General features: G+C 37.5%; 1 protein-coding gene and 1 long non-coding RNA gene across 7 annotated transcripts; both read right to left on the minus strand.

The window, feature by feature from the left end:
- Positions 1–23,080: 23,080 nt before the first annotated feature.
- Positions 23,081–31,433, minus strand: LOC107813578 (uncharacterized). 6 transcript variants are annotated; one of them, XR_001654373.2, is made up of 5 exons: positions 31,107–31,346; positions 30,250–30,417; positions 29,889–30,071; positions 28,671–29,618; positions 23,081–23,582 (listed from the first exon to the last, which is right to left on the minus strand). It is a non-coding gene; the product is annotated as an uncharacterized LOC107813578 (long non-coding RNA). The 6 variants fall into 6 exon arrangements; XR_001654372.2 differs by having other exon boundaries at positions 29,889–30,055; positions 31,107–31,345; XR_001654376.2 differs by having other exon boundaries at positions 30,355–30,417; positions 31,107–31,344.
- A 3,713-nt stretch (positions 31,434–35,146) lies between these two features.
- Positions 35,147–51,136, minus strand: LOC107762867 (sodium-dependent phosphate transport protein 1, chloroplastic). The gene is made up of 10 exons (XM_075222868.1): positions 50,571–51,136; positions 50,389–50,496; positions 49,976–50,131; positions 49,594–49,809; positions 49,088–49,297; positions 40,520–40,657; positions 39,821–39,922; positions 39,344–39,409; positions 36,362–36,446; positions 35,147–35,663 (listed from the first exon to the last, which is right to left on the minus strand). The coding sequence occupies exons 1-10, from the start codon at positions 50,967–50,969 to the stop codon at positions 35,566–35,568; spliced, it is 1,578 nt and encodes a 525-aa protein (XP_075078969.1). The 5' UTR covers positions 50,970–51,136; the 3' UTR covers positions 35,147–35,565.
- Between the last annotated feature and the right edge of the window lie 20,953 nt (positions 51,137–72,089).

Below are 72,089 nucleotides of genomic sequence, written 5' to 3' on the forward strand. Positions count from 1 at the left end.
ATGTATGCTATGGTATGCACACGTCCAGATATTGCTCAATCTGTAAGTGTGGTAAGTAGATACATGTCCAACCCAGGAAAGAGGCATTGGGAAGCTGTCAAGTGGATATTGAGATATTTCAAAGGAGCTTCTGGTGTTGGTCTTACCTTTCGAAAAAGTGGTACAGGTATTTCAATTCTCGGTTATGTGGATTCTGACTATGCAGGAGATCTTGACAGAAGAAGGTCCACAACTGGATACATCTTTACCCTCGTTGGCAGTGCCGTCAGTTGGAAGTCGACTTTGCAGTCGATTGTCGCTTTGTCTACGACAGAAGCAGAATACATGGCAGCAGCGGAGGCGGTAAAGGAAGCTATCTGGTTGAAAAGTTTAGTAGCGGAATTGAGTTTGGTTCAGCTGGAATCAACTCTTAGATGTGATAGTCAGAGTGCTATTCATCTAATGAAAAATCAGAGATTTCATGAGCGCACTAAACACATTGATGTCAGATTTCATTTTATTCGAGATGTTATTGATGAGGGAACTATCAAGGTCGTGAATGTTATCACAGATGATAATGCTGCAGACATGTTGACCAAGATAGTCCCGCTCGCTAAGTTTGCACACTGCAAGGACTTGGCGGGGGTGTGCATCAACTGATGCAACTCCGAAGAGAACAGTTGCTAGGTGGAGGTGGTATGTTCAACAATGGTTTGATTCTTCTTGTTTCTTACAACGGGGTTGCCCAGTAAGCTTAGAAGTTTTGGCCAGAGTTGTTCACACGCTCGAAACGCAAACCAAGGTGGAGATTGAAAATGTTGGTTTATGTTTAGTTAACAATGGCATGCTGAAAATGTTGGTTTATGTTTAGTCAACAATGGCATGCCAATTGGAAGAGTTGGTGGAAAGAGTTGGTGTGGATGCTAGGAGGAAGCTTCCTCCTTTGATGTCACCCATGACATCAAGAGGAGGTAGTTTGATGTCAGCAATGACATTAAGAGGAGGTCCTTACCTCTATAAATAGATGCACTCCTTCACTTGTAGAAATCATCCCAAAATAATACAATACATTGTAGTGAGTAGAGAGTTAAGAGAGAAATTCTCTTAAGTGTAATTGGGAAATCTCCCCTTCCTTTGTTAATATTAAAAGGACAATTGTTCTCTGGTGGACGTAGGATTATTTTGATCCGAACCACGTTAAATCTTGTGTTCTTTCTTTTACGTTTCCGCTAACAAGCTCCTTATTACACCAAAATGGAAAGTAAAAAGCTAAGCTAGTTGAGCCTAATCAACTACAAGTTACAAGATTCCTATCTATAAATTTCTTGAAACTTGATCTTGAGTCTTAGCTGATTCTTATTGTGGACTCCGATCTGAATCTTGATGCTCGTCAGCTGTAGGTGTTGGTTCTTTCTTCAGCTTTGGATCAAGGTGGGACATGCGAAGCTTGTGATTTCAATCATATCTTGAGTAGTCCGCATCTTTCTCCACTTCAACCTTTTGAATTTATTTCTTTTCTTCTTTTCCTTCTTTTCTTTATTCTAGATTGAGACTCATTCTTTTGGTCATCTCGAATCCTGTGCCTCGAGGTAAAACCTGCTCAGACACCAAAACAAACAAACAAACAAAAATTTTCTACCCCAGTTTTCCCTAGGAACATTTCGTGAGTTATTTGTAGCTAAAATCTACATTATTTCTCTATTGAAAGCAATAAAGTAAGGATTGTGTCTTTAAGAGGAAAGATTACGGAATGGAGCCCTATATCTAAAAACTCAAATCAGGGATTGGAGCTCTAATGTTGGCAAAAGGCGACTAGGGAATGGAAGCCCCGTGTCTAAAATCTCAACTCAGGGATTTGAGCCCTAATATTGGCAAAAGGCGACTAGGGAATGGAGGCCCTATGTCTAAAATCTCAACTCAGGGATTGGAGCCATAATGTTGGCAAAAGGCGACTAGGGAATGGAGGCCCTATGTCTAAATCTCAACTCAGGGATTGGAGCCCTAATGTTGGTAAAAAGACGACTAGAGAATGGAGGCTCTATGTCTAAAAATCTCAACTCAGGGATTGGAGCCCTAATGTTGACAAAAGGCGACTAGGGAATGGAGACCCAATGTTTAAAAATCTCAACTCGAGGATTGGAGCCCTAATGTTGGCAAAAGGCGACTAAGGAATGGAGGCCCTATGTTTAAAAATCTCAACTCGGGGATTGGAGCCCTAATGTTGGCAAAAAGGCGACTAGGGAATGGAGGCCTCATGTCTAAAAAACTCAACTCAGGGATTGGAGCCCTAATGTTGGCAAAAGGCGACTAGGGAATGGAGGCCCTATGTCTAAAATCTCAACTCAGGGATTGGAGCCCTAATGTTGGCAAAAGGCGACTAGGGAATGGAGGCCCTATGTCTAAAAATTTAACTCAAGGATTGGAGCCCAAATGTTGGCAAAAAGGCGACTAGGGAATGGATGCCCTATGTCTAAAAATCTCAACTCAGGGATTGGAGCCCTAATGTTGGCAAAAGGCGACTAGGGAATGGAGGCCCTATGTCTAAAATCTCAACTCAGGGATTGGAGCCCTAATGTTGGCAAAAGGCGACTAGGGAATGGAGGCCCTATGTCTAAAATCTCAACTCAGGGATTGGAGCCCTAATGTTGGTAAAAGGCGACTAGAGAATGGAGGCCATATGTCTAAAAATCTCAACTCAGGGACTGGAGCCCTAATGTTGGCAAAAGGCGACTAGGGAATGGAGGCCCAATGTCTAAAAATCTCAACTCGGGGATTGGAGCCCTAATGTTGGCAAAAGGCGACTAAGGAATGGAGGCCCTATATTTAAAAATCTCAACTCGGGGATTGGAGCCCTAATGTTGGCAAAAAGGCGACTAGGGAATGGAGGCCCCATGTCTAAAAAACTCAACTCGGGGATTGGAGCCCTAATGTTGGCAAAAGGGCGACTAGGGAATGGAGGCCCTATGTCTAAAAAACTCAACTCAGGGATTGGAGCCCTAATATTGGCAAAAGGCGACTAGGGAATGGAGGCCCTATGTCTAAAACCTCAACTCAGGGATTGGAGCCCTAATGTTGGCAAAAAGGCGACTAGGGAATGGAGGCCCTATGTCTAAAAATCTCAACTCAGGGATTGGATCCCTAATGTTGGCAAAAGGCGACTAGGGAATGGAAGCCCTATGTCTAAAATCTCAACTCAGGGATTGGAGCCCTAATGTTGGCAAAAGGCGACTAGGGAATGGAGGCCCTATGTCTAAAAATCTTAACTTAAGGATTGGAGCCCTAATGTTGGCAAAAGGCGACTAGGGAATGGAGGTCCTATGTCTAAAAAATCTCAACTCAGGGATTGGAGCCCTAATGTTGGTAAAAGCATAAAAGATTGAGGTTGGGAGTCCCAAGCTAACATTTTTTTTCCAATAAAATGCGGGAAAGAAACTTGGAGTGAACTTCCCTTATTTGGAGTGGTTGTTGCGACAAGTTGTTTCTAGCTCTTGCGCATCTTTTCCCTTTCAGTTGCACCTGCTTCTCGCACGGTTGCTTTGGGTTGCACCTATTTCAACTTTTCAAATAAAGAACAATTGTTAGTTTGAAACGGTGGTTGGTTTTGTGGCCTTTATCGTTTTTGATCACTTGATCTTGGCTCAACTTTTTGGTTGGAACCTCTACTACTTGCTTTCTTTTCTGAAGATTGATCTCTATCCTAAAACCGAGGAGCTCAACTTTTCAAAATTTCTCATGACGGCTTATAGGCTTTGGCCCTTTCATTTTATTCTGCCTCTAGGGGCTTTGACTTGGGATTTCTTTTCATTTTCAATAAACTCCGATTTCAAAGCATCAGTTATCATGGCCAGTCAGGATCGACTTGATGCACCTGCTGAGGCTGGGTACTTTTATTTGGACTTGGCTTTTATTAAGCAGAACGCTGTAAAACCAATCTTGCCACCTTTTCTTTGCATTAGCTTCGGAACAAAGTTAGACCGAAAGGGATTCAAGGAAAAGTAAACAAATGACAAGAAAAATGAATTTAAAGGAGAAGTGTCCCTTTCGGGAAGGAAGGACGGACTTATATGGGGTGCATGCAGACTTCAAATAGGCATGATATGCTTCTTGGACTAGACAACCAATCCGCACAACTATCCCAATTTCTCATAAACCCATTGCGACCCATTTTTTTTAAACCGAGGGACCTTGCCAGGACTCTTTCAGTATCAGTGGTGGTGAGGGGTTCTTTCTTTTCGATCAACGGCGCCCTTTTCGGGTTTTCGCCAATCGACCTCTCTCATTTCTTTTCTCACCATCGCATTATAGTGCTCTTTTCTGAGTTTTCACTAACAAGACTCTCTCGTTTTCAATTTCTCTGCTCACCGTCGACTTATGGTGCCCGTGGGTTTTCACCAATAAGACTCTCTCATTTTATTTCTCTCATCTTGATTGCATCCGATCCAAACGGCCGCGTTCTCCGATTTTGAAAAACCTTTGCCGATTGATCGGAAGGACTTGAACCAGGTTTGGGTAAAAAGTACTTGGATTGAATTACAACTTTGGAACCGTTCGGACGGGATCATCGCCAAATCATTATAACATCTGTCCCAGTTTCACTTTTTGGGGGAAATTGGATTTTTGTTTTGGTGTGACTGAACCCCAGAGAGAGGCTGCCTACGTATCCTTTCGGAATCAAGTCGAACGTAGTTCAAGGAAACATTTTTTTTACAAACGTCTTCGAGTTTCAAAGAGGGTAATGAAAGAAAGGTAACTGACTTGAAGGATTAGGAAAGGATTGAAGTGTTTGGGGGTAGCGAAAATGAGAGCCCTCGTTATCCCAATCGGATAATGTTGTTGCTATAGCTGGGTTAGACATAATACCTTTTGATTGCGTCTGCATTTACAGCTGCTTCGGGGTCATTTCCTTCAATGTCCCCTAAGTACAATGCTCTTCTCGGCAATATCTTTATAATGATGTATGGGCCCTTCCAATTGGGAGCAAACTTCCCTTTTGCTTCCTGATGATGGGGGAGAATACACCTTAGAAAGAGTTGCCCCACTTCGAAATTTCTAGGCCGCACTTTCTTGTTGTAAGCACAGGCCATTCTTTGTTGATACAACTGCCTGTGGCAAACTGCGGCCATCCGTTTTTCATCGATCAGGGTCAGTTGTTCCAAACGGGTTTTGACCCACTCATTGTCTTTGATTTCAACTTCCACAATGATTCGGAGAGAAGGGATTTCAACTTCAGCGGGTATTACGGCTTCAGTTCCATAAACCAAAAGATACGGGGTTGCTCCGATCGATGTGTGCACCATGGTGCGATATCCCAACAATGTAAAAGGAAACTTTTCGTGCCACTTCCTGGAACTTTGGATCATCATTCTAAAATCTTTTTGATGTTCTTGTTTGCTGCTTCGACAACACCATTGGCTTTAGGGCGATAAGGAGTAGAATTACGATGCGTTATCTTGAATTGTTCGCATATCTCCCCCATCAAATGACTATTCAAGTTTGCAGCATTGTCTGTGATAATAGTTGAAGGGATACCGAAACAGCAGATAAGATTAGAGTGCACAAAATCTACCACAACTTTCTTGGTGACAGATTTGAGGGTGATTGCTTCAACCCACTTGGTGAAATAGTCGATGGCGACCAGTATGAATCTGTGCTCATTTGAGGCTTTTGGCTCAATCGGCCCAATGACATCCATGCCCCATGCAACAAATGGCCAAGGCGCTGACACGGGATGCAGTTCTGTGGGAGGTGCATGAATCAAATCACCGTGCACTTGACACTGGTGACACTTCCGAACAAAACTGAAGCAATCTTTTTCCATGGTCATCCAGTAGTAGCCTGCTCGGAGGATTTTGTTTGCCAAAACATACCCGTTCATGTGGGGTTCGCACACTCCTGCGCGCACTTCATACATGATTCTTCCAGCCTCTTCGGTATCAACACATCTTAACAAGTTGAGATCCGGAGTCCTTTTGTACAAGACATCACCACTCAAGAAGAAACCACTTGCGTGCCGTCTACTGGTTCTCTTTTGGTCTCCACTGGCTTGCTCTGGGTATTCTTTGGTTTTCAAAAATCTTTTAATGTCATGATACCATGGCTGAACATTTGGTTCTGCCTCAACCGTATTACATTAGCCATGCCTTTCCCTGATTTGGATTTCCAAGGGATCAATGTGGGCATTGCCTAGGTATGGCAGCATCGAGGCCAAAGTGACAAGTGCATCAGCTAGTTCATTGTGGCAACGAGGGATGTACCTGAACTCCATCGACTTGAATCGCTTTCCAAGTTCTTCCACATGTTTCTTATAAGGAATAAGCTTGACATCTCGGGTTTCCCATTCTCTTTGAGCTTGTCGGATAATCAAATCTGAGTCTCCCATGATTAACAGTTCTTCAACATTTTGGTCGATTGCCATGTTCATACCCATAATGCAAGCTTCATACTCGGCAGTGTTGTTTGTGCAGAAAAATCGAAGCCTGGCTATGGCTGGATAATGTTGACCGGTGGGTGAGATCAAAATTGCCCCAATTCCAACGCCTTTTGCATTTACCGCTCCATCAAAGAACATTTTCCAAGCATTGGTGCCTTCGGATATTGCCTCAACTGAATTCACCTCTTCATCAGGGAAGTAGGTGCTCAAAGGTTGGTATTCATCATCTACTGGGTTTTCAGCCAAGTGATCTTCTAATGCCTGGGCTTTCATTGCCGCGCGAATGAGTAGACTATGTCAAATTTAGTGAGCAAGATCTGCCACTTTGCTAACCTCCCAGTGGGCATTGGTTTCTAGAATATGTACTTTAAAGGGTCCAACCTGGTAATGAGGTAGGTGGTGTAGGCCAGCAAGTAATGCCTCAGCTTCTGAGCAACCCAAGTTAAAGCGCAGCAGCAAGTTCTCTCCAACAAGGTATATTTGGCCTCGTAGCTTGTGAACTTTTTGCTCAAATAGTAGATTGCATGTTCCTTCCTCCCGGTCACGTCATGTTGTCCAAGGACACATCCAAAAGCGTTCTTCAAGACTGTCAAATATAAGAAAAGAGGCTTTCCTGGTTTAGGCGGGACCAATACTGGCGGGTTCGACAAGTATTCTTTGATTTTGTTAAAAGCTTCTTCACACTCGCCTATCCATTTAATTGTTGTGTCTTTCTTTAACAGCTTGAAAATGGGTTCACATGTGGTGTCAACTGGGCAATGAATCGGCTGATGTAGTTAAATCTTCCGAGCAAACTCATAACGTCTTTCTTGGTTCTTGGATGAGGCAAATCTCGAATGGACTTTATCTTGGTCGGGTCTAACTCGATGCCCCTCCGACTGACTATGAATCCCAAAAGTTTGCCAGATGGAACCCTGAATGCACATTTGGCTGGATTCAGCTTCAGATCATATTTACGCAGTCGCTCAAAGAATTTTCTCAAATCCCGCACATGGTCATCTTGAATCTTGGACTTGATGATCACATCGTCCACATGCACCTCTATCTCTTAGTGCATCATATCATGGAAAATGGTAGTCATGGCTCTCATGTAGGTTGCCCCGGCATTCTTCAGACCAAAAGGCATGAACCTTGTAGCAATAGGTTCCCCAAGGTGTTGTAAACGCTGTCTTCTCTGCATCTTCCTCGTCCATTAGGACTTGATGATACCTAGCGTAACAATCCATAAAAGACTGTATCTCATTTTTGGCACAATTGTCAACGAGGATGTGGATGTTTGGCAAAGGGAAATTATCCTTAGGACTTGATTTGTTCAGATCCCTGTAATCCACACACACTCGGGTTTTCCCATCTTTCTTTGGCACTAGAACTACATTGGCTAACCAAGTGGTGTATCGAACCACTCGGATCACTCCTGCTTTCAACTATTTTGTGACCTCTTCTTAAATCTTGGCATTGATATTAGTTTTAATTTTCTCTGCTTTTGCTGAACAGGGGGATAATCAGGGTAAGTTGGCTGCTTATGAACCACCAAATTAACACTCAGCCCTGGCATGTCGTCATATGACCAAGCAAACACATCTTTGAACTCAAACAAAAGTTGGACCAAAGCATCCCTGGTTCTTTCATTTGCGTGAATGTTTATCATGGTCTCTTGGACCTCTTCTGAATTACCCAAATTTACCGGCTCAGTATCATTCAAGTTTGTCTTAGGTTTATTCTCAAATTGCTCCAATTCTCGATTTATTTCCCTAAAAGCATCTTCTTCATCATAATGTGGTTCTTGGTTCATTATTTCATAGTTAGACAGCATGTTTGGATCTGGGCATGAAGTCCGCAAGCATGTCATGTTATTTAAAGCTGCATTATTAGAATTGAAAGAAAAAATAAAGAGAAAATAACAAAAATCAGAAGGAATAAAAAAAGATGAATGATGAAATATTGATTTCATTTCATTGAGTTTGAAAATAATAGGGTTTACAATGGAAATTAAAAGACATAAAACTAAGGAAAACATCCGAGTTACACTCTGAATAACCTATGATGCAGAAAAAGTGGCAGGACAGGTCTACTGGGACTCCCGCCTGATTGGGAATGGTGTAGCCTTCCAATTCTGCAGTTTGGCATTGGGTCCCAGATACAACACCTCAGCGGTGTTTGATACTTCCCCTGGTTGAACCATGTGGGCTTCACACAGTATCTTCCTCATGGCCCCACGGATCTCTTCAATTGTACCATCCGCCCATTTTATATCAGCTGGTGTGGGTCTGAAACCTACCCCAAAGAACTTTTCACTAGCAGGCAGGGTGATAGGTTCAGTTATTCCTTGCAATGATTTCCCGAGCCCCTTCACCGGTTTGAAGCCGCGCCTGATCATTTCCTTAGCGACCATGATTGATGCATTTGAAAGAAAGGGTTGGGGGCAAGGTTTTCCTTCTTCGCACTGATCTGCGACCACGATTTCAAAGGACTGATAGACTATGTGCTCACTCCCCTCTCTTGCTTCAAGACATGGGACTGATGGGTCCCAATAAATTGATTCCTCATCTTCCCCGTGGACCACAATCTCTTGATCCTCATGCTCGAACTTCACCATCTGGTGAAGAGTAGAGGGTACAACCCCTGCTGCATGAATCCACGGCCTCCCCAAAAGAAAGTTGTAGGATGTGTCCATGTCCAGAACCTGGAAGGTTACTTCAAAGTCTACTGGGCCGACGGTCAGAATTAGATCAATCTCTCCAATTGTGTCCCTTTTGATACCATCGAAAACACGTACACATACATTGTTGGGTCGGATTCTTTCGGTACCGATTTCCATATGCTACAGAGTTGAGAGTGGGCAAATGTCTACCCCAGAGCCTCCGTCCAACATAACCCTTTTCACGTAGTACCCTTCGCATTTGACTGTCAAGTGCAGTGCTTTATTATGTGCGGCCCCTTATGGGGGCAAGTCATTTTTGCTGAAGGAGATCTGGTTGATTGCGAAAAATCTTTCTGCCATTCTCTCCAACTGCTCTACAGAAGTCTCAACAGGCACATATGCTTCGTTAAGGGTCTTGATCAATACCTTTTGATGTTCGGTGGAGTTCATCAACAGATATAACAAGGAGACTTATGCGGGAGATTTTCGAAGCTGGTCGATCACCTCATAACCCACCATTTTCATCTTTTGAAAGAAGGCCTCCGCTTCTTCGGCACTCACAGGCTTCTTAGATGGGAAGCGCTTTCTAGTGGCGTTGTTCACCTCTTCCAAATTGAGATACTTTTCAACCGGGTTATTTTCTTGAATTTCTCCTGAGATTTCTTTGCCCTTATAGGTCACCACCGATTTGTTGTAATTCCATGGCACAGCGGCAGGATCTGTCATGGGCTTCTGCGGCGCGCAGCTAATAACCACGGGCTCACTCAGCCTTGGTGGATTAATTGGCCCCCACATCAAATAAGCTCCCTTGGGCACATATATTTGGGTTGTCTTGTTCAACTCGAATCTCCTGGGAGGACTCAAAGTCATCTGCATTTCTTTTCAGCCTCGAGGGACATAGAGAACAACATCTTTAAGAGGCGTTGCCCCAGTTTCAACTTCAATTTTCTTCTCTGACTTTGGAGGGGTGGTTTTGTTCTTTTTCTCCCCTTTGTCTTGCTTCGGGGAAGCTTTTGATTTCTTTTCTACAACAGCGATGGCAATGATGGCCTTCAACGCTGGGTCAAATTCCTTATCCTCACAAATCATTCCGATTACCGATCCGTTGTTGTGGACCGGTAGTGGGTTGTTAGTCACATTGGGAATATCTTCATCCCTTAGCATTATCTTCCTTTGTTCTATCAAGTTCTCCACGGATCTCTTCAGAGTACAGCTCATCCGTGTCATGCCCTTCTGCCCCTAAGTGATAGGCGCATCGGGTACCAGCTCTGTAAGCGGGTGATGCTGGGTTCTGTCTGGTTTGGGGAACGGGCTGCAACAAACCCATCTGAACAAGTTTTGGGAATAAGCTGGAATAGGATTCACCGATGGGTGTGAAGTTTACCCTCTTGGGTGGTTCACGAGGGTGGAAATTGTTTTGTGGAGGTCGGGGGTTGTAGTGGTTTTGGTAAGGAGGCTGGTTTATAGAAAATGGAGCGTGGTTCCGGTTGGCTTGTTGTTGTGGCCGGACATAAGGTTGAGCATTCATGATCGGGTATGGCTGAGGAGCATAGGACATCTTGGTGAGGGTAATAGTGTTGTGGGGTCCTTTCTGAGAAAAGGGATCTGGGAGTACGGTGTTTTCTTGCACCCGACGCTGCCATGGATGTTTCTTCCTTTTTCTTGCCATTCGCTACTCCTCCAAACCCACCCTGAATGGCTTGGGAGGTAGCTCTGATAGTAGATTAGCTTAGAATTCTACCCGTTTTCAAACCATTTTCAACCATTTCGCCAATCTTGATGGCTTCAGCAAACGGTTTACCCATTGCGGACATCATATTTTGGAAGTAGTCAGCTTCTTGAGCTTGGAGGAAAACTGTGACCATTTCACTCTCGTCCATCGGAGGCTTTACCCTGGAGGCCTGCTCACGCCATTTAACTGCGTACTCTCGGAAGCTTTCCGAGGATTTCTTCTTCAAGTTTGTCAATGAGTTCCTATCTGGAGCAATATCATTGTTGTACTGGAACTGCCTGACGAAATCTATAGCAATATCATCCCAGATGTGCCAGCGGGATATATCTTGGTCCATGTACCACTCAAATGCGATGCCAACCAAACTTTCTCCGAAATAGGCCATGAGGAGTTCTTCCTTTCCACCGGCTCCTCGCAGCTGGTAGCAATATTTCTTGAGATGAGCAATAGGATCATCGTGCCCATCATACTTCTCAAATTTTGGGGTTTTGAATCCCAATGGTAGATGCACATGAGGGAACATACATAAGTCAGCATAGGATACACTTTTCTATCCGCTCAAGCCTTGTATGCTTTTGAGACTCTGTTCCATACGTCTCATCTTCCTTGCAATCTCTTCTTGCTCGGGAGTTTTGGTGGTCTTTTCTTGCCCCGCGGTGAACTCATATCGGGGTGGTTGAGAGTAAGTATAGGTGGGAAACTGTGCAGGTTCTAGTGGAAAAGATGGTGTTTGGAAGGTGAAGGATGATGGGTCAAAGCTGGGCCTGGGCAGTGTAGGTTGTGTAGTGGCTGAGCATGGCGGAGCAGTGAAGATATTTGAAGCCGGTCCTGAAGCTAACACCTGGGGGCGAACCTCAGAAGGTGTTCCAACAAAGTGGGCCGAGATGGTAGGATATCTGAATGAGGTATTGGGGTGACTGATCGGGATATTGGAGGTTCCACCTACCCTAGGAAAAAGCTCGGGAAATCCGGGGATTACACTTGGTGGCTCTCTTTCGTTTGACCAGGCGTCCCATATTTCCATCATGCGGAGACGCAGTAACCTATTTTCCTCGGCAACCGCCGATTTCGAAGTCGGGATGCCCGAGAACGGGCTCTCATCCGTAATAAGAACTGTTGGCAGAGTGATTTCTGAAGACATTTCAACGCTACCTTTCGACCTCGTGAAGTATGGATGCGAAGCCAGACTACCACAAAACCAACTACCTTACTATAAAATCTGGGTTTGACAGTAGACAACCAACTGGTTAGTTTGAAATATATAACACATAGGAAATCGCACGTCGGAGTGTGATGCACCTATACAATTAAACGTGTTTCTACATGTTTTGCAATGGTTGCATGTTTCATCCCAGTTTTGCTTATTTTCCCCAATCTTCTCTTCTTGCCTCATCGCTTATTCCTTATTTTCCTCTCTTCTCTTTCCTTTCTCTCCTTTTTCTGTTTTTGGTTTTTCTTTGACTCTCTTTTCTTTCTTTTGGTTTTTCTTATGGTTCTTTCCCTCTTTTATTTAAATTGTTTTCAAAAATCATGACCGAATCCGATGAGGATTGCCTACGTATCACGACGCCCCGTAGTTCAAGAAGTAAATGCAAAAAATAAAAGAACAATTTTTGTGGTTTTTTTTTAAAAATTTTTCATTAATACAACTTTACTGAATTACAAAAAGACTCGAAACATACCTTTTCTAGGACTTTAAGACTCGGGACATGCCTTTTCTAATAATTGAAAACAGACTCGAAATATGAAAATACATACTCGGAAAAAGGAAGAAAATACAATCAAGAAAACATCAGTGCCTCCAACCCTGCCCTAGGAACACCAACCGGTCTTACAGCGTGCCTACTTGCCATATCATCTTGGAGCCGATAGAGTTCTTCCATTATCTGACGGACAAAGATCATTACAGTGGCAAAAAACATGGATCTTGTCATGTCCTCACACGCATTGCATTTCATGGTGATGTAGTCAGCAATCCTTTGAACCCTCTCTCTTATAATGCCCTTCTCTTGCAACAAACAGCCAATCTGACAGGATCTAGCCTCTAAGACCTGGGTGGCAGTGTGATTTTGCTCTTGCAAGCACTGTAAGTCCTCTTCCAACCGTGCCATTAAGGCATAACAATGTTCTCTCTCGGCCTTAAATTTTTGGCTTGTTTAGACATTTCGCCTTCGAGGTTTCTAATCGCCTTTTCCCAACCTGTGACCCCTCTTTCATATCTTTCTTTCATCTATTGAATGAAAGTTGCACGCCCTTCGGCATTTTTAGCCAACCTCGTTCGTGCTTTTGCTAGTTCAGACTCAGCTTTCTGCAGGTCATCTTCATAGTCACGCCCTTTTGAGTAAGGTTATAAATGAGCCTTTCATCTTTCTTGCTTCGGCCCAGAATTTCGGCTGCTATTTTCAGCTGTCGAACCTGGGCCCTGAGAGCTTCATTTTCTCTAACCAATCTTAACCTCTCACCTTCGGCCTCTTGTGCCTGTAAATCATTGTTGAAGGTGACATTTCTCAACTCTTTTCGCAGATCATGGATAGTGTCCTGATATTCCTTTTCCTTTTCCCCCCAGGTTAACCTTTCCTGAATTTTGTCATCTAAAGCCTGAACATGGGGCCTTTTGGCGGGCCTCACAGGTTCGGGCTCAGGCTCATTGTACACATAAAAACTCCTTTCGAACCAAGTAGCATAATTGGAATCAACTTTGCCCTTAGCTGGGTCTGGCACCTGGGTGTTACTTTTTAGATACCGACAACAATTCCAGTCTCTTTGAACTAAAGCCTCGGGTATCGTTGCTTCTGGGTGTAGTTCAATGACTTGAGTGCTTAGGTCTGCCTCTTCGGGTATCACCTGATATCTTCCCAGTTGTCTCAGAACTGTTTGTAGTGCATATGGTTGTATACTTCTCACTCACATCATCATCAAGTAGCCCTTTGAAGAGGTCATGTAGATGATTTCTGTTATTGGGAGCCATCCTATGGTCCATTCAATTTGATCTGCTCTCAATTTTCTCAAATAGGAAACCCATGCTCCAAACCCTTCCGGTGGTTTGTAATCTTCCACCCTTTCCTCATACTTTTTGATGAAATTGTTCCCGTCTGAAGCATATCTCATGAACTTAGGATGACGGCGAAGGTGTTCGATCATCCACATCTGAAGAAGAATATTGCAACCTTCGAAAAATTGACCCCCAGATTTGCACAATGTTAATGCCCGGTAAATGTCCGCCAGCACTAATGGGACAAGCGTGTGATCTTTTTTGTCGACGAGGACCTGTGCGATTCCGTCCATACGAAGGTCTATTGTACCCTCAGAATTCGGAAATACCATGATTCCCAGAAATGCCACGATAAAAGCAAAACGACGATGAATTTGCCATATGCTCTTGTCTTTTTTGTTACTCAACCCCTTTTCATGTGTTTCAAACCCGGCTGAGTGCCCAAACCTGAAATACAGGAAGTAGAACGAACAACTCCCTTTGCTAGAGCAGTCCTTGCTCATTTGTTTGCTAATTTTCAAAAGATCGAAGAATTTGTGTACTGAGGGAGCCCTAGGGAATATGAGTTGTTGCTTTCTTAACTCTTTGTCGAAATCGATGTACCTAGCTATTTCTTCCAGAGTGGGTGTGAGCTCGAAATCCGAGAAACGGAACACATTGTGAACGGGATCCCAAAAGGTCACCAAAGCCTTAATTAAATCCTCACGTGGTTTGATGTGCATGATGTCTACCAGGGAACCCAAATGCTCTTTTACCCAAAGTTGGCCATCTTCATCTAAATCACCCCACCACTTACGTAGCTGTATCCGAGCCCTTTCTATGATAGATTGCGATGATTCTTGGACGGTATTCATTTATACCTGTGAAGGGTTAAGGTTAGGGTTGACTCTTGTGGACTCTTTTTGCAAAACAAGTTTTCTAAAAAAAATCAACGGACAAAGGATCCCTTTTATTGCTATGTTAGCAAAATGGTCATTTTTGCAAACGTGGCCCCTTCACAATTCCAAATGAATTTTGAGGCCGGGGTAAGTATTTTAAAAGGAAAAGACACATTTTAAACAAACTTTCCTGTTTCTCCTGAAAATAGCCTTTTGACAATTGGAATGTAAGCTAAGGCTATTCTAGTAAGAAACGACTTAAAATACAACCGAAGCTGGGTCGACTTATTATTTTGACCAAAGCCCTGAAACACCCTTTATTTTATTATTTGGTAAAAATGAAGCCGAACCTTATGTGGGTTGCCTACGTATCCCATACCCGGTGAGAATCAGACCTGCGTAGTTTGGGCAGTTTTGTCATAAACATATGATATTTGACTCACTCTTTTTGAAATACATTTTCCTTTCTTTTTTTTTTCAAAATTCGGTAAAGTTTCGGGATATTTTCAAATACTGGGATTTTTAGAAACCAGGTAAATTTTCTATCCTACCTCACTCTTGGTTTTTCTCTTTATTAACCGGTCGACATGCAAGCCGAAACAAATAAATATTCACATGGCACGTAGGATGCATCATGATGGTCTTTATTTTGGGTATACCTATCCTAGACGGACCCAACCCCTATATTAAGTCCCCAAGGTCAAATACACGTGATGCAGATAATCGTTCCTACTAGGGATCCGTCATGAGGTTGCGTTATTCTACGTTTAAAACCTGGGGTTTGTGGTCTAGACTTGGGTTACCCGAGCGGACAACTGGGGCTGAAGAGGGGGCAACGTACCGGGAGCACTAAAGTCTATCCAGCCTTGTTGCTGGCCCAGCCTCGATCTATTTGGTATAATTTCTACAGAAAAAGCAGGTCACGCGAATGTGTGCACCATTTTTAGAAGACTCAGAAGGGAGGCGTAAGAAGACATTTAAATACAGTTCAAGTAATATCAAAGCGGTAAATGGCAATTAGCACATTAAGTCCACAAAATACAGTAATATGAACAATAAAGCCAAATAATAATCACATTAACAAGCTCGAATTCTTGAACCCTGAACCAGAGATTTTGGGTTCGATCCCCAGCAGAGTCGCCAGAGCTGTCACACCTACTTTTTTACACCCCGAGAGGGATATAAGGGAGTTTTTTCAATTAAAGTGACATTATTTGATATGGTATTATTTATTTAATCAGAGTCGCCACTTGGAATAAATTATCTGGTGTCCCAAGTCACCGATTTATTTTAAATCCCAAATCGAGGAAATTTTTTATTTTTTAAGGTCTGCGAACCAGAAATTCTAGATAAGGAATTCTATTAACCCGGGAGAAGGTGTTAGGCATTCCCGGATTTCGTGGTTCTAGCACGGGCGCTTAGCAATTATTACTTGACTTAAGTTGTTTAACTACTCATTATTAGAACCTATGTGCGTTTATCTTTTTAACGCTTTTAAATCACTTGATTTATTTGTAATGAAGGAATTGAGTTACGCGTACGTATACTCTTTTCTTTTGGCGCGTCAAAATCATGTCACGCGAACGTGTCCACGATTAATAACGCTTTTGTTGATTTATTAAGAAAGGTTTGATTGAAGTTGCGCGAACACATCCCTCGAGTCTTTCAAGAATTTAATTTGCAATTATATTACGCGAACGTATATATAATCGCGATACTAATCTAAATCGGGCCTAAAGCAAACTACGAAAGTTCAAGGTAATTTTAATACTAAATTAATATCAATATGAGGGCCCTAGGTTATTTAATGGAAGATGGCATGCCTCGAACTATTTTCACTAAAAGGGGTTTGCATTTTTATTTAGTTAAAACTACTAATTTTGAAGCTTAAACCAAGAGATCTTTTAACTAGAAAATGGGAAGTCTGGGCTTAGTTAAATTAGGAAGAAAGGTTCAGCTTTTAAAAGGAGCTGCATTTGGGCCTAAGACTTGTCCCATTAGAGAAAGAACTTGAGAGCTATTGCTTTCATTGAGAATTTAGACAAGTTTGTTCCCACATTGGGCCAAAATCAGGCGGGCCCAGTTACTAAATTTTTTGACTGGACCTATCTACCCCTTTTGAATCAACCGAAATTTGCCTATTCAAGCACGACTATGCCTATTGCTGGTTGAGTGAAATCAGTAAAGGTCAAACAGTACAATCAATTGACAATTACATGCATGGCTGAACTGGATTTAATAACATGTTTTCTATTGTAATAAAAAAAACTTTATAATTGAAGTCCATCTGCAGGGTTCAACGTCCAGGCCCATTTGTCTGGGCCCAGACTTGATCAAATGAGCTCCAATGTCGGACCTCAATGCAAGTCTGGCCCAATTCATACCAAGTCATTTCACCATGATACTGTTTTATTACAAAGAAAGCAAAGGGCCCAGCTGTGATGACCCTATACTAACTAAACATAGGAAAGAACTGAACTTAAAATAATCATTATAACAGTCCATTTACAAATTTGTAAATCCTAAAATTATACAATGAAGTTTTAATTCCTAGAGAATCAGCACATTAACGGGTGACATCCAAGAAATTCTAAAGGAACAAAAATACAGTAAAAATGAAAGTTTCTACTGATTCCAGAATTTCCTTTCATCACTTCTTCGAATCCACGGTGCCAAATCTGCAAGAACCCAGCTACAGAGCTGCTTCTTACAAAGCTATTTGCCCAGGTTCCCAATATGAGACTTCTTGTGGCTAAATAAGCCATGTTTTCTAAGTACCTCATGGATCTGACCATGGAAAAGGTCAGATTCACATGGTTTCTTCAGTTATGCTACTATGAAATATTGACAGACATAAATTAAAACTCAAGAATTCCAAAAAAAAAAAAGATAATTATTCATGAGTTTAACCATGTTAAAGGTTAAACACATAAATCATTAAAGGTTTCAGCTCAAAAATCATAGCAGCCTGGTCTTATGAGCATTCATACAGATTTTAAAAGTAGGGGGAGAAAAATTTAATCCATGAACCTGACCATGTAAAGGGTCAGGCTCAATGAATAACATGATTTCCAGGGAGGGAGCTAAACAGGTCTTGAATAATAAGAAAATGTGTAAATAACTTCAAATAGTTAGTAACCAAATCTATCAAAGAAAACTGAACTTAGGGGGGCATAGACATGAGTGAAGGAACCTTAAAGCATTTTTCAAAAGGAAAAATCATTTTTGCTGTAAAAGGACATGAACAACCATAGTCAACCAAGGGAGACAAATCACATTCATTCAGAAAATTGCAAATACATAGGAGTCATTCAAAGGAATAGCTATGTGTACCTTGAAACTAAAGTAACCAAATGATATGAGATTGATAAAATATTTCAGAAAGCAAGCACAACAGCAGTAAACCAGACAACTTCCACAGCCCTCAGAATCAAGCTTCAAAAAACCAGAATCAAAGCTAGAAGAACCCCAGAATCCAGCTGAAGAACTAAGGAAACTTTCTATTTCAAACCATGTTTTCAACTTGTAATAAAATAAGAGATTTCAGAGATTTTCGAAGCTATTTTGAGTCTGAAGTTTTCAGAGAAGAAAAATGGAACTTTTCAGAGAAATTTGCTGATAAAAATGTGTCTCCCCTACCAAAAATTTGTCTTTTTCAGAGTATAAGAGGTTATATATAGGCTGCCTAAAGGGAGGGAATCTTCTTAGCATATTCCTTATCCTAAAGAATATTAGTACAGCCCTTTTTAACAGCCCCTAGTATAGCTATCTCATATTTAGCATATTTTAAAACAACTAGGACAGTTGTACACCCTTCCTAAAATATCTGATTTTTAGCCTAAGTAAAAACCCCTTTTTATCCTTTAGGTTATCACTTTTTTCAGGTGTTACCTAAACTTTCTAATTCAAACAGGGCCCCTAAAGTTCTACTGACCTTCAAATCCAAACCAATAGAAGCAGAAACACAAAGGAAAGACCCTAGATTTGAATTGAAATAACAAAACTAACAAGCATGATAATATAATCCTAGACTAACTACTCGGTAAAAATGCAAAAGCTATTTTAATCAAGCCTGAAATGAGAACTAAACTTGGACAAAACTGATAGCAGTAATGGCAACAATTGAAGAAACAAGCATGGAGGAGAAACTTTGAAACTAATATTAACAAGAATCTTCAGAGAAGAACTATTAATCTTAAAATAATTGATGAAATTCTAACCAATATGATCGTTTAAATTAAGCAGTCAATCACTCGAAATAGACACTTAATTTTAATAAACACGACTTAGCTAAAATAAACAATTTAGACGATCTTTGATCACTGAAGTTCAGAAAATCCAACTAACACAAATAAAATCTTCAAGCAATAAGAGCAAAAGGCTTAACTAAACTGGACAAATTGATCGAATCAAACAAACTAGCTAAAACCATATGCAGGGAAACACATAAAAGGCAAAGAGATGGAGTCGATATTCAGAAAAAGTAAAGAAAGCTAAAAACAGCAAAGCAAATGCCTGAAAATTGACGAAGAACTTCAAAACGGCTCTAATTTTTGAAAGTGAACCAAAATTAACGTTAATCCGTCGTTCTTACTAAGAACGAACTAACTAACATGCATTTTGGATAACCTCGAGCCGAAGAAATAGATCGACTGGGTTCCTAACCCCTTTTGTAGATTTGGGATTTAGGGCTTTTGACAGGAGTATTCGAGTAACCATTGAGGGAATCGTGAAGAGGGGGAATCAAAGGTGATGAGGTTTGATTTTGGGGTAATTTGGGGTGATTAGAGTTTTTGACCGGAACTTTGATCTAAGATTCGACACGCTCAACCATGACTCGAGGGGAACCGATTGGGGATTCATAGAGAGGGAATGAAAAGGAATCTAGGGTGTAATTTTGGAACAGTTTGGAGCGGTTCAAGTCTTGGCCGAATTTTCGATTTAAGATTCGAACGGACCAAGCTTGATTTGAGGGAAATGAAGTGAAGATATGGAATGGGGAGATGTGAGGGAGTTTATTGTATCATTTTGGGACTGGTTTGACCACCGGAACCGTCGTGAGGCGATTTTCAGTGGGTGGTTTGCGGTGGAGTTGGTGAGGGAATGAAGGGCGGCTAAGGTTCCGACATTGAGAGGAGGGAGACGAGGTGAGAGGGGGTCTGATGAGGGGGTTAATCTCTCTTTGGACAGTTATATGTGATGGACTAGACAGTTCCGGGCCGTTGTATTGATGAGATCCAACGGTCGAGATCAAATGGACATAAAATGGGGTCGTTTGGGGGTTATACAGAGTGGACCGAGTAGGGGACACGGGTCTGGGCCGGATTTGGAGACAGGTAATGGGCAAAAATTATTTGGGCTTGGGGAGTTAAAATGGCCCAAACAAAATCAGATTCTCATTTCCTTTTCATTTCTTTTTCTTCTTTTTTTAATTAACTAAAAATTCTAAATCATCTAAAAATGTGAAACTGAAGTAATCAACTAATTATAAAAATTATAAACATTACTTAGATATATGTTAAAAGTGAAAAAAATCAATAAACTAAAATTAAAGACAAAAATATAAAATGAGTTATTTCTTGTTGATTTTCAAATTTTATAAAACAAGTAATTACGGATTAACTCTAAAAAGTGTAAAAATAAATCCTAAATGCAATGCATAATAGTTTTGGTATTTTTATGATTTGAATAAAATTAAACATGCACACAACAATGCAAATAATCAGGAAAGTTCTACAATAATTCCTAAAATACCCAATAATTAAGGGAAAAAATCTAATTTTGGGAATTCGGTAGGAGTACTTCATGTGAGGCAAAAATCACGTGCTCACAAGTACCATCGTAGCTTGCTTTAGGCGCGATTACTAAATCATTGTGGCTATGGGTATGGTTCCCGTGGCATGGTCACGATGCGTAAATCTCATTCGGGTGTGCATTTCATGTGACCCGACCATAACTTCGAACATTAATTAAAATAAACATGTTGTAAATTGCGGGTGCATTTCATCTGATGCAATTCGCAATGTGTGCAAAAACAAACAAGTGTACGACATCGTGACTTGTTCAAATAATTTCGATAAATCCTAAAAAGTTGTTAGATAAATAAAAGCGGTTATAAAGTTAAAAATGCACAATAGGTTTAAAACATGTAATAAATCAGATAATTAGGTCAATTAATAATAGTTGAGCGACCGTGCTAAAACCATGGAACTCGGGAATGCCTAACACCTTCTCCCAAGTTAATAGAATTCCTTACCCGGTCTTCTGTGTTCGCAGACCGTAAAAATAGAGTCAATTTCCTCGATTTGGGATTTTAAAATAAACCGGTGACTTGGGACACCATTAATTATTCCAAGTGGTGACTCTGAATTTTAAATAAAATAATCCTGTTTTCAATTGTCACTTAAATTGAAAAAAACTCCTTTATACCCCCTCAGGTAGAAAAAGGAGGTGTGACACTAAAGTAGCGGGTAATGTCTGGGGTATAGAGAGTAATAAGATCCTTATGTTAGTAGTGAATCCTTTTCGAATGTGACCGGATTTCTACATAGAGCTTTATAATAACCTTAATAGGTTTGAAAATATTTTATAGCTCTTGATGCTCGCAGGTCGCACGAACTATTTGTCCATATGAATAACGTGTGTTATTGGCATGATATTGGTTTGAGTACAGCCCACCATGAGCAAAGTGGGAGATGTTCGATTTATTTTCAATTTGGGTCGCAGGTCGCTCCATGTGGGTTGACCCGACCCATTTATGAATAAGACAAGATTACATAACCTCTTATGAGAAGTTACTCCACATGTTGAATTTGTGGGAGCATATTCTATATGGTTATTTTTTGGGTGGGAACAGTTTTCTTCATAACTGCTTTCTTTTGTAACTCCAAATAAAAGGGAACAATACATACTCTTCAAAGATACAAGAAAAACACAAAGAACTCATCTCCTTTCTTCTCATGACAAGAAATACACAGAGGACACTTAGTTTGTGGAATAAAAAAATTTATTTCCAAAGTGAAATAGAATCGGTGTGGAGCAATTTCTATCGCACAAATTTTAGCGATCTTCTGTTGTTGCTAAGAAGTACACAAATTCGATGTCCCTGTTACGATTAGATCTTTAGTTGTCCATTCCTCAGATTTTTTATAGCCTTGCCGGCCTAAGATATTACATAACGGTATTCAGTTGGCTTTGTCTGCCTAATTAAGTCATATATATTCAAAAAAAAAGTCTTATATATTCAGATAACACAAGTTTAGTTGGTACGCTCGTCAAGTAAGACACTAGGTGCGGTCTCGCCTCCCCGAATTTGGGGTAAGGAAAATCTCTCACGTTTCATGAAGAAGAAAGATGTGGAGGACAACCTTTTCCCAAATTATATCCTCAAACGTATTGCTCTTAATTTTGTTCTTGCCGGTAGGGTGGCATTAAGTTCGTTCTTCTGGCTAGTCATGAACAATCCACGCGTAGAAAAGAAGGTCATTAATGAAATGTCAATTGTTTTAATGGAAACCCGCGGAGAGGATGATGAATCGAAGAGCCATTGGTTTTTGATGAAGCTAATAGACTCCTTTATGTGAAAGCAGCATTGGCTGAAACTATACGTTTGTATTAGTACCAGAGGATTTCAAATAGGTTGTTTCCAATAAAGTTCTACCTGATGGCGCTTACGTTCCTGCTGGTTCAACGGTTACGTAATTATTCTATTTGCTATGTGGGGGAAAAGAAGAATATTTGGGGGAGAATTGTTTGGAGTTTAAGCCGGAGAGATGGCTATATATCGGAGGGGACCGGTTCGAACCGCTAAAGGATGGGTATAAGATTGTGGCATTCAACGGAGGACCTATAACTTTCTTAGGCAAGGACTTGGCTTACCTGCAAATGAAATATGTAGTTATTGCTGCACTGCTTAGGTATCGGCTGTCACTGGTTTCCGGTCGCGTGGTTGAACAGAAATGTATGGTGAAAGGGTAATTATTGGCCATTTGATTTGTATTTTCTTTGCTCTATTTTTCAACTAGTGAGGGTTAGCCCGGATTAAGCCCAGCCCAACAGCTATTTAATATTATTGTTAATATTATTTTTAGCGATAGATTTATGCCTTTGAGGGCTACTTAAAACAGGTCCACCATCCTTTTTTGTAGAATAGAGTTAAATGTGTGAGGCTGTAAGCAATATGTATTTATATGGATATTTTGGGTTCTTTGCCTATTCAACTAAAACTACAGATAGAAAACATAGAGTCCCAACATAAATGCACACACCTCCACATGAGAAACTCCACTGAATTAATCAGATTCTAGCAAAATTGGAGCTGTTAAGCTAGTAAATAAAGAAAGAATAGACAAAATCACCAAATAACCTGTGATTTTATCTTAGAAGCAATATTAATTTTTTTCCAGATTTAGAGCCAGAGTAAAGGCAATTATGCAACATGAAAATTTAACATTAGGATGTCCAACTCTGAATCTCACAGCTTTTGTTGAATAAAGAGGAAAACCAAACTGGAAATATGTTGTTACAAAATTATAATATTTCTGGTTAATGAGAAAAAAAAAACAAGTCGAATGAACAAATCCATAACATCACCGAAAATAGAACTTGAGGTGAAACCTTGAAATGGTTGCACATGAATTATGAAATCAAGCACAAACTTTGATATTTCTCCTCTACTTGTCCAGTATGAAGCCCACCAGCTAACTCAGTCACTTGGTTCTAATGTATTCAGAATGTTTTCTTCAAGATAGTTGTCAGTGCTTGATGCAAGGATTGCATTTGTTAAGCAATCGTACAATTGGAAAGGCCTTTTTCCATAAACGTATAAACTCTGTGATCCCAGTCCAGATATAATACTCTGTAAATTTTTCAGGCTGAGATACCACTCTGAGGTACAATTGTGCTTTTAACTTCCATCATATTTGCAACACCTGATATTTCAGGGAAAACTATGATTTCGATGAGGGAAAGCAGAAGGCGACAAACTTCTATAAGATTGTAAATATAATCCTATCATGTTTGCAGTTTACAGAGTAGAACAATAAATACCGAACTGGTACATTAAGTTCTCATTATGTATAGGATCAAGGGCAGAGCTGAAGTACAGTTGGTCTATTGTGTAAAGTCTAACTACCTTGCATTTCTAAAGGGATTTTTTTCATACCTTAAACTGGTAATATCTTGGCCATAAAGATTACCCTATCAAATGAAATGAATAAAACAATAACAAATCACGAGAAATAAAGTTTCTCACAGTGAAACGAAGTGAAAGGTGGTCTTAAAGAAACATCTATAGATATGCAATAATGTTATTAGGGTTATCTTATAGGAACATCCATAGATCTGCAATAACGTTATTACTACCAGAATATAATAGCAAATGGTTGGTGACAAATGATCACTTTTTCTCTACAAAACGTGTTTGTTGAATTCCTGATTATAGAACTTCACATCTGTGGTATACCTTTTTATAGCAGACCAACTGAAGTCAATAAACATGCAGAACATTAGAAAGAATTGACTATTGGACTTTTTCTCATTTGAAAGTCCATTAACCTACAACTTTAATGCTACACTCACTGTAAAACCTTATATTTACCGAACGGAATACACTTCAACAGAAGAAAGAAGTAGCAGAAATTCCAGTACAAAGAACAAGAAAAGGAAAGAAAAGTAGTATGTCCAGTGCAATCTTCAACCTACCTAGAAATAAAAAGAAATCTAGTTATCAGTTTTTCTATGCGATTATTATACTAATACTTCTAATATAATGTCAAAATCAATATGTGCTTCAATAAACAGATTCTTCAAATTTTCATTTAGTATAACAAGACACCTATGACGTAAGGATGAACAAACTCAATTAGTATGATGCTGACGCAAGAATATAATACTACGGACGAAAGAGACCAAGCTTGAGTTAAAGCAGGACAAAAGAAAACAACACAAGCGATTAGGAAAATCTGCAGTAAAGCTATTACTGTCGAATACGAAAGAATATTGTTGGATAAGAGATAGGCTATTTCAGACTGAAGATTAGACTTATCATGCTGATTCAACTATGTGATACGAAATACACTCATCAAGTGAAAGAGATTTCTGTTTCACTTTGATGATGGTGTCAGCAAATTGGGTCTTCAACATTGTAGGACGTAGTGCATTGCTCAGGGAAAGATCAATATTCATTTTTTTTTTGATAAGGTGGAAAAGATCAATGTCCATAGGAGGATGTCAACCTATTTTCAAAAAACAGTTATCGGCAAATTAAAATTGAGTTCATTTTGAGCAAAAAAAATGAAATGCCAGAAAGAGAGCAAGCAAGATACTCACCGTCACCATATGTAGCAGTAGAAGCACATGTTGACTTACTTGGTCTAGAACATGATTTTTTTCTTAATAAAGGTTATGTCAACAACCGGTATATTATCAACATCAACATGTAAATAAAGAACATTAACGTTTTATTGAGCATGCTATTGGACAAACGTAAGAAAGTTTTGCAACCACCATGGTAGTATTGATCAGTTTTACATGAAACTAATGTCAAGGAGTTTGGATCAGTGCTAGTGATCTTGATCTTGTTCTAGCTTTCTTTCTGTTAGAAAATCTGAACCACAAAGATAAGTACAACTTTTTATTAGCAATTGAAGATTTGGCACTGCAAAGCCACTGAAGAAATAACTTCAGCTGAGCGGGAAAAATGTTCAGTTGTTAAGCATATTGTCAAGCCCTTTAGCTGCATCAAAGTTCTCCTTTGTTTCAACAAAACATCATTAGGTACTCTATTCTTTATAGTTACCAAAATAAGAATGCAGCAGAGAACTCATACAATGACAACAAATACACAGATTGTAGGATAAAATGTAAGTAAAGAGCAACTAATGCATTAATTTTGACAATCACCTAATATTTATAGCTTAAAGATTGTCAATTATCAACTATAAGACAATGACATTATTTTATGAAATTTATACACTAAATACAGATTTGTGCTTTTTCCTTGGCCAAGTCTATTGAAAGGATTAAATTATTTCCAGTAATAAATTACAGTAAGAGTAATAAAACTTAAGTGATTCTTACCGAATCTAATGAGTGTACACCATAGTAAATCACTTTGGAAAGTTGACAATGACTTAAACTTAGTTATAGCTTAAAGATCATCAAATTGTAAGACAATAACATTACTTTGTGAAATTTATATGCTAAATATAGATCGGTGCTCTTTCATTGCAGCCAGAAGCAGAACACAAAAAACTTTTTGGCAGGGGGATGTTGAGAATAAAATAGAAAACAGGAATGGAAAATATTATCAATTAATTAGTTTTACGATACTAACTATTAAATCCAACTATAATTCTACAGTTATCGCTTCATATTACAATTCGTTTTGCTAATATGAACTATTTCTACAAAGAACCATATAAATATGATTAGGCACTTTATTCTTTTCGGTTACCAGAACAAAAATACAGCAGAGTACTAATACAACGACATCAAACACAATAACATAATTTGCAATATCAATTACTGGTTAATAGTTCTTTTTTACTATAAAATTGCAAGTAAAGAACAAACAATGCATTAACATTGACAATCAACTAAACTTATTTATAGCTTAAAGATCATGAACCTATAATCCTAGTGAGGCAAAGCGGCTTCAGTTGAGAATTTAGCGCAACTGCATTCATAACTCTCATAAATGCCTTTGCTCTAGCAAGCCCTCACCCACTTATCTTATCAGTCCCTAATTGCAAAACGGAAAACCTAAGCTAATTGGTCCCCTTGAGGAACATATTGTACATATGTAATTTTGGACTATTTAGTAGAAACAAATAAGTTTAATCAAACTTATCCCTTCAGAAAATCATTATGAACTCCAACTAATAAACCTTTTAAAAATAATGAAATTTTCAAATAATGCAAACCTTTTGAAAATCATGCAGTAGAAAGATTAGTATCAATAGCGTATTATATGAAAATCATGCTCGATCCCTCCCTTTTCAAGTCGATCCCTTGTGTTCTTGAATCAGATTCTAATGTCTAACCTTGTCGAAACAAGAATTTTGATTTTAATTTTTTAGTGTCAAACTATAGCGTTTGGATCGATGTTGTAGCATACCAATTTTATTTTCACTATCATGTGGTAAACGTCTACACCCCATAATGTCTAGTTCAAAGGGTTGGGAAGTCAACTGGTAGTTTATAATCACTTTCTTTTGTAATTAGATATTCGTCCTAGATTTTTCTGGACAAAGGAACAGAGAGTGATCGACGAACAATTTACTCAGTTTAAACAATTCTATGCAACCACTATTCCAAAAATCAAGAAAATAAGAAACCAAAATTCACCTTATAACTGTATGACCAACGCGAATAAATTGTCCAGGAAGAGAGAAGATTGAAAGAGACAGAGGAAATTGGAAGAGGAGTTGAGCACTAACAATTTCGAGGGAGAACAGTATGAAGTGGAGTATAGATGTTGTCCGTTTGAGCGGTGTAAGGAACGTGGCAAAACCAAAGTAGGGTTAGCACGTAACTTTTGCCAAAATATTTGCAGTTTTCCCAAAATACCCCTAGAGACCCCAAGCTCCTCAAACTGTCGCTTATTAATAAGGGGAATTGAAAAGTTGAACGGATCAGCACAACAACTATTTTCTGCCATACTTACTCCATATCCCCCAAACCACACAGAGAAAATTACACGGATAATCAAATGTTCCGTCAACATATTATATAATTAAATTCAAGATTAAAATTGTTGGTAGACTATAAATAAAGAAAATTGTAAGAAGAAGAATATAAGAAAGGATCTTATCCACTTTTGCTTGACTATGACAGATTTTTAACATCCAGGCTCTAGCATATTAAAATATTAATCTCCTTCTCAAGTGATAAAATAGATTATAAGTCACGCAGGTCACTTTGTAACCACGCCTTCGATCCTCTTGCTAGAAAAGTTACTGCAAGTTTTCTAATTTAGTTTAGTTGGTCATGTAAAGTACTGCTAAAGCCAAGAGCTCATGATTGAGCAACATTTTATTAGTATTTGGAATGTATTTTCATAATCTAATTATTTCATGACACAACACTACTCTTCCTGTCTCGTGCTGAATTTAAAAAAGAGACTGAGAGGTTGTAGTTATGGTAAAAAGTCAGAAACACCCCACACTTTAACTAACTATATTCTTTTTAGGAATAATATCCCATATTCCGAGTGACGTTAAACTGAATTCAAATCTAATCAATTACTCATCTGTCTCCCTCCCGTAAGATGTAATTCACCTTTTTAAGAAGAAATTTGCTGGAGCAAAATATAGGAATTTGAAATTATCTCACATTCTAGTAAGTTGTATAGAGCAACAGATGAATCTTCTGAAATAATAATAATATTATGATTGTGAAACCAGGGGAAAGAGCTTTTCTACTTGTCTTGGAGATTAATTAAGAAAATATCTTTTGTGCTTTCAAGCACAGAAAGATATAACTCGTTCATCTGATGAGGTGATGATAGGAAAGGAATAACATAACTTAATCTATCATTATCACGCAGTATTTGCAAGATAGAGAGTATAAACCTGATAATAGAAGAGAGCTTGATGAATGAAAATACATGATTATCAGAATTAGAGAGATAGAAAGATAGACATGGAGGAAGCAGCGACAGGCGATAGGTGATATTAAAACATAAGAAATTCCCCACGTCTCTTGGTGTTTCATGATCATCTATTTTTCTTTCAGCCACTGGTATAAAAATTATATGTTAAAAGTTCTAAATATACGGCAGAATCACTTGTCTAAAGGTCATGGAAAGTATATTCGTACACATCGTGCCAGACAGAATCTCGGTAGTTAGGTTACATTTTAAGGTTTTTGGACTTGCTTCATATATTTTGTTGCTGGTAAAAACTATCAGAATGTCAAACGTTAGACACACTACAATCGTATTTCATAATACATGATTCATATCAACAATAAAGAGAAAATTAACTGGAATTAAAAAAAAAAGAACGAACATTTACCAGTGTTTCGGAGAATAGCCATTAAACTTTGCTTAAGTTTTGCTAATATCCATTTCCACCACCATGATATGAAAAGAAGCTATACCAGACAACCTCACCCCATCTCGATCAAATGGAAACTTGTCCATATGCTTTCCTCGAAAAATCAGATTGAGGAACCAAATTTTGCCAACATGGGATCATCAAAGAGAGAAGTATAGAGTTGTGAGCGTAAGAAGTGGCATTATTGCAGTCAATTTAAATTACGGTTCTCTTGTATAAAGGCATGAAATACATTCATTAAGGTCTTTTTCACAACTAAAGATGCACCTTCACGGAATTTGAGAGAGACCAAATAAATGAGTTTTAACATAAATTAAGCCACTGCCGTCTGCTTGGTCCAAAAAGCTTTTGCTATCCGAAACTACATATCTTGTTGATTGGTAAAGCATATAGCTACTAAGACACTCCATAGTTCCAAAACCAAGATAAATTAGCATACTATTTCTCACCGGTCATTTTCCTAGACAGTCTTCTCACCAGAACTAAGATCAATTCATTTTCTGAGATGCCCTGAATTTTTGAGATAATTAATTTGATAAGTTATTTGCTTAGCCTAAAGTACAAAAGAAACTTAAGACCACCTTATAAAGAAAGTTACATAGTGGCTGATGACAATCCAAATTACCTTTTCAATTCTTCAGTTATACTGTAAGACCTCAAATTAATTATTAAGAATAAAAGATAAACCAATACATTGGCAGAGAACTAATGTCAAAGCAACTTATTTCAAGCATTAGTATCACCTGTTTAACTCAACGTCAGATAAAAAATTTCACTCAAAATAGCATATATCAAATAAGAAAAAAATTTAAAATACCATATTAGTATTCTGTTGCTTCTCACCTGTTCCAAATTAATATTGTTTAATCTCTGCATACCCTTCTGCCCATAAAGCTCTCATTACTTCTGGATAAGCGAGAAAATAAAGAAGAGTATAGAAGTTAGTAGGGCAAAATTTTAGTATGTCATAAGAAAAAGAATAAATTTACATACTAAATTACAAAATGTGTTGTCGAAATCTTGTAGAGCAATGAAATCAATGATAGTAGAGAGTAAGCAACTTCGATTCATTTTGGCAAATAAAAAGAGCAAAGCAACAAAAAAGATTGAAAATAGCAGCTTTTGCAGACGTGGATGATCCAATATATATAATTGGACGAAGGAAGATTTCATTACCAATTCTCTTTAGAATGATAGAGCTTTAAATCAGAGTAATCTTTCGAAAATCCAAATAACCCATCCTTCTGCTTGGTGAACAGACGGAAATGAGATATCAAATTGCCTACAACATATGGTAATCGATCTTGTAGAGACATCTACGTCATAATACCAAACCTTGAAACCTGTATCACCAATAAACTAAATCAAAGAAGAGTGAAATCATTTTGAATCTTAGTTTGCTGATCAGTCAAGCTTCTTGATATTTCAACTATCATTACGACAACATGCACAGATAAAACAGAAAATAAACAATATAGAAATGAATACCAAAATGGGATATCAAGAGATTGATAAACAAAGTTTGATAAAAGTTTACTTGAAAAGAAAAGAGCGTTGGAGGAGAGGAAGTGGGTAGATCTTCCTAATGGTGGCAAGCCGCCTGTCTGATTCTACTTTTTGACCAATTTGATTCATTTGTTACCTGATTCTGGACATGTATGTGCTCGACAAATTGAGCCTACTAATGTGTTTAGTTGTAGAATACCTAGAAAAAGTGGAGAAGTTAATCTGGGCCTATTATCAAAAGCATTGGTGGATTAGACGTGAATTGGATACATCTAAAAAACTATCCAAAACAATAGAGAAACTACCAGATACCCATCGATGCATTAAAAGAAATGAAAGAACAGAGAAAAATTCACCACAATTAAATAGAATAAAACACACACCAAAGACAACTTGGAACTCAGACTGAGAAATGTAAAATAAAAAAGAGAAAAAACTAAAATACAGATGCATGTGTGAGCAAAATTTTCCTTAAAAAAGGTAAGATGGAAAATAAAATTCAAAAATGGAGCTAAGCAGAATGAGCAGAGTAGTAGAAGCAACACGGAAAAGCATCCAAACCAAAGTATAACCAGAACAAATAAGACAAATGATCAATTCACAAAATAAAGTAGAAACAAAGCGATATAATAGCAAGTAAGCAGCTTGGGTCCGTTTATGGCAAATTAAATTCACCAAAGCAAAGAGACGACACTTTGGAGTGAACGACAGAAGAAATTTTAAACAATTGGAAAAGAGAACATAAAATCAAGAATTAGTCCTTGAAATCTGATATACATAAAGTGAGTACATCGTGGTTTGCCCTTATAAACAATAGTACACGCCCTAAAAGACACGAGGATAAAATGATCAAATTAACCTAGAAAAGGCTTAGAATCTCCATAGTACCTTCTTCAGCAGAATCGGTTTCGAGACATCTCAGAGAATCCAGTCATTTGAAGCACTGCTAGAAAAATTTGTGCAAAATCGAATAAAAATCAAAGGCAATAGAAATTTCTAGACTGCACTGTACAATGGGAAGAAATTGGAGAAAATCAGGAGGAGTCATGGAAGGCAGGTGGGAGAGAACAGAACTTAGTATTTTACGCAGTAAAATTGCAGTACGCGTGTTTTCTTAAAAGAGATCGGTGACTTAATTAACAATTTATCCCTAATAAACTCATAACTACCAAAGTACCCCTGTTCGTCCCCTGTTCGCACACCCCAACTGCCGTTTCTAAATATTATATATATATATCCGTTTGGTCACTTTGAGATTGAAAATGATTTTTACTTTACAACAATGTATACTTGAACGGGATATTAGTATGGCAAAACTCAAAAGTATACTGTCGACTAATACCGTTACAACAATATGCTGATATACTTCATATGTTTCCGATTTTCAGATAATAATTAAAGACCATTTTTTTCATTACTCCATGACTAATGAGTTTAACTTTTACATATTCATAGTCTAATAGATTCATACTGCCAAGTGTCCATGAACAGTTTAAATAAAACAGCTCACTTGCTACAACATATTAAAATACCCTATAATAAAGAAATTACAACATACTAAAATACACGCAAGTAGAGAAATTACACTATCAGCATATATATATATATATATATATATATATATATATATATATATATATATATATATATATATATTAAAGCAAGAAAAGTTACCATATATAATTGATATTATGGTTAAGCCAAGTGGCAAACTAATAATGTCAATAGTATATGGTAAATTTATTCTATATTTAACTATTTTAGTTAAATACAAATATATATACACACACACACGAATTTGAATTAAAAGATAATTTTGAATTTATAGATAAAGTTCAAAAATTCGAATTTAAATTAAAAATAAAATTTATCTTTTTTTATCATGTTATCATACTTAATTCGGTTAATGATCATATGCAATCATGTTAGGAACTTTTGTTATTTTTTATAAATATTTAAATACTACTTCGCCTCTAGCAAAAAAAAAAAAAAACTACTCCATATAACAATAAAACTCTTTCACATTGAGGGTGTTTGGATTGACTTTTAAGCTGGACAAAGCAGCTTTTAAGCCTTTTTTAGCTTTTTTCAGTGTTTGGTAAAGTCAAAAGGTGCTTAAAATAAGTTAAAAAGTGCTTAAAACAAGCCAAAAGCAATAAGTTGGACAATCCCAACTTACTGCCTTTTGGCTTAAAAGCTATTTCTGCTGAAAAGCTACTTTTTTTAAGCCAATCCAAACGGCCTATTAAAATCCTATAAGTATAGTTCTTTGAAACACTGTAGCTAGATTTGAATAAAACGAAATTCTTTTGAAATAAATGTAATATATAGGGTACATGTCTATGTTTATCTAAATAACAAAAAAGAGTTTACAAAACCAAAAAAAAGTTTACTTACATATATAATAAAGTAAGTATACATGCTGGAGAAAGAAACATCACAAAATCAGTCAATATTAAAAAAAGTTGTTTCTTTTTTCTTCTTGAAGAATATTTGTTTGAAGAGTCAATTTGCATAAATGGACATCAAAAAATAACAAAACTTTGGCTATACAATTGCTATCATTAATTTCAATTTAGCACATTCAAGGAATTGAAGCTGTAGTCAAGCTAATATTGCAAGGGTATAATATTTTTTTCGTTGAAGAATATTAGTTTTGAATCATTAGATTATGTGAAAGGTTTTTCTTTTTCAAACTCAACAAGAGATAAATTGGTTTCTAATTGATAGTTTCTATAGTGACTTTTAAGTGTAACAAAGAGTATATATAAAGAAAAAATTGGTATGACGTGATAATAATTTTTTTAAATGTAAACAAATTATTTCGAAAAATCTCTTTACTTTTTTTTTTAATTCAAAGATAATAAAAAGACAGGATATTTTTTAACATTAGTAGAGAGTTTTAAAATTATTATAATAGAAGTTATATCATGGATAAAATCAAAAAATCGAAATCTTATGGAATATTTACATAATATCCGGTCATATTTATTGTTTACTTTTTATAGCTAATATAAATAGATGATATACCGACAACACACGATTATACACATATTATATGTGAATTATATATAAATTACACATCATTAGATTTTTTAATTTAAGTGGTCGGGTGAGCACCTATTTAGGCTGATTAGATAAAGCCAAAAGAAAAGTATGAAATAATTTTAACCAAAGACTAAAAATATAATTAAAGTTCATATGTAGACAATTTTTATTAAAACTCATCCTTTCATAGTGAAATAAATTAATTTTTTGTAACAACAAAAATAATGACATAAAAAATAAGATAAAAGAAAATAAATATTGAAAAAAATGTTAGAAAGATCTAAAACCGAGAAATAAAAGATGACAAAAAATTTCTTTTTATGTTTCATCTTTGTTGAATATAAAAAATTTGAAAGTTAATCTCATCGATTTCAAATTTTTTTTTTCAACTCAAATACATAGATTATAAGATAAGGATATCTTCGAATATTTTTCTTAATTTACATTATGTGTCATTTTAAAAAAAATCACTATTATTAACAAACTGATATGATATTCGAATTTGAATTGGAATGCAATTTGAGTAGTTTGCATTGAGGTTAAGGCAAGTATGGTGTCGAAAAATAAACTACCTGACAATTCTAAGATAATATATGCAATATTTTATAATAATAATAATAATAATCAACTAATTTAACATTTAATGATTCAAAGAACAAAATTTTTGTATCTATAGGGTATTAAAAATTCAAATTCTAGGGCTAGAGATATCGATAAACATAAAGTGGAGTCATACTGAAATAAATCCGGCCAAAGAATTATTTAAATTTTTAGATAGCCGATTAAAGTGAATTTTAAATTAAGGATAATATCTTCACTTGCATCATTATAAAGATAATTATTATTATAATATATATAAAGTTTTAGAAATTGAAATTTCAAAATAGAAATATTTTTTGAAAGATAAAATCATATCAAATAAGAGTTCAAGTCGTAGTATAAGAGTCACGTCATAATCAAATAATCGTTTATATCGTGTCAACCTTTGTGCTTTGCCATAAATATGAGTTATTATTTTACTTTGTGGCTATTTTTAGGTTCCAATGACACCTATGAGAATAGTGCAAAAACAAAATTATCACTACGAGAATTGAGAAAATGTTAGTCTTTTTTCATGTAGTGTTTCTTAATTAATATCTGACGATTATCTATAATTATTTAGAAGGTTTAAATGTTACAGTTATTTACATATAATTCAAATAACTCAGATATTTAACATGGTTAATGTCAAATATGAAAATGGAGTAAAAAAATTCACTAGCTAACTGAGTTTTGAATTAAGAATAATATTTTCAATTACATTATTATAAAAATAATTATTATTGAAAAATAATATTTTAGAAACTGAAATTTTAAGAAAGAAATATATTTTAAGAGATATCAACACACCAAATAAGTTTCTTCATTACCAAAAAAAACACCAAATAAGAGTTCAAGTAGTAGTAAAAGAGTTAAGTCTTATCCAAAGAGTCATTCATTGTCTCAACATTTGATTGTTTGCCATAAATATGAGTTATTATTTTGCTTCCTGATTATTTTTAGGATCCAATGACACCGGCAAGAATGATATCAAAAAAGAAAAATATAAGGAATATATTGTTAATTTTTTTCATATAGTTAATATCCCATGATTATCTATATTTACTAAGAAAGTGCAAATTTTAAGATTATTTACATATAATCCAAATAACTTAAATATTTGACATAATTAGCGTCTACGCATCCACGCGGGTACTAATACTAGTTTGTAGTATATATAAGCCTAAGATCCTTTGTGAGTTCCCAGTTAATTGGAGAGAAGTATGGAAAGAAAAGAGTCAGTTCTCTATTGGTCCTAAAGGAATTTATTACTGTAAAATATTTGTAATAGAATTACTGTCTACCACGCAACAAGCCAAAAATTGGTTAGTGGAATTAAATACGTCGGTTCATAATTCTTACAAGAAAACATAGAAACTGTTTTTAGGTATATACTATTGCAGAATTTGATTAGTAACTTAAAACAGATTTACAAGCTATGTCACTGATGTATTCTTCTTCATGTGGTTGTTGCATGAGGTGAAATATAGTCTGGTATAGTCGTGGAAATCTTGGAATCTCCTGGTTTAATCAACCCAGTGTCAAAATTTGTTCCCCATTCTCGTCTTCTGGCACTGCCAAAAGTATTCCCACCTATTCTCAACTAAATCTGTCTAAAACTCTTTTCAACTCGAATAGTCACGCCTTCGTGATTGCAGCTAACGTCCAGCATAACTCGAAGGGCTTAAGTTGCTGCCTCCATGGAAATCAGTTAAAAGTTTCAGTCAATAATCTTCTCACCAGTCGAAAAGGCATTCCAAACTACAGTTCCAACCAAGTAAAGCCCAACTGAAACCTTAAAGACATCATCCCAAGAACCTGAGGAGCCAGACAACATAAAATAAATTTATTAAATGCACACATGCTTTTGAAGGGCGAAATGTCATTATTAGGTTTCAAAGACTCTAAACACTGTTCTAGCATGACAGCAGATGAAGTGCAGTTGAAGTGCCCTACTGAACAAACTTGACACTACAACACGATTAAGATCATTCTGTAGCTTCTGAAAGAGCTAATGCTTTGGGTAAACTATGTTTCTAAGATGGTAGTCTTGATCAGCTGAAAGCAACTCTACTCATTAATAACAAGAACACGTGAAACTCAAATAATCACCAAGCATATCACCTAAATAACTGATTGTTGAACGTACAATTTACAGATAATCACTGGCCGCATAATTTAAAGATAGTCACTCTTAAAGAATTAATATATGTTATATAGTTCCAAAAGTGATTCTATCGTGTAAACCATAAGCATTTATTATTTAAAGCGTCGATTTAGTAAAAAGAAATTTTTGAAATCAGGTGAAATTAAAACCAGAAAGCCCATAATCTGTTTACCCCCACATAGTTAGTGATATCTTAGAAGTTCTTGGTAGTACGGTGGACAGAAAGGTCAAACTATCATAGGTCGTTCCCACTGGCACTACAGCCATAAATAAAGAATATCGGCCATCAATTTTGAAGCACAGGCAGCCGAATATTATCCGAGACTAAAATGTGAAGGATGAAGGATACCATGTTGCAAGATGTAACCAGTTGCTGCTGTGCCAAAAACACCAGCCAGCACCCCAGCAGTATTGGATAGTCCAAGTAGTACTCCCTGCAAACATATCATACATTACTCATGTTACCCACAGTATGATATACTATTTACTAGCGTGCAGTAATAACACATCATAAATAATCCCTTCTTCAGAACATAAGGTAATTCAAATGGTTACTCCCGGATAGTGGTGGCAAATGGGCAGGTCAAAAATGGGTTGGGTCTCAACCCGCCCATATTTCATACGGGTGAAAAACGGGTTGGGTGTCAAATGGACGGGTTGAATATGGGTTAACCCATATTATATAAGAGTAATATTTTTTCAAGTGCAATTTATAATTTTTTTTTGACATAATCTCAACTAGAATAATATATACTCTTCTTCATTAAAATTTATTCAAATTTGACTATCATATTGTAAACTTAAGTTACTTTTCTACAAAATATGACCTTTTTTTTAACAAGAAAATGTGCTTAATGCACTACAAGCAATAATCACTAATAATAAATGAAAAGAAAATACTTTTTCTACATCATGAAAAGAAAATACTCATTTTATTAAAATGAAAGAAAATACTTTTTCTACATTATTTTGTTGAAATAAAAGAAAATATTTTTCTACATCATGAAAATAAAGTATTTTTTTGTTGAAATGAAAGAAAATATTTTTTTTACATCATGAAAAGAAAATATTCATTTTGTTGAAATAAAAAAGAAAGTACTCTATCTACAACATGAAAGAATGTACTCTTAATAATATTTCTATTTAGGGTGGGGGTGGAGGGTGGGGTGGGGTGGGGGTGAGTGGAAAACTATACAAATTTGCTTCTACTTCTTAAACTATTTTTGGTATTCAATAGGATGCCTGAAGAGTGGAGGCGGAGTACAATGGTCCCGTTGTATAAGAACAAAGGTGATGTCCAGAGCTGCAACAACTATAAGGGCATCAAATTACTAAGTCATACTATGAAAGTTTGGGAGAGAGTGGTAGAGATGAGAGTGCGAAGGACGGTGTCTATTTCAAACAACCAGTTCGGGTTCATGCCGGAGCGATCTACCACAGAAGTTATCCACCTTATTAGGACGGTGGAACAGTACAGGGATAGGAAGAAGGATCTCCACATGGTGTTTATTGATCTAGAGAAAGCGTACGATAGGGTTCCTAGGGAGGTCTTATGGAGCTGCTTAGAGGATAAAGGGGTCCCGGTTGACTATATTAGGGTGATTAAAGACATGTATGCTGGAGCTAAGACTCGGGTTAGGACAGTAGGAGGTGACTCTGAACACTTTCCAGTTATTACGGGGTTGCACCAAGGGTCTGCGCTCAGCCCATTCCTATTTACCCTGGTGATGGATGCACTGACTCATCATATTCAAGGGGAGGTGTCATGGTGCATGCTATTTGCTGATGACATTATTCTAATTGACGAGACACGAGGCGGTGTCAACGAGAGGCTAGAGATTTGGAGACATGCTCTTGAGTCTAAAGGTTTCAAGTTGAGCAGGACGGAGACGGAATACCTCGAGTGCAAATTTGGAGTTGAGCCGACGGAAGCGGGAGTTGAAGTGAGGCTTGACTCTCAAGTCATTCCCAAGAGGGGTAGTTTCAAGTACCTTGGGTCGGTTATTCAGGGGATCGGGGAGATTGACGAGGATGTCACACACCTTATAGGGGTGGGGTGGATGAAGTGGAGGTTAGCGTCGGGAGTCTTGTGTGACAAGAAAGTGCCACCGTTACTAAAAGGTAAGTTTTATAGAGCAGTGGTTAAGCCTGCCATGTTATATGGAACTGAATGTTGGCCGGTAAAGAACTCACACATCCAGAAGATGAAAGTAGCAGAGATGAGGATGTTGAGGTGGATGTGCGGGCATACAAGGATGGATAAGATTAGGAATGAAGATATTCGAGAGAAGGTGGGCGTGGCCCCCATGGAGGACAAGATGCGGGAAGTAAGACTCAGATGGTTCGGGCACATTCAGAGGAGGAGCACTGATGCACCGGTGAGGAGGTGTGAGCGACTGGCTGTAGTGGGCACGCGGAGAGGTAGAGGGCGACCTAAGAAGTATTGGGGAGAGGTGATCAGACAGGACATGGCGCGACTTAGGATTACTGAGGACATGACCCTTGACAGGGAATTATGGAGGTCGAGCATTAAGGTTGTAGGTTAGGGAAAGTTGTGAATATTTCTACAGCACAATAGAGTGAGACTAGCCAGTTAGGAGTTAGACTAAGAATGTCATTGGTCGTCTATTGATGCAGGGCTTTACCTGCTAGTTTTACTATACCAGCCATCTATTTCGTATTTCGTATTCTGTATTTCATATCTCTTATATTGCTGTTATTTTATTATGCATTTTTATGGTACTAATATATCGGCTCCTGTTGCTTTTTTGAGCCGAGGGTCTCCTGGAAACAGCCTCTCTACCCTTTGGGGTAGGGGTAAGGTCTGCGTACATATTACCCTCCCCAGACCCCACTTGTGGGATTATACTGGGTCGTTGTTGTTGTTGTTGTTGTTGTTGTTGTTGTTGAAAGAACAAGAACGCTAAACAATAGTAAACAATACTTACATTGTTAGAAGGAAAAAAAATACACACACAGTCAGCTATAGTGAGAAGAAACTTATGAAGGAAGAAGAGTTGGAATACCTTTATAGCATTTTCAGTTTAAAAATATCATGTATTTTGAGTGAGCAAAAATTGGAAGATAACCTACTAGGCTAACCGATATTTTACCCACATTTTACCCATGAATACCCATATTTCTACGGGTTGAACCCTAAATTTTACCCAACTTAAATATTACTCATTCAACCCACTAAAATATGAGCGGATTGGGCGGGTTGACAAAATATGGGCTCATTTTGCCAGCACTACTCCCGGATATTGTTTAAAGCTCATTGGACATTAAGAAAGACCAACAAGAAGGAGAAAGATGAAAAGGTAATACTCACAGAATACCGTGGAGCTATATCCTGATGGTTTGAATACAAACCAGATTGTGAAAACGCATCACTTCCCTGTTTCAAGAATGAAAAAGATGTCAAGGGTGGCAGCATTTAAGCTGAAGCAAGAAGAGATTACATGCCATCAACTACAACTAATATTGACGGAGATCTAAACAACGCAATATTATTAATTCAACTTTTTCAATATGTCCTCCTTGTTAGCACTACTCTATCCATTCACATGAAACAGAACATTCCACAGTGTTAACTCATAAGCAGGCTGACAGATGGTATTTCCTAAAGACTAGATGGAGAAGAGGGGATCGATGGCATCATTTCACATGTCGTACTAATTATATATCACCAGTTTTCTTCCCTTTTTTTAAAAAAAATCAAGTACATCACCAGTTTTCACTTTTCACAGTTGAAGAATATCAAACGGTTGCTGGAATCATTATAGTTGTTTAATATAAGAAGACAAACCTGACTGCATGACATACATAGAACTGCCATTGCAGGAGAGTCAACATGGCTCAACTGGGTTAAAAAGAAAGCAGGTCCAAGAAATCCTATTGTTTGCATAATCTGCAACAATGATCAAACAAATTCAAAAAAGCTGGTCTTAACATTTTAGATAGGTGAATTTCTTTATTTATACAGCCACTGCTATTTCAAAAACTGGTAAGGAGATAATACATTGACTTTAGCATAGGATGGCCTTATACTAAATATGGCAGCATTTTAAGACTAGGAAGCCATGCAAATAAAACCAAATTATTGGAGTCAAAATTTTCTTCTCTATCTGAGGGCAGCCACGTAAAGTTGAACAGGCAGACAATAATGTGTCCCGACTCTAAATAAGAATAATTGTGCTCAGAGGTATCTTTAGAAAACAAATAAAATATTGTATTGAGCATCTCAAGATCTAACACTGAAGTGCAATAACATCAACCAACAATGGTTATGGTGGAGTAGTAAATACTCCTTCATCCTTAACCAGAGGTCTCGAGTCGAGCCCTAGGTATAATGTTGCCTTTGTTAGAGCACTTAGCCCCCTAGTGGGACTTCCAGGCATGAATCCGAATTTAGTCGGACCACAATACGGGTACCGGATACCAGGTGGATAACCAGAATAAAAAATAAAAGAAGAAGTGCAATGACATCGATAAAGGTGTCTAGTACCTTTCTGACTACAGTCACTGATACGCCTTTCCTCACCAGGGAATCTGCAATCCACCCACCAACATTTGCAGAGATTGCCATTGTGAGCCATGGCAAGACAGCAAAAAGTCCTGATTCTGTGAGATTAAACTTTAATACCTGCAGTAGAAATGCTTAAACAAGTTTAATAACAGTAAAAGACAATAAAATTATGACCATCTCTAAGTAATAACAATAATTTAATAGTAGAAATCATTAAATGTGGGATGCGACTAAGCATCACGGTTAATGATTTAGAGCCTGTTTGGCCAAGCTTCCGGGAGGCTAGAAGTACTTTTTTGTCAGAAAAAGTACTTTTTCGAAAATTTGATGTGTTTGGCCAAGATAGAGAAGTGCTTTTGAGTAGCACAAGAAGTAGTTTTTCTGTTTTTGGGAAGAAGCTACAAATTCTAGCTTCTTTTAAGAAGCAGAAGCAGAAAATTAATTATTTTAAGACAAAAGTATCTTTACTATAAATTTATATTTTTCAAGTTATCCTTCATTAATTTAGCTTTTTTCTTTTCCTTTTTTGTTTCATTCCCTTTTTATTTATTTTATTTCCATCGTATTTTTATTTTCCTTTTCTTATTTTTCTTTGAAATAGTCTCTCCACTATAAATAGATCTCTTCTTTTATATTGGATTAATTAATTATATTTTTAATTTATACTGAATGATTATATTTAGAGATATTTAAATTATTATATACCTAATATTATTGCTTTGGATAACTGTATTTTATATTGCTTAAAATCTTTAATATATATTTTTACTTTATGTTTTATATTCTAATTAAATAAAAAAAATTATAATAAATATGTAAATTAATTTTTCTCTTTTAAATAATATACTAATTGTAAACTCAACATTTACTTTCATTTTTTGTAATTTGGCATTCAAAAGTACTTTTTGAAAAAATATCCAGGCGCAATATTCTTATCAAATATTGAAAAAAGTACTTCTCAAATAAATTGGCCAAATACAAACTGTAACTCTGAAAAAATACTTTTTTGGAAAGCAATTTTGAGAGCAAAAGGACTTTTCAAAATAAGTAGTTTCTAGCAGCTTGGCCAAACGGGCTCTTAGTGATGGACAAGACACTGATCCTAATCCTATTCAAGATATTGACAGTGACCCCTAAGAAGGATGAAGTCATGTGAATTTCCTACCCTCACACTTTGCTCTCTCAAACTCTAAACAACCATCCTTCTTTGCTTTTTATCCTTCTGTTTACAATCTTACAATCATTGGACTTCTTTCTCGCACTGCATAAGTAAACTAATTGAATCCCCTTCCCCCCCTCCCCCCACACACACAAAAAGAAAAGAAAGACTACATATCTCCATATCCAACACTGATAACTTACCTTTCAACATGCACTACAAGTTCAAGGACACATTCACCTCTAAAGTTTACATTATTTTCCAATACCTAGTGCAGAACTAAGTTGCTCGGACTCGGGTGCGGGTATCCTATACGGGAACGGATCCGAGTATCGGATTCGACAAAATCTAAATTTTAAGATTGGGGGTGCGGATCCGGATATGGATACGGGTGCGGGGATTCGGCTAATAAAAAATAGAGCTATAAAAATATTGTAAATTTTGAGAGATATTCTATGAAAAACTTACATGAATATTGTAGAATTCAATTTTTCATTCTCCAAGATGGACATTATTCTTTCATTCTCCTAAATCTGTTTTATTTTTGATTTTGAGAAATCAAAATCTCAATTTTTCTCCCAAATTTGTCGATGGACTCCGGTCAAAGTGTCCGAAGTCGGTTGACCATATCCGGGATGTATCCCGCTCCCGTCCCCGTCTCGTATCCGGACGAGGACGACACCAAAATCGAAGAGTCCGTGCAACTTAGGTGCAGAATATTATTACAAAAAAGCCAAATACATAACAAACCCTTAAACTTGTCACAAATATTTATTTAGACACTTCAACTGAGCCTATTACCTATTGAGCACTTAAAATAATGTAAAAGTGTCTATAACACGAAAAATTCAATCCCAGCAAAGAAATAAGTGTGTGAAGCTCAATCACGCTTACGTGGCAAGGTAACCAATGAAAGATAGCCATGTCAATAAAAAAGATGCACATTATCTCTTTAGACCGAGCCAACACCTACCCCTCCTCTTCTCCCTCCACAACCACCTCTACCCACCACCTCTGGCCTCTGCCTCCCCTACCTGCTTCCTTCTCAACCACCACAAGCACCACCAAATCACAACCGGTGAACAAAGCATTTCGCATTCACGTAGGGTGCGAGGAAGGGCCGCACACCAAGGGATGTAGTGTAAGCAGCCTACCATGATGCAAGCATCAATGGCTAATTCCACGGTTAGAACTCATGACCTACAGGTCACACGAAGCTATACGGTTGCAACCACCACATGAAAATCAAATCTTTCCTTTTGAAACTTATAGTGAAAAGTTTTAAAAAATACAGCACACTATAATCACACTTCTAAGAAAACTAAACTCAAACACCAAATTGGGTCATCATGCCGCTGATGGCTTTCATGATTATCAAATTCATATTAACCCACAAATTCGTTAGATCACTTCCCTCGTCATTTAGCCTCGACATGTCATATCCTCTTCAGTTCTAGGTGCCCCCACTCCCTATTGCACCCTTGGACTAACGCCATCGCACCCCAACACCCACCTCTGTTTTCTCGGCCAACTAGTAAATATTAAAATAACATTTAAAGTAAAGCTTAAAATAAAATCAGTTACTATAGTAACGAACAAGTCTATCATCATTAAAGCTAAAGCTTTGACCGGAAAACATGACCCCCAGTCTCTGTCGCCGGAAGATACAGAGGACCCACGAAGGGGTTGGACAACCTTAGATGCTAGTGTTTAGTAAAAATCTTATCTTTAAAAATTTTGAGGTTTTATCTTTGAAGAGAATCTGTAGGAATCCAGCATTGAGAAATTAAGAGGAAGATGAAGGAGAAAGTCAAAGGAAAAAAATATTTGAAAAAAGAAACATTTCAGTTATTCACGGCTTCACGCGCTTGACTCTAGGTGAGATTCACTAATTGTGCCATGTAGGAGTGAGGTGTTCGGTAGACTTTGATAGTAATTTGAGTGTTCAACAGGTAATTGTCTCAGTTGAGGTGTCTAAATGAAATTTCGTGACAAGTTTAACGGGTTCTCTATGTATTTGGACTTACAAAAATCTACCATAAATGGTAGAGTGTATCTTTACAGCCTAAACTGTCCAACCTTACTCTTGAAGATAGATGTGGAACCTTTGATCTGTTGAAGTTTGGCAAAATGCCAAAGTCCCACATCGGTTGGGAGAAGAGTTGGGGGGATTTTTCCCCCTATAAAAGAAGGCCTAATGTTTAGGATTTAAACACACCTCTCATTTGCATTCTCATCTGTTTAAGGCATTTGTATTTTCTCTCTTTAGTATTATTTCACTTGTATTTTTGGAGTGGAATAAAATATTGGTTGTGTCCGAGGAGTAGGCAAAATTAGCCGAACCTCGTAAATTCTAGTGTTCCCTTTATTGTTGCTTTATTGTCTTATTTATTATTTGGTGGCTGTCATAATTTTTGGTATAGTAGTTGTGACTTATTCACACTATATACATTTGGCTTCCGCAACAATTGGTATCAGAGCCAAGATACTGTCTAAGTATGCTCTGTGGTTGCAGCATAGTCTGATCTTCCACATCAGAAAAGATTTATCTTGGTAACTGAGTCAAGGTTCTGTCTGAGTATGCTCTGTGGTTGCAGCTTAGTCTGATCTTCTACATCAGAAAGGAAATAATCTTGATTTGTGTCGTCAGCTATTAAATAATATTTGTGTCAAATATGGGAGACAATAAACAAGAAGAATCTACATCAAGTGTCAACAATACGTCATCATTGGCATCTTCGCTTATGACAAAAATTGTGTCAAATGCGAAATTTGCGGTAGAAATTTTTGACGGGTCCGGGCATTTTGGGATGTGGCAATGCGAGGTTCTAGATGTCCTTTTTCAATAAGGGCTAGATCTTGCCATTGAAGAAAAGAGACCAGATGTTATTGGAGAAGAAGATTGGAAAATTATCAACCGTGTTGCTTGCGGTACCATTCGATCCTACCTTGCTAGAGAGCAGAAATATCCATACACAAAGGAAACTTCTGCAAGTAAATTATGGAAAACACTGGAGGATAAATTTTTGAAGAAAAATAGTCAAAATAAATTGTACATGAAGAAAAGACTGTTTCACTTCACCTATGTTCCTGGTACCACGATGAATGAACATATCACCAGTTTCAATAAGTTGGTCACAGATTTGCAAAATATGGATACAACTTATGATGATGGTGACTTGGCATTGATGTTGTTGGCGTCACTTCCTGATGAGTACGAGCACCTTGAAACTACTCTACTCCATGGAAATGACGAAGTTTCTCTCAGAGAAGTTTGTTCGGCTTTGTACAGCTATGAACAAAGAAAGCGAGAAAAACAGAAGGGCGGAGAAGGAGAAGCACTATTTGTGAGGGGTCGTCCTCAAAATCAAACGAGGACAAAGAAGGGAAGATCCAAGTCAAGATCCAGACCCAGCAAAGATGAATGTGCCTTTTGTCGAGAAAAAGGGCACTGGAAGAAAAACTGTCCGAAGTTGAAGAATAAGGCCAAACATAACAATGGAAAGGCCATTATGGATTCAAATGTAGCTGATTGTGATGATTCAGACTTCTCATTAGTTACAACAGAGTCATCAACATCATCAGACATATGGTTGATGGACTCGGCTTGTAGCTATCATATGTGTCCCAACAGGGACTGGTTTGTGGAATTTCAAGAAGGAGAATATGGAGTCATCCACACAGCGGATAACAGCCCTCTTACCTCATATGGCATTGGTTCAATACGATTAAGGAACCATGATGGAATGATCAGAACATTAACAGATGTTCGATTTGTACCGGATTTGAAGAAGAATCTCATCTCTGTAGGAGCCCTAGAATCAAAAGGGTTCAAAATCATTGCAGAAAATGGAGTGATGAGAGTATGCTCCGGTGCACTAGTGGTAATGAAGGCTAATCGGAAGAATAATAATATGTACCGCTATCGTGGGAGTACAGTTATTGGGACAGCGACAGTGACATCTAGTGACGACAAAGAGGCAGAAGCAACCAAGCTATGGCACATGCGCTTGGGACATGCTGGAGGAAAATCCTTGAAAATTCTATAAGATCAAGGATTGTTAAAAGGAGTAAAGGCTTGCAACTTGGAGTTTTGTGAGCATTGTGTCAAAGGGAAACAGACAAGGGTTAAATTTGGTACAGCGATCCATAATACTAAAGGCATTTTGGATTATGTACACTCTGATGTTTGGGGTCCTTCCAAAACACCTTCATTGGGTGGGAAGCACTATTTTGTAACCTTTGTTGATGATTTTTCCCGAAGAGTGTGGGTGTATACAATGAAAAGCAAAGATGAAGTGCTGGGAATTTTTCTCAAATGGAAGACGATGGTGGAGAATCAAACAAGCAGGAGGATCAAGTGTATTCGCACAGACAATGGAGGTGAATACAAAAATGATCATTTCAATAAGGTCTGTGAAAATGATGGCATCGTCCGACACTTCACTGTCAGACATACACCACAACAGAATGGAGTGGCAGAACGTATGAACCGGACCTTGCTGGAGAAGGTACGGTGTATGTTGTCCAATGCTGGCTTGGGCAAAGAATTTTGGGCTGAGGCAATTTCATATGCATGTCACCTCATTAATCGTCTACCATCCGCTGCTATTGATGGCAAGACACCATTTGAAAAATGGTATGGAAAGCCTGTTGTAGATTATGACTCTTTGCACGTGTTTGGCTCAACTGCATATTATCATGTGACAGAGTCAAAATTGGATCCAAGGGCAAAGAAGGCTATTTTTATGGGAATTACTTCTGGAGTCAAAGGATATCGCTTATGGTGTCCTATGACAAAGAAAATAATATTCAGCAGGGATGTTACCTTTGATGAATCTGCTATGGTAAATAAGGTAACAGAAGATACCAAACAAAATGAAGGTGCTTCCAAGCAGGTGGAGTTTGAGGGAAAATTTATTTTTCCTACACAAGAAGCAGAGGAGGAAACAAATGAAGATTACCCTCTGGAAGGAGAGCCAGTAGAGGAGATTCCAACTCAGGAACCTCAACAACAACTTGAATCAATAGCAACCAGCAGGCCAAAAAGAACAATAACGAAACCTGTTCGTCTTATAGAGACGGTTGCTTGTGCAACCTCAATTGTAGCTGATGATGTTCCTACCACTTATAAAGATGCTGTCCAAAGTTCAGAAGAAGATAAGTGGAGGATTGCCATGAATGATGAAATACAGTCCCTTCATCAGAATCATACATGGAGATTGGCCAATCTCCCGAAGGGAAAGAAAGTAATTGGGTGCAAATGGGTATTTGCAAAGAAAGAAGGATTTCCTAACTAAGTAGATGTTCGCTACAAAGCAAGATTGGTGGCTGAAGGATATGCTCAAAAGGAGGGAATTGATTACAATGAAGTGTTTTCTCCAGTTGTAAAACATTCTTCCATTAGAATTATGTTGGCTTTGGTAGCACAATTAGATTTGGAACTAGTTCAGATGGATGTAAAAACTGCGTTTTTACATGGAAACTTGGAGGAGGAAATCTACATGACTCAGCCAGAAGGATTCAAAGTTGCTGGAAAAGAAAATATGGTGTGCAAACTTGAAAAATCGTTGTACGGATTGAAACAATCTTCTAGACAATGGTACAAGCGATTTGACGAGTTTATGTTGCGGCAAGGGTACAAGAGAAGCAAATACGATCATTGTGTGTATTTGCACAAGCTTAAAGATGGTTCCTTTGTATATCTTCTCCTATATGTTGATGATATGTTGATAGCTTCCAAGAATTCGGAAGAAATTGATAAGTTGAAGATTCAACTGAAGAAGGAGTTCGAGATGAAGGATCTGGGTGAGGCAAAGAAAATTCTTGGCATGGAGATAATAAAAGATAGACGTTCAAAGAAACTTTGTTTATCTCAGAAAGAATATTTGCAGAGAGTACTACAACGTTTTGGCATAGATGACAAGACTAAGCCAATTAGTACTCCACTTGCTCCCCATTTTAAGCTGAGTACTACTATGTCGCCAAAGGATGAAGCTGAACGAGAGTATATGTCAAAGGTACCATACGCAAATGCTGTTGGTAGCTTGATGTATGCAATGGTCTGTATGAGACCTGACATTTCACAAGCTGTTGGAGTTATTAGCAGATATATGCATAATCTAGGAAAGGAGCATTGGCAAGCTGTGAAGTGGATTCTACGGTATATTCATAATACTGTAGATGTTGGGTTAGTTTTTGAGCAGGAAGACAATCAGTCTGTAGTTGGATATTGTGATTCAGATTTTGCGGGTGATCTGGACAAACGAAGATCAACTACTGGTTATGTGTTTACATTTGCAAAGACACCAGTTAGTTGGAAGTCTACTTTGCAGTCAACAGTTGCTTTGTCTACAACAGAGGCAGAGTATATGGCTATTACAGAGGCTGTGAAGGAGGCAATTTGGCTTCAAGGATTGCTAAAGGAGCTTGGTGTTGAACAAAAAGGTATCACAATTTTTTGTGATAGTCAAAGTGCTATTCAATTAGCGAAGAACCAAGTTTATCATGCAAGGACGAAGCACATTGATGTTCGGTATCATTTTGTACGAGAAATCATAGAAGAAGGTGGAGTCACGATGAAGAAAATTCATACTACAGAGAATCCTGCTGATATGCTGACAAAAGTGGTGACTACGATCAAGTTTCAACATTGTTTGGATTTGATCAACATTGTTGAACACTGAAGATTGAAGATGAAGACACAACCAAAATTTGTTATTGAGAGAGAATTAAAGATGTGGAATTTTGTCAAGGTGGAGATTTGTTGAAGTTTGGCAAAATGCCAAAGTCCCACATCGGTTGGGAGAAGAGTTGGGGGGATTTTTTCCCCTATAAAAGAAGGTCTAATGTTTAGGATTTAAACACACCTCTCATTTGCCTTCTCATCTGTTTAAGGCATTTGTATCTTCTCTCTTTAGTATTATTTCACTTGTATTTTTGGAGTGGAATAAATTATTGGTTGTGTCCGAGTAGTAGGCAAAATTAGCCGAACCTCGTAAATTCTAGTATTCCTTTTATTGTTGCTTTATTGTCTTATTTATTATTTGGTGGCTGTCATAATTTTTGGTATAGTAGTTGTGACTTATTCACACTATATACATTTGGCTTCCGCAACATGATCTTGGTCAATTGTCATGTGTTCATGAACCAAATTAATGCACTGGGACCTAATATCATATAATAGTAAAAAAGATGTCAAATGTTTATCTCCACAAAATCTTTGGTCTAGCAACTTTCTCGTGAAGAAGTTTTTCATAAGTTTATATCTTATTTAAGAATTAGAAAAGTTCATGTTTACACCAAAATTACATATTTTTTAGCAATTATTGTAAGTCATAATTATGTAGAAAGCAAATGAGGCAACATTACGAAAGTGAAAGTACTACCTGGTGATAATACGTTGGCATCCAGGTAAGAAGAATAAACGTCCCCCAGTTGTGACAGAAGTGAGAAACTATCAAGGCCCATACAGGTGGTTTTGACAGAATCAATTTCCAAGGGATTGATTTAACAGGTTCCTTGGAAACACTGCTACTAAGAATAAGCTTCTTTTCTTCAGGCCGCAGCTCAGGATCATCAAGGGGTGAACTGTATGCCTACATGAAAATTATCTGACATGGATAAGCAGTACTACTTATAGCCTACTAGGAAATTCCGAGTTTATGAATAGTAAGATTTTGCACGATGTGGTTTGTTGGCTGAGTATGTCTAGGATCAAACACAATGGTTTCTTTACAAATGAAGTTAAAGCATTCAATATACGCAACTACAGAGCTTTTGACAAATATATAGCACAACCTGAAACCATCTAGATGATCCTCATTGTTTGATAAACAGTCATCTTAATAAATGTTTCTTTCACAATCAAAAGAATATACAGATTAATATGTACCTTATTGAGCCACACTGCAAACCATACAGTGCCTAAAGAACCAAAAGAAAAGAAGACAGAAGGCCACCCAAAGTTGTGTATCAGCAATGGTGAAAATGCTAGTCCAGTCACAGATCCAAGATACATTCCACTGTAGACGAGTGCCAGAGATCTACTTCTTTCTGATACAGGAACCCATTTAGAGAGAATGTTATTCATTGCCGGCATTGCAACACCCTGGAAGCGATAAAGTCAAATCAGCTAATCAAGAAACAAGGAATTGAGTTATAATGCCAGATTATTCCAAACGAAAAGACCTCATTTGAACTGAAAATTAAATCAGCTTAGATCTCCCTTCAATGAGTTAAAATGAAAATAAGAATGAAAAATGAACAGAACCAACCTCACCGATTCCCATGAAAGCTCGAACAACAAATAAGAAGGGTAATCCAAGCTTTGCAGCAATGGGCGTGAGAACTGTAGCAACAGACCACCACACTACTCCAAATCCTAAGACAGCTTTCCCCCCAACAGTGTCTGCCCATATACCTCCTGCTATCTGGGCTTAATACCACATTTATTAAAAAATGAAATACAGAGGGGCCTCAAGTCTATTAAGTATAAAGGATCCACATTATGAGTTGCAAGACAATGGGAAATAAGAGAGCTAATTAGACAAAAATACTAAGGCAAGAACAAAAAAATGACACTTTCTCTCTTTAAAATTCAGAAGCTTATTTTGATAAATCAGAATAAATAAATAAAACTACTAGCTAGATACACTAATAAAGAGCAGAGTGAAGGTGGATATCCTACCTGAGTGAGAAGATAACCCCAGAAAAATGAAGACTGTATTAAACCAACAGTGGTAGGACCCCAGTGGTATTCGGATGCCATTGGAAGTATGGCGATACTCATGTTTACCTGCACAGCACAATCTGATTAAAGTTTCCAACTGAAAACCCACTAAAACGGAAAGGAAGAAATTAATCGCTTACTCTATCCATATTGCAAAGAAGAAAAGCGGAGAAACAAAGAAGCACAATAACCCATCGCTTTGGGAACTCTTCCCACCAAGCTGGACCGTCTAAGCTATCTCCATCTTCTTTCTTTCTCAGTAAAGCTTCGGAGATGGGATCCTCGAACTTCAACGATTCTGACGACTCAGTAATTTTGAAGGGCTTTGACTTGACATCAGCCCCCACCTTCCAACTATCATTATTCCTCCGAACCAACCCTCTGCTCCCAAACTGAAACAATCGAAATGCGCCCCTGCATTCGATCCCAGTAGTGTAGTAAAGAGAAGTAAAACTGAAATTTCTTCCACGGATGTTGGAATTGCATTTTTTGGGAGGAGAGCAACTGTAGTGGGAGAGGAGAAATGCTTTCGCAGTCATAGCAGCGGAGAAGTAAAGCTCCGCCTGAGTGCGTGTGTGCGGACAAACGGGAACTTCTACTGCTGATTTTTCTATTGCTGCTGATACGTATAGTAGAAAAGGAAATTTGAAAGGCCAAATTTTTAACACAGTTGGAAATGTGGTGGTGCTACTACTAAATTGTTGAACTTTCCACCAAAATTATTGTACGGGATATTTATAGGCACTGGTTCTGTTTCTTACACGTGTCATAAGATAGTATTCCTTAGGATAATGAGTTGCATTACAATTTTATCGTTCTACGTCGTTGGTTCTTTTTGGAAAATGACACTTTATAGCCACTTTTAAAATAGTAGCAAAATATATGTATATATTTTTTAGTATATATATATACTTATATATGTTATATACAAAAAATATATAAATTTTATATATTTTTATAACTAGCGAATGTGAATAATTTCGATCACCGACTAAAAGTGATCTTTGTCCGGTGTCTTTTGTTTTTTTTTTGGTCGGAAAGATAATTTATATCATATAAGCTTAAACAGGTACATCACACATGTTAAGTAGATGCATAAGAGGCATCATTTGTATAAAGCTACCATGTCTATTCCTAGAATTAAAAGTAGACAGCATACTACTATTAGTAGATGACACACTCCTAGATAAGGTGCTACTATTATACAAAATAGTTGAACCAGAGAGTGATTGTGTTGAAGCCCTAGAGTCATTCCTAACTAGTCTTCGTTGTAACGTGCCATGTTGATCTTGTTGGTAAGAAGGCATAGCAAAAGGTGGTGGTCTTCCAAAAAGTATGCATTGCTCCTTAGAATGCATGGCTCCATATGTAGCTAGACTATCAGCAACACAATTTTGCTCTTTGTAGATGTTTTGTAGTGGTGGACTATCCAGCTGTAAGAGTAAGAACCTGTAGTCATTAATAATATTAGTATATTGCATTGTAGGTGAGTTAAACATACCTATTATTGCACGGGCATCAGTCTCAATGATGAGTAGCGTAAGATGTTGCTGTACAACAATTTTGAGTTCCCATGAGGAGTGCAAGAAGTTCTGTTTGAACACTTGTTCATTCTTTTGCAGTTCCTGCAAATCCTATAATCCAGTTTCCTTGTATATTTCTAAACATACCACCAATGCCATATTTGCCCTTATCCGGGGAACAAAATCCATCAATATTCAATTTATAAGTGGCTTGGTTTGGTGGGTGCCGTTTTATATAAAGGGGCGTCAAAGAACGATGTTTCATAGAAGAATTTGTTAAGAAGTAAAACTCAGCAACTGTTTTTATAATAAAAGATATATTGAGAGTGGCTTTTTGGTGTTCAAGTATTTGTTTATTTTTTACTATCCAAAGGTGCCACAGAGCAAACGGAATTAGTGTTGTATAAGGAATATTATGAGAGACGGGTAATGAGGGGGTGTGTATAGGTTGAAATAACTAACTTAGATTAGTATGTTGCGACGTAGGAGAGCTAGTGAAAGTAGTTTGGACTCTTAGGGCAGTCCAAAGCTGTCTAGCATTAGAACAGTCAAAAAATAAATGGAGTATTGTTTCAGGGCTCATGTTGCATTGCTGACATACGGCTGAATTAATGACACCTAGTCGTGCGAGATACGTGGTTGTTGGAAGTCTGTCATGGCAAAGTAACCATAAGAAGAAAGTAATTTTTGGTGGAATGTGGAGTTTCCAAATCCACCTATAGGACTGTGATGTGGGTATGCTAATAGGATGTGTAATTTTTAACAAAGTATTGTATATAGATTTGGTTGTAAAGATACCATTTTCTGTTAGAGCCCCGTAAATTTGATCACACGTTGCAGGTGTGGTAGGCATATAAATATTGGTAATTAAAGAATGTAACTGTGCTGGTAAAGTGAAAGGTAAGGTGTCTAAGTGCCAAGTATTATTATAGCAGTAATTTGAAACTAATTTTCTATCCTCATTTTGTGGTAGAGGTCCATGTATATAACTACGGAGTGTGTATTATTTTGGATGATCCAGGGATCAGTCCAAAACATAACATGTTGTCCCGTTGTAAGATTCCATTTATATCCTAAATGACAGTAGGACCATCCTTTCATAATATTACGCCAAGTATAGGAACCTTGGACTTTTATTAAATGTTGTGGTCGTAGATTAATATATAATAACACTTGTGCCCACAGTTGATGTGAGTTGTTAAACAATCTCCATGCAAGACTTGCATGTAATGCCTGGTTCTTGATACTCAGGTTTTGTATACCTAAGCCCCCTTGGTGAATAGGTTGTGTAACTATAGACCACTTAATCAAATGGAGTTTTTTCTTTTGTGGTATTGCACCCCAAAGAAAATTTTGTTGATACCGCTTAGGTAAGTAATTATATAAGCAGGGATTTTTATATATTGCATCAGATGATTAGGAAGATGGTTTAAAGTAGATCTAATTAGAGTAGTCCTTCCTGCCTTTGTTAAAAAAGTTGTCTTCCAACCTGCTAGTTTGTTTTTGAAATTATCCAGTAGAAATTGGTAATCCCTTTTTGATGGTTTATTTATAAATAAGGGAAAACCTAAATACCTTCCAAAACTTTTCCCTTCATTCATATGAAATAGTTGAAAAATAGTTTGTAAGATAACTTCGTTTTAAAGTTGAATGGCGACTTAAACATTCATATTTGTATCGAATTGTATTTTCAATCCTATTATTCTATTAGATTTTATTCGCACACTTCAGCTCATTTAAACAAGTAATTTAGATTACCTATGCGGAGCTTTATTCTTCATGTCATATATCAAATTAAATAAAGATTATATCAAAATATACTATTGGGTCGGGTTCAACCACAAAGGATGCTCACTAGCCCATCAACTCATTAGTCCTCTCAAAATCCTAAGTTATTGATAATAAATAGACCATTATGGTATGGAAAAATAAGATTCTTTTGTTTCTAATGGGACACAAAATGATGGCTAGAGTTATTACACAACAATACTCCTCCAATATCAATGTAACTTTCATCCGCTTTGTAGAGAAAATATGTAGTAAAGACCTCCACCAAACTTGAATTGGCTATATGACCTCCTATTTTCTTTCTCAGTTTCTTTTGGTTTGAAAAAGAGTGTGTTAAGATGGTTGGTACCTTTTTAACATTTCCAAAACTTGTAGGTCAACTATTAATCATTGGAAAACATTTATTTCCTTCATTTTTACACCAATTTCTCTTTCTTCTCTCTCTTCTCTCTCTCACTCACCCACTCAACTATGGTGATTTCTGGCAGCCTCTGATAAGAATCAAGCTTCAATTTTGGATTGAATCGTCTGTTTTACCAAACAATCATTGTATATTTACTTAGAACTTGCCAATGTTGGGTAAATCCTAAATTCCTATTTTTTCGTTTCTTACAACTGTGATTTGGGGTTTGTAGAGGGATTTGTACATGTGCATTTACAATTTTGATTTGGTTGTGTATAGTGTACACCCATATCTTATATGGTGTGGGTGGTTATATTTCCTAGTTTGACTATCTTTGGGCTCTGAATTTTAAATTTTCATCGGTCTAGTGACTTAATGTTTATTAATAAACTTGTCGTCGATTGTCATCTGGTCATACATATTTGCTGGAATTAGGGCTTATTTTTCTTACTCCGATCGTAAGTTTCAAATTATAAAATATGGCATTGCATTTGCATGTTGGTAATAAGGGAAACAAATCAAGTGCTAAGAAGCATAAATCTTCGAAAATTAGAGGAACAACGGAGCTTCAAAGCCTGCCACCAGCAAATAAAATACAGTTACTTCTGAAGTTTCCCCTAGTAAAGTAAATGTTAAGCCTTCAAAGACTACTACCAAGAAACAGAATGCAGATACTTCGGAAGCTTCCATTAATAAAGCAAACGCTGAAAATTCTAAGCGTGATAGGAGGAAAAAGAACAAAGAGTCATCAAAGCCTACCAGAAAAAAGAAGATCAAATTCTAGATTAGATGTCGAGGATATACTTGTTAGTACAAAAACCTGTTGCAAGGAGCTTGGCATTATATAGTGTTGATAAGGAAGAGAAAGATCTTTGACTTTTAAAAATCGAGGAAAATAGAACTCAAGGTACAAGTACAATAAAAAAGCAGTTCACATTAATTCAGCACAAAATCAAATGGAAGAATAGGCTTCTGAAAAAGCAATTGTCAAAGAAAAAACAATAATGTAGATGAAGCTTAAGAAGGGGAGGAGTATGAAAATGGTGATGATGCTCCAGGGGAAGAAGAAGATGATGATGATGATGATGATGAAGATAATGAACAACCTTAAGATGGTGAAGATGAGTTGGAAAGTGAAACACATGGAGCAGGTGAAGGTGACCAGGATGTTCTATCAATTCTCATGTTTGTAAAGGTGATTGACACATCTACATATAAATTCAGGATTTTTCTAAGAAAGCACAGATGTTTCCCGTCCAAGATTAGTGTGAGGTTTAGGATCAACCAATTCCATGAGTTTAATATAAGCATCAGAACATTCAAGTTGATGGAAAAGTTTGAGAGTAGTTGTTTTGGACAGTTTGCAAAACTTTCAGAGCATTGGACATAGTTCAATGGACAGTTTGTCCATTCCCTGCTAATTCACCAAATTTATTGTGCGAAGAAGCATGGGTTATGGTTTTTAGTTAGAGACAAGCATGTTCACTTTTGATTGAAGGAGGTTGCTCTAATGACTGAACTAAACGGTGGTGCCAAACCTAATAAAAGAAATCAACGAAGTATTGGAGGATGGCAAAAGATTTTGCGACAAAGTGTGTGTAAGTAGCAGTAAGGGGGTCGAAGCAAATAAACTTTTGATGATGATGAAGTCCAATAGATTTAACACAGAAGAGAGTTTTAAGCTTTCATTAGTGTGGTTTGTCCATTCAATCTTGCTTGCAAGGGATAACATAGCATGTGTCGAAGTGGATTTATATGGCTGACAATTTGGAAGTTTTCATGAAATATCCATGAGGCAAGGAGTGATTTGAGTACTTGAAGAAGGACATGTTGTCGGTTTAAAAATCATATGTGAGAAAGATTAAGAAAATCAAAATCTCTAGTAACATTTCCAAATCGGCTAGTTATATCCTGTACGGCTGCCCATGGGCATTCAGGTAAGTAGTAAAAAACCTTCTCAAAATATCGGGTACGGTTTTTGATGGCTAGAGTTATTACACAACAATACTCCTCCAATATCAATGTAACTTTCATCCGCTTTGTAGAGAAAATATGTAGTAAAGACCTCCACCAAACTTGAATTGGCTATATGACCTCCTATTTTCTTTCTCAGTTTCTTTTGGTTTGAAAAATGGCTAAAAAGTGTGTTAAGATGGTTGAGACCTTTTTAACATTTCCAAAACTTGTAGGTCAGCTATTAATCATTGGAAAACATTTATTTCCTTCATTTTTATGCCAATTACTCTTTCTTCTCTCACTTCTCTCTCTCACTCACCCACTCAACTATGGTGATTTCCGGCAGCCTCCGATAAGAATCAAACTTTAATTTTAGGTTGAATCGTCTGTTTATACCAAACAATCATTGTATATTTACTTAGTACTTGCCAATGTTAGGTAAACACTAAATTCCTATTTTTTTGTTTCTTACAACTGTGATTTGGGGTTTGTAGAGGGATTCGTACATGCGCATTTACAATTTCGATTTGGTTGTGTATAGTGTACACCCATATCTTATATGGTGTGGGTGGTTATATTTCCTAGTTTGACTATCTTTGGGCTCTGAATTTTAAATTTTCATCAGTCTGGCGACTAAATGTTTATTAATAAACTTGTCGTCGATTATCATCTGGTCATACATGTTTGCTGGAATTAGGGCTTGTTTCTTATTCCGATCGTAAGTTTCAAATTATAAAATATGGCATTGCATTTGCATGTTGGTAACAAGGGAAACAAATCAAGTGCTAAGAAGCATAAATCTTCGAAAATTAGAGGAACTGCGGAGCTTCAAAGCCTGCCACCAGCAAATAAAATACAGTAACTTCTGAAGTTTCCCCTAGTAAAGTAAATGTTAAGACTTCAAAGACTACTACCAAGAAACAGAATGCAGATACTTCGGAAGCTTCCCTTAATAAAGCAAACGCTGAAAATTCTAAGCGTGATAGGAGGAAAAAGAACAAAGAGTCATCAAAGCCTACCAGAAAAAAGAAGATCAAATTCTAGATTAGATGTCGAGGATATACTTGTTAGTGCAAAAACCTGTTGCAAGGAGCTTGGCATTATATAGTGTTGATAAGGAAGAGAAAGATCTTTGACTTTTAAAAATTAAGGAAAATAGAACTCAAGGTGCAAGTACAATAAAAAAGCAGTTCACATTAATTCAGCACAAAATCAAATGGAAGAATAGGCTTCTGAAAAAGCAATTGTCAAAGAAAAAACAATAATGTAGATGAAGCTTTAGGAGGGGAGGAGTATGAAAATGGTGATGATGCTCCAGGGGAAGAAGAAGATGATGATGATGATGATGATGAAGATAATGAACAACCTTAAGATGGTGAAGATGAGTTGGAAAGTGAAACACATGGAGCAGGTGAAGGTGACCAGGATGTTCTATCAATTCTCATGTTTGTAAAGGTGATTGACACATCTACATATAAATTCAGAATTTTTCTAAGAAAGCACAGATGTTTCCCGTCCAAGATTAGTGTGAGGTTTAGGATCAACCAATTCCATGAGTTTAAGATAAGCATCAGAACATTCAAGTTGATGGAGAAGTTTGAGAGTAGTTGTTTTGGACAGTTTGCAAAACTTTCAGAGCATTGGACATAGTTCAATGGACAGTTTGTCCATTCCTTGCTGATTCACCAAATTTATTGTGCGAAGAAGCATGGGTTATGGTTTTTAGTTAGAGACAAGCATGTTCACTTTGGATTGAAGGAGGTTGCTCTAATGACTGAACTAAACGGTGGTGCCAAACCCAATAAAAGAAATCAACGAAGTATTGGAGGATGGCAAAAGATTTTGCGACAAAGTGTGTGTAAGTAGCAGGAAGGGAGTCGAAGCAAATAAGCTTTTGATGATGATGAAATCCAATAGATTTAACACAGAAGAGAGTTTTAAGCTTTCATTAGTGTGGTTTGTCCATTCAATCTTGCTTGCAAGGGATAACATAGCATGTGTCGAAGTGGATTTATATGGCTGACAATTTGGAAGTTTTCATGAAATATCCATGAGGCAAGGAGTGATTTGAGTACTTAAATAAGGACATGTTGTCGGTTTAAAACTCATATGTGAGAAAGATTAAGAAAATCAAAATCTCTAGTAACATTTCCAAATCGGCTAGTTATACCCTGTACGGCTGCCCATGGGCATTCACGGTAAGTAGTAAAAAACCTTCTCAAAATATCGGGTACGGTTTTTGATGGCTAGAGTTATTACACAACAATACTCCTCCAATATCAATGTAACTTTCATCCGCTTTGTAGAGAAAATATGTAGTAAAGACCTCCACCAAACTTGAATTGGCTATATGACCTCCTATTATCTTTCTCAGTTTCTTTTGGTTTGAAAAATGGCTAAAAAGTGTGTTAAGATGGTTGGGACCTTTTTAACATTTCCAAAACTTGTAGGTAAGCTATTAATAATTGGAAAACATTTATTTCCTTCATTTTTACGCCAATTTCTCTTTCTTCTCTCACTTCTCTCTCTCACTCACCCACTCAACTACGGTGATTTCCGGCAGCCTCCGATAAGAATCAAACTTTAATTTTGGGTTGAATCGTCTGTTTATACCAAACAATCATTGTATATTTACTTAGTACTTGCCAATGTTAGGTAAACACTAAATTCCTATTTTCTTTGTTTCTTACAACTATGATTTGGGGTTTGTAGAGGGATTCGTACATGCGCATTTACAATTTCGATTTGGTTGTGTGTAGTGTACACCCATATCTTATATGGTGTGGGTGGTTATATTTCCTAGTTTGACTATCTTTGGGCTCTGAATTTTAAATTTTCATCAGTCTGGCGACTTAATGTTTATTAATAAACTTGTCGTCGATTATCATCTGGTCATACATGTTTGCTGGAATTAGGGCTTGTTTCTTATTCCGATCGTAAGTTTCAAATTATAAAATATGGCATTGCATTTGCATGTTGGTAACAAGGGAAACAAATCAAGTGCTAAGAAGCATAAATCTTCGAAAAATAGAGGAACTGCGGAGCCTTCAAAGCCTGCCACCAGCAAATAAAATGCAGATACTTCTAAAGTTTCCCCTAGTAAAGTAAATGTTGATCCTTCAAAGACTACTACCAAGAAATGAAATGCAGATACTTCGGAAGCTTCCCTTAATAAAGAAAACGCTAAAATTTCTAAGCGTGATAGGAGGAAAAAGAACAAAGAGTCATCAAAGCCTACCAGAAAAAAGAAGATCAAATTCTAGATTAGATGTCGAGGATATACTTGTTAGTACAAAAACCTGTTGCAAGGAGCTTGGCATTATATGGTGTTGATAAGGAAGAGAAAGATCTTTGACTTTTAAAAATTAAGGAAAACAGAACTCAAGGTGCAAGTACAATAAAAAAGCATTTCACATAAATTCAACACAAAATCAAATAGAAGAATAGGCATCTGAAAAAGCAATTGTCAAAGAAAAAACGATAATGTAGATGAAGCTTTAGGAGGGGAGGAGGATAAAAATGGTGATGATGCTCCAAGGGAAGAAGAAGAATAAGAAGAAGAAGAAGATGATGATGATGATGAAGATAATGAACAACCTTAAGATGGTAAAGATGAGTTGGAAAGTGAAACACATGGAGCAGGTGAAGGTGACCAGGATGTTCTATCAATTCTCATGTTTGTAAAGGTGATTGACACATCTACATATAAATTCAAGATTTTTCTAAGAAAGCACAGATGTTTCCGTCCAAGATTAGTGTGAGGTTTAGGATCAACCAATTCCATGAGTTTAAGAAAAGCATCAGAACATTCAAGTTGATGGAGAAGTTTGAGAGTAGTTGTTTTGGACAGTTTGCAAAACTTTCAGAGCATTGGACATAGTTCAATGGACAGTTTGTCCATTCCCTGCTGATTCGCCAAATTTATTGTGCGAAGGAGCACGGGTTATGGTTTTAGTTAGAGACAAGCATGTTCACTTTGGATTGAAGGAGGTTGCTCTAATGACTGAACTAAACGGTGGTGTCAAACCCAATAAAAGAAATCAACAAAGTATTGGAGGATGGCAAAAGATTTTGCGACAAAGTGTGTGTAAGTAGCAGGAAGGGAGTCGAAGCAAATAAGCTTTTGATGATGATGAAATCCAATAGATTTAACACAGAAGAGAGTTTTAAGCTTTCATTAGTGTGGTTTGTCCATTCAATCTTGCTTGCAAGGGATAACATAGCATGTGTCGAAGTGGATTTATATGGCTGACAATTTGAAAGTTTTCATGAAATATCCATGAGGCAAGGAGTGATTTGAGTATTTGAAGAAGGACATGTTTCCATTTTACAAATCATATGTGAGAAAGATTAAGAAAATTAATATCTCTGGTAAAAATTCCAAATCGGCTAGTTATACCCTGTACGGCTGCCCATGGGCATTCACGGTAAGTAGTAAAAAACCTTCTCAGAATATCTTTGTAGTTGATTACTGTTATGTTATCTGAAGCAGACTAAAATTAATATTTTTTTGTTCATATTAAATGTAGGCTTAGGTGTACAATTTTTTTGTTGCTATTTGGTCGTAATGCCGTGAAATCAAAGGTCGTGTCGATGCCCCTGCCAAGGATGTTGAGATGGCACAACAACAAAGTGACATCTAACCATGATTGAGATACTTGTAAGCAGAGAGTTGATGACCCTGGTGTGGTAAGATAGGGAGTGCAATAACACTCCACCAGTAGATTAGACTCAACCGGAATAAGAGATTATCATAGACCTTTTGTCGCTTTTAGGGTATTGCTTATCTATTGACTTCTATCTATGATGTATTTCAAGAGGTGCACCTTTATCTTATTCCTACCTTACGTGACATGGATATGGACTACATGAAGAATTTGGTACCATACGACGATGAAGAAGTGGATCCTATAATCGACCAGTTAGTGCTTGATTTAGAATGGGTGAATACCATTAAAAAGGCACCTGGTGCAGTGAGCTTAGAGATTAATAATGAAGTTAACTTTGTTGATAAAGACCCTTTGGGTGGGAGTATTCCTGGTTCACCACTGGTTGGTGGTGTTTTGATAAAGATATTAGTAGAGGATGACCGTGCCGGATGTGTGATGCTCAGTCAAGTGATACAGAAGTGCGCGATGAGTTAAGGGTTATGAATGACAAATTGGATCATGTGTTGAAGATCCTTGGCAAGATGAAATATTAGAATGAAAGCTCTTCTAAACTATTTAGATCACCTTGGTACAAGGTTACAAGATTGCAAAGTAAATTGAGGAAGTTTCCAATTTTTGCAAGCAAGATGAAGAAGCTAAAACAGATTAAGAAGAAGATACTGAAGGTAGATGTACTCAAACTTGTTATGGAGAAAGATGAGAAACTATTCAATGAATGGTTTGACATGAAGTAGAATTCTCCTAAAAATGTTTTGATTGGCAGTTTTGTAAGTCCCTTAATTGTTGTGTATAGTTCATTTTTTAGTAATTATGTAGCTCCACATTTAATATACACGTTTTATAATATTTAGCATGAAGAGAAATTATTGGCGCTGATGCATGTACGGAACATAAAACATCCACGCCTTTATTCTCATAGTCATGTTGTTATCGATTTGCATTTATGCAATAACATGTATACTGCATGGGATAAGATGAAGGAGGATGCCAGTAAAGACAGTAAAGATTTGAACTTTTGAGAATGTTGATGTTTGCCAAGACTAGTTCCTTGCACCCTTAATGCTATATCCTCGAGGAAGTAAGCCAAACCTGGGGTTGTGGAGTGGTGCAAGGCTAAAGTGTTGTATTATTTGTGACAAATTGATAATAGATATTTTGTGCCTATTGTTTTCCATTTGGCAGATGGACAAATTCGAATTTACAATAGCAATGTTAGTTTGTATGATGATGGTAAATTAGAAGCTTATTCAACCCTTAGCACACATGATACCCAGGATTTTGATAAATACTGGCCATTTTACACACTTAGGCTAAGATGAGCTAACGAAGAAATGGTCGTGGTAGCATATTTTGAATGCGCCATCCATTCAGCAAAGGTAAATTCAATGCGTCATCCATTTGTTTTACTCTTTTTTTTGTTTGTTTAATAACTAATTGTATCTTTGATTATTGTAGTGAAATCAGTGGAACATATGCGATGAAGGTCATTAATTCCCCCTACTGATACTCCGACAGTGCAGCTTAATGACAAGCAAATAGAATTGTTCAGGGAAATATTTGTAATGGATATCTTTAGGGGAATGATGGACCTTCCTAGTTTTATTTGTGTAATAAATGTTTCAATTGGCCAAGGGACAAATTTGTTTTGGGTGAACTAGTTGTAATTTGCGATATTTGCATCAACCTTTATATAATGAAACTACCTTTTGTGAGCACGTGATTTTTTTGATTCACGGAAACTACTCCAAAAGAAATCGAAAAAAGTAAAACAAGTTACTTTCGGGTACAATTTTGAGAATTTGCGTGACATTTTGATAATGGTTCTGTCCGTAAATGCTCGCATTGCTATAGTTAAAAAAATACAAAAGTACATGTTGCATGCATTTACGAATAAATGGTACATTTAGGAATTAATTAACCATAATTTGATTTTAAAAGCAAAAATCACAAAAATATGCATTTTTATTCTATTTGTTGTCATGGTGATTTTATTAAATGTTTTAATTCGTGTGATAATTGTTGTTAGGTGTTAATTAATATTTGTGTAGTTTAATTTTGGTTTTATTTGATTAGGAATTTTTGTTTAATTATAAGGAAAGAAAATATCGGATTTGGGCCAAAAATTCAATTGAAAATCAGGCCCAATCCGTTGCATTGGTCCAGTCCAATTTCCTGACCCCTTAGATGCATCAAACGATGTCGTTTCGCTGCCTCAATCTGAGCCGCTGATTTGTTTCAATCAGACGGTCCAGTGAAGCCCCTGCTAAGTTGAAATGACGTGGTTTTAGGCGAGTTGATCTGAGTCGTTCATCTACATTGATCCAACGGTCCCCGGCTTCATGACCCGACCCACTCCGGCTCGAACCGACCCCTGGCTAAAACCAAATAACGCCGTATTATTTAGTTCCCTTAATCCTGGCCACTGATCTTAATTGATCCAACGGCCAGGATTGAATCCCCCACCCCGTATAAGAACCCCCAATCCATCACCCCACGCCCCAAACCAAACCCCCCTCACACACTGTTCACCTTCGTCCCCAGAAACCCCCCTTCAAACCCTAGCCGCCTTAGGATTCCCCCACCGTAAACCCGGCAACCACGACACCGATGACCACCAAAATAGCACCCCTAATGCACCCAACCACCCTGAACACAAATCCATTAGCCTCTTGCCTCGAATCATTCTTCATCGTCTCGAATCTTCGATTGAAGGTTCGAACAAAACCATATCTGCACCCACCGACCCCAAAATCATACCACAACACCTACTGACCTCCCCCACACCCTAAACGCCATTGGTTCCGTTCGAATCTGACCAGAGCTGAACGAATCCCAAATCGGACCACAAAGAACCCTAAAAAGTCTAAAAGTTGAGATCTGTCCGAATTAAAAGACGATGTGGGGTCTAATTGACCTTAGTCGAAGTGTTCTCAGTTGAGAACACTCGATTAAGGTCCATTCGACCCCAAAATGGTCGAGTCTGAGTTCGAGCCTGGGTCAGTTTTTGATTTCAAATCCCTGAGGTAATTTTTCCCTTTCTTTTGTTCTCCTATGAATTCTATCTGTCTTTCATATTTAGTTTGGTTTGTTTTGATTTTTCTGTCCATGTCTGTGAATCTTGAGTTAATGTTTAGTTTGTTTTATGTGTTTTACTGATTGTTTGTTATATATTATAGCTTGTGTAGTCGTTTAAATAAGTGTCGTCAACTGAATTCACTTGAAAAACTAGAAAATCATGAGTCTGCTCATTTCAGTGTTATTACTAGCCTGTTCCTCTTATCTATGGTGAGAATTGTATCAATAGGCCTGTAGTAGTAGTGCTTCGATCTTAGTTTGCATCCTCAACTGCCTATTGGATCAATTGGTTTTGAGTTGGTCAGGTTTGGCTCCCAATATGACCAACTCATACCGTTTGATTGGCACCCCTGTTTGATTGAGTTTGAATCATTGGCTGAACTTAGGCTGAGAGTTGGGTATAGCTGTAGAAATCTAATAGATCAACCTGAAGTCAGTATTGAGTTTAAGCTGATTAGTTAGTAGTCAGTGATTAGTTGAATTTAGAGAGGTTTATATACTGACTATTAGGAGTTAGGGTAATACAATAATATGCAAGGGTTAAGGGTAATTCTGGCATTTGACAGAGTTTGATTAGGGATTAACTTAAGAACATGTCAAGTGGTAATTAAAATACTATTAACCTAATGACAATGGGGAACAAAACAACAAGCATGTGAATTAAGTGAATATTATAATAAACTCATAACTCTTGATTAGAGCAATAGGACAAGCATGGGGAACAGAATAGTTTACATCAAGAAAAGGCACTTAGGCATAGGAAGTGAAGGGTATGGGCAGACCTAGAGGCTGTGAAGTTCTAGGCAGACCTTAGGGGTCTCTTTCAGATTATAAATAGAGCTATTTTTGGCTAAGAGAGGGGCTGGACAGTTTTAAGAGAGAAAAGAAAAGCAAACACAAGGCTGGTCTTTCAACCTTTAGAGGACAATCTGTTTTCAGAGTGATATAGAGTTAAGAGTGTGCTGGATTTTGAACATAACAATCAGAGGCTACTGCTTTTCTGCATCTGTTTCCTTCTCTGCTTTGCCTGTATTTGTTTTGGGGTGCTGCTGGGCTGCAAACTGGGTTCTTTGTTTTGGTGTTAAAAATCTGTCACTGGGTTGTTGCTGCTGAGTGCTGTTTTCTTGTTGCTGCTGTTGCTGTGTATGCTACTGCTTCCACTGATCATTCCTCTTCTTCTTTTGCTTTCCCAAATACCAGGTACACCACTGATACACTGTCAATATAAGCTGAAAGTTGAAACATGAATACATAAATGAAGAGCTAAAGTTGTTTTTTTTCGAATCTGTTTCAGTCTGTATATTGAACATTAAAGTTGTATATATAATAGTTCATATCTTCCATTAGGATAATGAAGGCAGTCATCATGTATAATTAGACATCACGTATGGCTACTTAGTATCACCTTATGTATGTATGTTGGTAGATAGAAAAGAAGTGAGAATGTAGTAAACAATATCTGGAATTTTAGCTGTGTTTGTGATTAGCATATCTTCTAACGCATGTTAAGTGTTAAACTGTCCATTGCTAGTTAATCTCACTCCATTTAGCGGGCTGCCTCGCTATAACTTGCAACAATACCATTAGAATAAAATAACACCAATTTCCATTTCAGCCTTATAAATGTTGGGCCTGAGTCGAATGGACTAACAGGCCCTTATAGGAAAGGGAATGGCCCAGGTCCAGTCCATACAGTGTGCGCTGGGCCTGGGCCCATAATATCTAAACGACTGCCCAGACACACGTTCATGTTTCGGATTTGGGCAAATCACAATCGGAACCCGACTATAACTAACTTGTAAGCATGTAAATAAAGTTGGACCGTTCTTCTTCTTTCATTATTAGAGACAAACTCAATAGAAAACATAGCCACTATAGGACGACCTTTTAAATAAAAATGAGACGAGCCTCGCCAAATAAATCACACATCGCTGGGGCCCTCAATAAATACATAACCATTGACTAGACTTTGGATTTGGCCGTTTAGTGAATTTTTCACGGCCTTTTTCTAAAACAACAATACGTAGTTTCTTTAGGACGCGTCTTAACTAATCTTACTTTCTTAAATACGGGTGTGCATTTATGTGACCCAAATCCAAATCTCAACGGAGTCGAAATGTGTCTCTAATCACGGGTACATTGATTGTGACGTGGCTCGAGATGCGTTTTCACAACGTTGCAAATTCCCCCAATAATAATAATAATAATAATAAATAACGAATGAATTCCCCCAATAATAATAATAATAATAATAAATAACGAATGAGACGAGCCTCGACAAACAAGAATACCCAAAGTGCGGGGCCCTCAACGGATAGTAATTTCGAGTACTTAGATTCCGGGACGGGCCGTTTAGCAAATTTCACGGCCCTACCCAAAATAATGATACGCTAGTCGCTTTAGGCGCGTATTTAATAATGTTATCTTCTTAAACTCGGATGCACATTTATGTGACCCAAATCCAAATCTCAACAGAGTTGAAATGTGCCAACAACCACGGGTGCCTTGATGTGACGTGGTTCGAGACGTGTTTCCACGATGTTGCAATTCTTGATAAAAATAATAGTAATGCTAAAAGCGGTTAAAAGTTAAAATTCGCACATAGGTTCAACATGTATTAAATCAGATAATCAAGCCAAATATGACAGTTGAGCGACCGTACTAGAACCATGGAACTCGGGAATGCCTAACACCTTCTCCCGGGTTAACAGAATTCCTTATCCGGATTTCTGGTTCGCAGACTGTTAAACAGAGTCATTCTTTTCCTCGATTTGGGATTAAACCGGTGACTTGGGACATTCTAAAACTCCCAAGTGGCGACTCTGAAATAAATAAACAAATTCCGTTTCGATTGTCCTTTAATTGAAAAAAACTCCTTCACCCATTCGCGGGGTGGCCAAAAGGAGGTGTGACAGCTCTGGCGACTCTGCTTTGGACTGACAACCAAGAACCACTGGTTCAGGGTTAGAAATTCGAGCTTAGATAAATTGTTATATTTGGTTTTATCTGATTTTGTTACATGTTTGGGCTCAATGTGCTAAATGATGCTTTTGCCGCTTTGATATTATCTGAACTGTATATAAACTGTGCCGAAACCTTTCTCTTCTTACCTCCGGGGAGGAGCTCACTGGTCGAGACTCCCTATTCTGTTAGTGTCAATACCTGAAATAAGAAAGAGGCCGGACAAGTTACAAAGCCGGACGATCCCGCGGGTCCCCAGTACGTAGCCCCCTCATCGACTCGAGTTGTCCGCTCGGGTACACAATCTAGAACAAATACCCAGGTTATGAACCTAGAATAACTCAGCTTCATGCCGGATCCCTAGTAAGAACGTTTGTTTGCATCACGAGCCTTTGACTTTGGAGGCTCAACACAGGGGTTGAGTCTGTCTAGGACAGGTGTACCAAAAAAATGAAAATGACCATCCTGATGCATCTAACTTGCTGCTACTTGTGCATTTATTTGATTCGGACTTGTGTGTTGACCGACTTTTGAATATCAGGAATATTGTGAAATTGAAAAAAAGAAAAAAAAAGAAAAAAAAGGAAATAGCGGTTAGAGAATTAATTGTTTATTTTTGAAAAAAACCCAATGCCCAAATACTGTCAAAACTCTGCCGAAATTTTGAGAAAATGAGAAAAAAAATGTCTTATTAGTTTGTTTTATTAAAAGCAAAGGAAAATAGAAAAAAAAAGAGTCGTTGTTCTGTCTTGTTTTTCAAAAAAAAATAATATATATATAGAAAAGGAAAATAGTTTGTCTTCCCATGAAAAGTGAAAATGAAAGAGTTTTATTTTTAAAATAGTTTTTTTATTTGTTTATGAAAATGCCAAAAATGAAAATAAAAAGAGTCGTGCTTTGAAAGTGGTTTTGTTATTTGCTGCCAAAAATGAAAAAAATCCTGTTTTAAAATAGTTCAGTTAATCTCCCGAACTACGCAGGTTTGATTCTCACCGGATGTGAGATACGTAAGCAACCCTCATCGGGTCCAAACTCCCCTTTTGCTAAAATAGCCAAAAACAAATAAAAAAAAACATGTCAAAATTTTAATTTTGTCATAAATAAGTCGGGTGATGTCCCACCTCCCCTTTTGCTAAAATAGCCAAAAACAAATAAATAAAAAAAACATGTCAAAATTTTAATTTTGTCATAAATAAGTCGGGTGATGTCCCACCTCCCCTTTTGCAAAAAATAGCAAAAAAATATATATATGTCAAATTTTAAATTTCATCATAAAGAAGTTGGGTGACGCTGTTTTGTCAAGACATAGCCGAATGTTCCCGAAAGGGACGCCGGAAGGCTGACTTTGCATTAACAGCAACCTTTTGGGTCATGTTTAAGATTTGGTCCAGTTGACCCACACAGCCTTAAAAATCTTCGTCCCCGAGTGTTTGCAATATTGAGTTTTCTATTTTGAAAAACGATAAAAAGAGTCATAAAAAAGTCGGGTGATGCTGTTTTTGTCAAAAATAGCTGAATGTTCCCGAAAGGGACGCCGGAGGGATGAATTTGCATAAACAGCCACCTTTTGGGTCATGTTTAGGATTTTGGTCCGGTTGACCCACACAGCCTTAAAAATCTTCGTCCCCGAGGCGCTGAAGGGCCGTGTTTGCAACACCAGATTTTATTGTAATTTGTAAAAAAACACAAAGAGTCAGAGGTCAAGTGAATACCGTTTGGATTTTTAGTCAAAAAATAAGCCGAGCCAGTTTCGGCCGCGTCTTAAACCGTTCTTGCCGAAATAGCCTTAGAGTATCTTTCAGTTGTCGAAAGGCTATTTTTGTAAAAGAACGGACAAGTTTGTAAAGTGTCATAAAATAATCCTCCCCGGCCTCAAAATTCATGTGAAATTTGGAATGGGCCACATTTGCAAAAATAACCGTTTGGTTGCATTTGTCAAACGGAGAAAGGAAGCTGACCTTTTGTTTTTGAGTTTGTAAATCTTTTGATTAGAATATGTGGGTTGTTTGATTTTTGAGTTTGTAGGTCATCTTTAAGCCTTTGAAACCCAGTTTGTTTTATTATGAAAATTGATAAAGAAAAAAAAATGTTTCATTGTTGTTACCTTTCATTTTGGCCGAACTACGCAAGGTCTGATTCATGCGGGGTCATGATACGTAGGCAATCTCCATAAGATTCGACCACCATTGAAAAAGGAATGATAATAATAATAAAAAGAAAAAAGAAAAATAAAGGAAAGCGCGGGTGCATTGCATCTCTGATAGAACGGTTTAACTGCTTAGGTGCATTGCATCTCTGATATATGATTATCTGTCAAATGCCCTAACACTAACGTGATGGTTTCCCTTTGCTATGTTCATATATAGAGAAGTGGTTGGTTGTGGTAACTCCTCCCTACAAAGTAAAAAGGGACAATGACACAGAACCTCAGAACCGAGTGGGTCGGTACCGGTGAACGACAACAACTGGTCGAACGGAACAACGGGTTGGTAGAAGAAGTGAAAATGCTGAGACAACATGTGGCAGACATGTATCGGGCGTGGATGGCTCGGATAGCACCACCCCCGCCACCACCTAGCTTCCTGGAATCTGTCCTTACCCAAACACCGAGCATAAGGCCAGACGCTCCCCCACACTCTCCATATATAACCGCCTATCACAGCTTTCCCAGCCACCCGAGTAGCTCCATCACTCGCCCTTCGGCTATGTTTTCTCAATGCTTCTCCCCTCCCCAACACCACTTTTCTCCCCGTGACCCTAAAAACCATACTTCAATTTCCAGGTGCCCGGCTCCACAAAATGCCTATCCACCCTCACGAGCCTACCGAAAGCCATCTGGATCAGGTTTCCGACCCAGTCAAGCATGCAAGAATGAGATGTTGCTGAAAAAAAGAAAGGCTTTCACCCCTATTGGAGGATCATATGTCGGTTTGTTCCAAAAGTTGAAGCAACTGGACATGTTGAAGCTGATTCATATAAACATGCCAAACCCTCTGTCAAAGAAGCTTGATTTTTCTAGAAGGTGCGCATATTGCTCAGATGCACTGAGGCATGACACAGAGAGGTGTTGGAGACTCAAGGAAGCAATTCGGAAGCTTATTGATGCAGGTGACATTGTCGTGCAAAATCCGGATGCAACAGACACTAGCCAAAGTCCATCGCCTATACGAAGTGAGATGCATAGGTCGAATATGATTTGTTTTGAAAAGGAGTATGAGAATTCTTCTGAGATCCTTGGGGGTCCGCGCATGGCAAAGTTTTCAGTGCTATATTTTGGTGGAGATCCCAGTAAGGTTGATGCCGAATTCAGTGGCTAAGATGCTGAGCCTGGCAATTGGAAAGACGCTCCATTCCTTGGTCCGCCGGAGAGGATCTTTGATGGCTTATTTTGTTGTCATTTCTGTTGTCTGGATTATAATCCGGACATTATCTTGTGTCAAATCCTCCTATCTTTCCATTTTGTCATAGCGGTTTGTTTAAGTTTTGTCCAGGTTGTTTTAGGATTTTATTCTGGTTTGTTTGTTTGTTTTGTTATTCAAACCATTTCACCGGTAGTCTAATGCAAAATCCGGTCTTTTATTATTTCCAGTCATCTTTTTGTTTATTCCTTTTATCCTTTTTTGTTCAGCGCCGATTCTAGTGACATGACATGTGCACACAGTTTGGGCCTAATCTTAAAAGTTAATCATAAAACCCCGGAAAGGTGAACATTTAAAGGAAATAAGGACGGTTTGAGATTATTCGGAGCTCGAGTCATACGGAACTAGGGCAAGTAAAACACAAAGAAAACCGTTAAAAGCAAGATTCGCCTTTCATGATAATGAGAGTGAGAGTGTCGCCCAACGGTGATTTAGAAATGACAAATGAAAAAGCAAATGTTGAATATAATTGTCAAGTCCAGCACCATCAGAAGAGACTACAAATCTTTGTTTAATTGTGTTGTTTGCACTTGGCATGTTTTGAAGACTGGAATGACGAAGGCATTTTGTTCTGCTACCTAAACACTTTATCCTTCGTTACCGCTTTTGAGCCTTATTTATTTTTCTTTCGTACCCCTCGTTTGGAATCAGTAGCAAAGACTAGAAAACACAAGCATGACAGGTAAAGAAAAGAAAAGAAAAAAAAAAGAAGAAAAAAATGAAAACGACAAAACGACAAAAGAGAAAGGAGAAATGAGAAAAAGAAAGAAAAGAAAAGAAAATAATAGGTAAATGAAAAAAGAGGAATTGGGAACTATGTTTGACCTGATTCCTCAAGGAGGATACGTAGGCGCTTCACGGCTCGGTCATAGGGTGCATAATGTGAATAATGTGCATAGTGTAACATAGTATAACAAAAATAAAAATCCCCAAGCTAGAAATTGGGGCAAGAGTTGCGCTTGTTGTAAGCAAATATGGTTCCGAAGGTTGTAATTTTGAACCCCAAATTTATTTTGTTTTTGAGCCTTTAATACCCTTTCTTTCTAGCCTATCCAAAATCCCACATTACGGTCCAAAGAAAGACCTTTTGACCAAGTCTTCGAAAGATGCCAAGTCATACAAACGGAAGTCGGGGATAACACCCTGATTCCCAACAGAGAAAAGGATCATGGATTGGACATGAATTGATAGCCGAAAAGAATCCCAAGCAGAAAGAGTCATATCGTCAACCCTCCAAATCCCCATCTGGAAAGTGATACAAATGAGAGAGTCTTATCGGTGAAAATCTTTACGGACACCATAAGGCGTTGAAAGCTGAGAGAAAACCAAAATGAGAGAGGCTTGATAGTGAAAACCCTTCGGGCACTACAAGTCGAATAAGATTAAGAATCAGATGGGGAATCGCCAAGGGAAGATCTTAAAAGACGATTGATGGAAGAGGATAGGCCACATGTGCATGTCATGATTATTAGAGGCGGTATCTGCATTTGATAGACTTTTATTTATAGTTCCTCTTGTTAAAGAGTCATCTTTGTCCTTTGTCTTTTCTTCGGTTCCCTTTTTGTTTATCTTTCTCCTTCCATAGAAAAATTTCCCAGTAGAGTCTGTTTGGTTAGAACAAGTGAGAAATGACTTCAAAATCTTCCATCAGCTTTCCAATTATGCAAGACCAGATCCGATTAGAACATCCAAATGGTCTAAATCAAGAAAGAACAACGCGAAGAGCAATAGGCATGATTTGGGGAAACTCATATGAGACTAAAAGGTCATGGAAATGCCAGTTTCTGAGCTATGCCACAAAAGAAAAGGGATAAATGGAAAACCATCCCCAGTAGCAAAGGGTGTTTTAGTGACACCAATAGAC

The sequence above is a fragment of the Nicotiana tabacum genome, chromosome 10 (assembly GCF_000715075.1).
Source record: "Nicotiana tabacum cultivar K326 chromosome 10, ASM71507v2, whole genome shotgun sequence".
Taxonomy (NCBI): Eukaryota; Viridiplantae; Streptophyta; class Magnoliopsida; order Solanales; family Solanaceae; genus Nicotiana; species Nicotiana tabacum.

What these genes read in the sequence shown, in the direction of transcription:
- LOC107762867 (XM_075222868.1), bottom strand. Translation starts at nt 50,969, where the DNA reads ATGACTGCGAAAGCATTTCTCCTCTCCCACTACAGTTGCTCTCCTCCC. An exon ending in TATGTATGTCATGCAGTCAG is followed by an intron (nt 39,410 to 39,820) that starts GTTTGTCTTCTT and finishes TTCTTGAAACAG; the next exon opens with GGAAGTGATGCGTTTTCACA. An exon ending in TGGTTACATCTTGCAACATG is followed by an intron (nt 35,664 to 36,361) that starts GTATCCTTCATC and finishes CTGGCTCCTCAG; the next exon opens with GTTCTTGGGATGATGTCTTT.